Source organism: Phoca vitulina, unplaced genomic scaffold (assembly GCF_004348235.1).
Source record: "Phoca vitulina isolate PV1807 unplaced genomic scaffold, GSC_HSeal_1.0 scaffold140, whole genome shotgun sequence".
Classification (NCBI taxonomy): Eukaryota; Metazoa; Chordata; class Mammalia; order Carnivora; family Phocidae; genus Phoca; species Phoca vitulina.
The window spans coordinates 102,377-173,963 of NW_022589843.1; the positions used below are offsets into that span (position 1 = coordinate 102,377).

Genomic DNA, 71,587 nt, shown 5'->3' on the forward strand with positions numbered 1-71,587 from the left:
GCCATTAAAATATAGCCTGAGACCTTCCTGGCCTCAAGGTGTGATCACAAACTCAGAGGTAGCCTCTGGAGTGTGATGCATTCCCCTTTCCCATGTGGGGGATTTTCCTCCAGCAGGAAGTGTTCCAATTTCCTGGAGAAGTCATAATGGCTGGATATGATGTGGTAGAGAAATAGGCAGCCCAGGGCTCCTGGGCTGGCGGAGATGGCTGGGATCTCAGGGCAGACAAGGAAAGAAAACATAAATATAGACACCAGCTTTTTCCAAATGATGGATTTTGGTCAAATGTAATTATTTCCTTAAAGCTGCATTTATAGAGGGTGTGTCTCCTGCCCCTTGCCTTCTTCCCCCATCTTATATCCTCACCCCATCACACTGAATTGGGAGTGTAAGATGGGGGTTGTCCCATGAGGTGCTGGGGAAGGTTTATCCCTGTCCTGTGGAGGAGGGGTGGGAGGGCTGAGCCACGTGGCTTCCCACAGAGGGGTCCTGAGGGTTAGGAGCTCTATGCTGTAACCAGAGCAACTAAATAACAAGAGTTACTGGCCATTCAAGAGGGGCTGGGTTTGTAATTTGGGGATGCAAGACTAAAAGACTATGCCCTTAAAAGTAAGGTGTGTTGTTAATAACCCGTGCTTCTACTCAAAAAACAATGACCGCGGTCATTTCTATATAATTCTCTTTGTAAGTGAATCAGACCTTCTTCTGATGATTTGTAACCCATCCTCACCTCAGCCAGACACTGGCTTGACCATGAAAAGCCCCTCAGATGGGCAATGTGTGAACAGGGTAGGTGAACCGCATTTCAAGAAAACCCTGATACCATCTTGTGAACTTAACCATTTAATAAGAGAATGCTTATGAATACTACCAAAGAAAATACATTGGTTTAAAATATGATTTGAATGTTGAAAAAGATCAGTTTTCATCTTATGACATTTTCCAGAAATATTTCTATTTTGTAAAGGAAGGCATGTTGGCATTTCCAGTGACTTTAGTTTCCTAACACCAAGTCTGGAGAGTATCTGCTCGTGACTCAAGAACAAATCTCAGAATATTAACGTTTTCCTGCCTCTTCTCCAGGGAAGCCCTCCATCTATTACTTACTCAAAGTAATTACTTGATGGTCATGCTGATTTCGTCAGTTTATGGGAGAGAGAGAGAAGAATCAACACTTCTGATGTGGGAGAACTGTAGAGTCTCTCCCTGTCATGAACCTAGGAAGTCAAGGCTGAGAGCAGGGATGTGCTCACTCAAGATGGCAGGAGCTCACTAGAGGCAGGGCTGGGGCAGAACCATCCCATCACCTTCCAGGTTGATGCATGTTCCGTGGTACTGTGCATGGCTCCATGACATGCCTGAGTTGGAGGCCCATGCTACCAATCTCTGTCTCCTTCTTGATGAGTTCTTTTTAGGGATGTGACTTATTTTGCAGAGGAGGGCAAATCACCTCAAAGGGAGCTCTTCCGGAGTGAGCTATGGGTATGAAGTCTAAACTAACTGTATCTTTGATAAGTGTTGTACATCTTAGAAATGAGAGGTCCCTAAATGGTGACTACACACGTATGTCCTTATGTGGGGGAATAACTAGGGTGTAGGCTTGCTTAAGGGGAAAATCACAGAACAGACAGAAAGGGAGGTTGCATGGTCTTCAGCCTGGAGACCTGGACAACCTGCTGAAGGCTGAATGTACAGTGACATGTTTTGGAAAAGGCAGTCTAGGAGACATCATAGGCCTGGTACTTTGTTATGGTTGATGCTCTTCTGTTTTTCTCCTGGGATAAGTAGTAGATGCGGTTGGCCTCTGGGTAGGTGACTTTGCTGAGCGGAAGCTTATAGATGGCAGGGTTGTTGGTCGTTAGGAGCAGGAAGGTGAGCGCCGAGAGGCAGAAGGGCCAGGTGCATGGTGGCAGTCCAAACTGAGCAAGGGGCAGGGGTGAGACACAAGAGAAGCCTTGGTTATATCACATGCTTGTGTTTGTTTCATCAGCCTTTACCAACCCTATACAGCCCCGGGTAGAGGACAGGATGCTTCATGGGCAATGATAGGAATAATACTTAATTCTTGGCCAATGTAATCCTGTCAGTGCTCTCTGCCTGCATTGTAACAGGTGGACACACATTCTTCATAATGCAGCCATTGAAACCCTATTACAATATGGCTTTATGTAGAAATCCTGTTTTGTCTTAGGCTGTCTGGCCAGGCTATACCTCCAACTCTAGGACCTATGACCATTGTCTGCCTTCTCCCATAGCCCCTGTTGAAGGAGCAGATTTGGCAGCCATTTTTTAGTTCACGATATTTCTCTGGTCACAGCCGATTGGACCAGAGCAAGGCGCTTGACTCAAATGCAACTTCCACAGGCAGATGGCCTGGGAATTGGATCCCTCTTTTGAGAATTTGAACTAAGAGAGACTGAGCTCTTGGTCTGAAAGGACTGGAGAGCCAACCAGTGCTGGGTGGCCACTGGGGGACTGTGTGCACTGCAGAGAGACACAGGGAGATAGAACAGACATTTGGAGAGGGGCAGAGACATGCTGTCCTAGTCCCAGGGCCTGGAAGTGGAGGGCAGCTACTTCTCTTCTTAAGGGCTCTCCCATTCCCAGCTGCCCTTCTCATGGTGTTGACCTATTTTTTATTCCTTAAGATGCCCTGAGCCTTTTTGATATGCCTCCCCACTCTTACTTGAGACCACTTGAGTGGAGAGCTTGCTGACAAGGAGCCTTCAGACTCAACTATGAGGCAGACCAAATCATGTCCTCCTCACCTCCAACCTCATTTCATTATAAGCAGTAAAGACCTCAGGTAATACCATGTGCCCGTAATGTGTGTGTTCAAAGATGGTGCTGCTGGATGGGACTTGGGGAAGAACAATGGCAGCCAGACCGTGGCCATAAGATACTCAAGCATAATGAATTCCACCCAATGAGTCTCCCCAAAGCCCTGCTCACACTACACAGTGTGTTTTGGGAAGCACCCCCTGGAGTCCCACAGTGGGAAAGGACGTAGGTCTAGAGTCCCACGGGCCCAGATCCACATCTCAGCTCCAACCACCTTGCTAAAGGCATTTCAATCGTCTGAGACCTATTTCCTCAGGAGTTAAGTAGGGATAACAGTGTTTACTCAGAGAGTTGGGGCCTCGTGCGTACTAAGGACCCCATAAATAGCCCTCAGCACGTGGTCATGACCGTGGAGTAGAGGGTGGCACTGTGGAAGACACAGGCCGTGATATGCATGCCGGTGAGAAAGCAGAGGAACGCAGCTCCTAAGTGCTCTCGTCTGTGGAGGGCTTGAAGGGGCTCATAAATGTCACTCGACATTTTTATATCCTGTGCCTCAAGGATATTAGAAATTCCTTCAGAGTGAGTAAATAGCCTGCACTTTTTCATATCCTTGAGAGTGATCAGCAGTGTCTTAAACATCATAGGCACACAGAAAATAACCTTGATTTAGGAAAGAAAAAAAAGCCTAAATTGAGTGGTATAACCTCTAACTTCTCTGTACACAGAAGAAAGGGTCAATCATCCTGTAAGTGCCTGGGATCCTGTTTGGCATCTCTTCTAGTCCTTGCCCAAGGAAAGCATGTGACACCCAGTCACTGCCTGGACAGTCAGCTGTAAGGGTACACGCAGGATGTGAAAGCCCGGAGCACAAGGAGCCACAGAGCCCATACTCCGTGCTCTTGCTACCCGTCCGTGTTTCTGATGGCTGACGCTTCAGCCCCAGCTCTTATGCCCCCCCATGGTGGCGGCTTGCTCCCCTAGAGTTTCAGTCATTTAGCATTTCTTGAGCACCTGTTATGTGCTGGGTACTGCAATAGGAACTAGAGATAAAGATTAGAATACGACCGGGCCCCGGTTCTGAAGGAGCACACGGGCTGACGGTGTTCGAGGAAGAATGTGTACGAGGCTCGTCACTACCGTACTCCAAGTGTTGCAGCAGAGGAACGTACACAGTTCGCTGGGGTCCAGGGGGAGATTAGTCCACTGGGGGACATAGGATGATATCAGGGAAGGCCAATTCTCTTGCCTAGAAAATTCTTTCCTAAGCTAAGTTCAACCTGCCCAATTTCACTAAGGGTGAAGAAGGGATTTAGGCAGGTGTGGGTAGAATGCCCACCTTCGTCCCCATTTTCAGGACCACTGGGACTTTTCCTGGATGCTTTTATAAAATGTGCCCTTGAAACCTTATCCAAAAGGGGGAGGCATTGACTGTGGGCTGAGCCCCTAGCCCTCTGTGCTGGGCCATGGGCCCTAACCCTCTGCTGGGGCTGGCCACGCGGCTCCTCCTGACTCCGACACCTCCTCCCACCAGCGCTCAGACAAAGACGGGGTTCTTGGATGGCTGCATGTGCTCATAGCCACCAGTTCAGCCTTCTCTCAGGTATGGCTGCAGCTTGGTTCCCTGTCTTCCCCGAAGGCTTCCCTCACGACCCCTCAGCACGGAGTTGCCAAGGGATGAACAAAGATGTACACCGGCCCATAAGCTAGTTGGGCAGTTGCTCTCTACACACACACACATTAAATAATAAAGATTTAAAACGGGATCTAGAGGATGAGGTGACAGAATTCAATTTACAAGATAATGCTTGTCAAATTGTCCTTCTATAAGAAGCTCCATGGGCCCAAGGCTAATGGGATCTGATTGGGCCAACAGTTGACACTGAAACTTTTGAGACCCAGCTCCTTCTGTCTGGCAGGTGCCAAGGCGGGCAGTGTGATGTGAGACGAGAGGGAAGAATTGGGGAAGGGTTCCCGGGGGAGAGGTTCCCACTGGCTTCGGGGAGCGGAAGGAACAGCAGGAAGGGAGTTGTGGCACGTTCTTAGACTCACCACGGAGAGCACGTTAGCCAGGGCGGCGCCCAGGTAGGCCGCAAACAGGGCTGCAAAGAGAACCAAGACACAGTCCAGTGACTACCGGTGCCTCAAGCTCAGCCTGCACGTTATCCCCCGAGACATTTAGGCCACAAATGCTATCTGGCCAATGAAATAAAACTTGAGTTATGTTTCTATTACTTGACAGCTTTGAAATGTGTTAAATTCCAGGCAAATGCCAGCACCCCTAAGGCGGAAGATGAACTTTGTTAAAAAGGGCCAGAATGGAGCCGTTATGGTTCTCTTGGGTCCCACCACCTTGCATTCTAGCAAAGGAACACTTAGCAGCATAAACCATACATGAAAATTTTACTACATGGCCAAGGCCAAGTGGATCCCAGGACTCCCTGCTGGAATATTTCATCCCAAGTTATTAACAGAATATGGGTTTCCAGTGAGGAGCAGCAACCTGTAAGCTTGAGGAAGACCACATAGGCCCACTGCCTCGTCTTCCAGGCTCTGCCCGCAGAGGGACGGCCAGGCTGGGCCACTGGGAAGAGCCAAGTGCCAGTAAGAGGTGAGGAGGCTCTGGGAAAATGAGCCAGTGGAATCGGGCTTTGCTTTTGAATCCTGTTTCTCAACTGAAAGCATCCTAATTGTCCCTAGGATATTAACAACAGCAAATCTTTATTAGAGAGTCACTGAGTACCCACACCCTTCAGCATTTCTACAACGTAAGCATTATTTGAAGGTCCTATGATTAGTGTTTGGGTGCTTAAGGTTAATTGCTGTAACTGATGTAAATCACCCAATTCTCTATATAAAGATTAATATGTGGAAGAGTTGCTCTGTCGGTTAGCTTCAATCACCAGCCAGGAGAGTGGCAATCACAGAGACAGCCCAGGAGCAACAACCAAACAACCACCAGCTCAAAATTCTGTCTTCATGTGGCTGAGCGCTTTGTGTTCCATGAAAATAATTTTTACTGCGTGAATCATTAAGCAACCATTCAAAAACAGTTTTAGATAAAAAGCCTTTTATGAAGCAAACAATCCTCCCATTTATCTGTGGAGGATCCACAGGGCTTTCAGTGCGGTTTTCCCTACAGGGACAGGCAAGGGGGCGTGCAAGGGGCAAAGGGACGTGGTGGCGGTCCTTACCGCAGGCGACGGCCAGGACATGCGTCTGCCAGGTCAGGACGTAGAACATGCCCCCTATGGCGATGCAGGCCAGCGTGCTGTTGAAGCCGCCCAGGCCGAAGTAGATGGAGTCCAAGGGCGTCGCGATGGTGAGGGCTACGAGAGAAGACAGGCAGCGGTGTTGAGTTTGGCGGGGGCGGTCTCGTGGGGCTCTCCTGCTGGCCCCCAAAACCACCATAGTGCTCAAAGCTCAGACCAGCCATTCTCTTAGGCATTTATAAAAAAGAACTTCTGATCTTATTCAGTGAAAAAAATAACTAAAGGGAAGAAATGGCCATAGAGCCACATGAGTGCTAGTGGTGTAGCTGTTATGGTAGAAGAGAGCTTTTGGAGTGAGGACTCTGCGGCCTTTTGAAGCAGTCCAGAGAACTTCCCTCCCCTGCCAAGAAAGAGGACTTCTCCTTCTTCATTGATATCTTAATGTTCTCTACTGGAGTATCATCTCTTGAGATAAGACGTAAAACACAAACATGCCTGTAATTAACCTCTCTCAGACTTTAAATTTATACTAAGGTGTAAACGGCTAACACCACAGCCTTTCTGGAGGGCAGCTTTTGCTCACAGAAGCAGGAGGGCACTCGCACCCGAAGTGGGGAAACGGGGTGTAATGGAAGGAGCGAAAGTTGGCGGGCATCAGCAGGGGTCGGGGGGCCACGGGTATTGAAGACACGTGTCACCATTTTCTTTGGAGCTGACTCCAGACACTAACATCCTTATGGCCCATTAGTAAGGGAGAAGTGATGAGACTAACCTGCTAACATCCCCACAGTGGAGCCGATCGCAGCGTGCAAGCAGATGAGAGGGGACGAGATGAACAGAGCTACGAGGAAAATGCCTCCGGTCCAGGGGTTGTTGCAGCCGTAGACCTGGCCGATTCCTACAGGGATGGCTCTCAGAAGCTGTGGGGGCAGAGGATCACGGGCGGTTACAGAGGGAGACCGGAGACAACTGGAACCTCGGCTGGAAAAGATTTGTGCCAAAGCCTCTACCCTAACATCCTGCAGCAGGTTTCCAAGATATTTGTATCCAAATAGATGAACTCTGAAAGGAACACAAGCTTTTCTGTTTTAATCTTGAGTTCTTAGAACAATAGTTTAAGATGTTAAGTTTCCTTTATTTAGAAACATGAGTGTAAGGCACTGAATCCCCACTGAAGAGAAACTAGAAACTTAAAATGAGGAGATGTCTGATCAAGGTTGGGGTTTAAAAACTCTCTTGTAATGTTTTTTAAAAAAACCCTAAAATTATGACTAGAAGCCTGAATATGCTATGAAAAAATGGTCTTTTGTGTTTCCAAGAATAAAGTGTCTGGGCTGTGGTCATGTTAGTCTGGTCTGGGTGAGCAGCTGGACTCACAGGAGAGTCTCCGGGGAGGTAGTATGGTCTCTGCTCTTTTGGTTGATAAGCCAATGAAATGGTGACCGACAGATGAGCGCCCAGCTTGCGTCAGGCCTCCACGTAGCTCAGGGAAGCGGGGCCTGTCTGCCAATGTGAGGGGCTTGAGGAGGCAGGATCCACTGCCTGTGGGCGCTTGCACACGTGCTCTGGAGTTCAAGAAAAGCATCCTGGGCATGCAGCCTTCCCCAGCGACTGGGGTTGGGTCCCATGGTTTGGAAGGTTGGCCAAAGGCCCTTGAGTTAGGAAAGTGCATAAGGGAGTGGCCATGCAGGGTACACTGGGGTTCGTCTCACCCCTTGGGCAGTGAGCTGAGAAGAAGCAGAGTCCTGGGCCAGGGTATCTATAGATTACAAGGAAGCAGCTCTTCTCTCAGCCCGTTGCCTTCCGAGAAGACTCTGCCCCTGGAGGTATGCGGAGACAGGAAGACATTGCAGGAGCCCGTGGGGTGGCTTAGTGGGCTAACCCTCCAGACTCAATCTCCTGTGACCCCAGGAACAGGGAACAGGGTGGGGGCTCTGGCATTACCATGTGGGTGCGGGTGCGGGCGGGAGAGCTCCATACTGAGGCAGCGGTGCTGGGCAGTGTAGTCCCAGCTGGTGACACCATCTAGGGGGCCCTCCGGGGACCAGAGGGCAGAGGAACCCATGGGGCTTCAACACTGTTGGGAGTTTTAGACCCTCCTTCTGACATTTACTTGTTTCCCCAACACTCAACGCTCTCATGAGTGGTCAAAAAGACAAAACATATTAGTCATTATCATAATCCATTTAATTGGCTAGAGTTACTTCTTAAAAGGCAACCACCAAAAACTGAATTTTTCTTTTCTGGAACTTTGGGGTTCTAAAATATTTGTACGGGATTCCCTAATTGTTTTTCATTTCTACAAAATTCCTAGGTATCTTTTCCAATGAAAATGTGGCATGGAGAATGCATAATATCTTCAACTTGCCCTTTCTAACACCATCTCCCCATAGCCAGCCGGTTAGAGCAACTGTGCCTTCAAAACTGATTGGTGGGGTACATACCATGAAAGGGAAGCCTAAGGAGTAAGTTACCAACCTCTTCTCACATCTGGTTCACAAAGGTCCTCACACACACACACACACACACACACACACAAGGATGAGGCCAACACGAATATTTCTCTTCCTAAATAATGTATTATTATTATTATTATTTCTCATCCTAAATAATGTTTCTTAGTGCAAATGCAGGGCCTTTCTACCATGCTGCCGTATTCTATGAAATGCTACAGGAAATGAGTCATTGTTATTTCTGAAAGTTCTTTCAACAAGCCCAAGTGGTTTCGTGGTTAGATGATGACTCATCAATAGCAAAGTTCCAGAGCGAGCCCCAGACCATGGAGGGTAGTCTAGTGTAATGGAAAGCAGGAGAACCTCAGCTAAAACGTGTCTTATTAATTATCTTGGCAGACTTCCAGAGGCCAGCGTTATATACAAAATACTTGCAAAAAAATGTTAAAAGCTCTAATATCTAGACTTTCTTAATGGAGGAACACCTGTGCTTTATGGTGTGACCATGCCTCAGAGAGCGAATGCAATCCATTCTGGAGGTTGCAACAGAGACTTCGTTAGCCCACAGGTGGTCTTGTAATGTGTATGTCTTTAGTGATTCAGTGAGACTGATGGAAGAAAATATACAGTGTAAGCTGGAGGAAAATTGGAGAAAAGCATCAAAAAGATTTTTTTCCAAAAGGAAAAAGGAAAGAACCCAGGTGTAGCAGTAGGAGGTCGGAGTGCTAATCTCGACTCCGCTCTTCACTGATTAGGTGTGTGACCTCAGGCCTCAGTTTCTTCCTCTGTGCTAGGACAGCGTGGGACCAAAAATGGTCCTGTTAGCTCTTACGGAGAGGAAGGAAAAGGATGGTGGCTAAAGAGAGACTGCATGCCAAGTGCCTCACATTGTGCGGTTGTTAATAGGCATTACCCATGGAGGCTGCAGTAAATGCCACATTAACATGGCGTTTGGACAGACGCTGCCCTTCTGCCTTCCCAGACACTTACCAAGGGCACTTGGACCTCTGACCAGGTGATGTTGGGTGTGGAGGACGCAGGCTGCAGCAGCGTCGTGGGGAAGAAGAGGTTGTAGTGGCCGGTGGCCGCCAGGTAGAGGGTCACGGCTATGTTGAAGGGCAGCGTGAAGACCGGGAGGTCCCACTTGCTGAAGATGGTCCCCAGGGCACTGGAGAGGATGGGGCTGTGGCAGAAGCACAGGGGACTGTTCAAGAAGTTCAGGCCCTGATACTAGGCTGAACAGGAGCACTTTCCCAAGGAAAAGCAGCCTGCTGGGTATGTTCTCTGAGCCTGACTGGCCCCTGAGCACATCTTCCCATGGCCTCCTCCCTGGGCCTGGTGCGGTGATAGGGTAGACGCCCAAGCTCAGCTTTAGAAAGAGAGCTTTCTGGGGGAAGACCTAAGGCAAAGAGTCATAGAAGCTCCTTGAAAAGTCATGCAGCTCCATGCTCAGGCATGAGGAGAGTGGGGGAGTGACAGGAGCAGAATTGTAGTCCTTCCTTCCTTCCACAAATGTTTGTTGAGCAGCTGAGAGCACCAAGCCTCCTGCCCAGAATGCCCCATGGCTGATTTCTGGAGGGGAAGGGGAGCTGAGCCCTGACCCTCTAAGGGCTCTGCTCAGTGGCTGGTCCTTCAGCCTGCACTAGGAGGTTGTTCCAGGCTTGTCAGGGGTCCCGAGGATGGGGGAAAGCTGGGTGGGGGGCAGCAGGAGGATGAGAAGGTTTCTAGAAATGGATAGGATGCTGTGGTATGGCTCTTCAGCTATATATGGGCCTCAGTTCCTTTCTCTGTGCTCTGGCTGAGTAGGACCAGAAACCCTTTTAGATCTTACAAAAAGAAGAGTGGAGGCTGGTAGGTACTGAGATATTGTCCACAGATAACCTAGCATGGTTCTGTCACCGTATGACACTAATAATTATTTCCAGTGGATGCTTCTGATGTGCGAAGTCCATGCCCCCTTAAAGTTGAGTTTAGACAGACAGGGAGCTGGGGTGGAAAGGCTGGCAGCCCTTGACTGCACCCGCAGCCTCAGGAGAAAACTTACCACGACATGGACATCATGATGACGGGGAGCAGAAGCCACCAGTAATAGTTGCCTTTGTCTGAGAACACGGCCATCAGCAGCCCCACCAGCACCCCGTTGTAGCCGTGGAGTCCTGCCGCGATGGCCGACCTGGAGGGATGGAGGAGGGCTGGGGTAGCAGGGGCCCCCCAGGGCCTCGGGAGGGGCACTACCTTCTTGACTTCCCTTCTGACCCAGATTTTTCTCAGCTGGGGCCCGACTGCACACACCTTCCAGCAGATGGCCCCACTGGGAATGGGAAGGGAAGACATCAGCCCTTCGCGTTCCCCTGGGCGATGTGGAGCTGTTACCAAATAATGAAGGAGTGGCTGTTGTTAGTTATTAGTGTCCTTAGTCTGAACAGTGTCTGAGCTTGGAGGCCAGCAGCAAGGCGATGGGAAGGTGGCATAGGGTCCCTGCAGGAAGCGACCTCTGGCTTCATGCTTGGGCCCTGGGTCTCCTGGAATTTACCTGTCCTGGCTCAGGATGAGGGCTGTCAAAGTGGACACAACAGTGCCCAAGCAGCCCGAGATGGCCCACCAGGGGTTCTGGACGAAGAGGCCAAGCACAATGAGGATGCCGCTGAGGGGGTTGTTCACAAACATCACCTGCGACGTGCCCCGCAAGACCCAGTCGAGGAACTGGAACACTGGGGATTTGTCTGAAATGGAACCAGGGCAGGGAGTCAATGTTCAGGTGTGCCGGTCCTGCGTGGGACTCAGGTGGGTGGGTGGAAGGTGCGGGAAGCTCTGTGTCCAAAGTGGGTTCGCAGGGCCCTACCGTCACCTGCCACAGAGGGGGATAAACCAGGAACCCAAGAGGGCATTTGACGGTCCAGAAAACTCTTCAGACCCATCGCCAGCTGGTTGTGGTCTTTACATTGTTTTTCAAGCAGTGGGGATGAGGTACCCTGAGCTATCTGTCCCCCTGTGAGAGCGGCATGAATTTTCAAGAAGACACATCCAAAGAGAAAATTCTCTTGCTGCACTGAGGGTGTCAAAGCCACGGCCTGGGCTCTGGGAGGACTGCGAGAGAGAACTTACTGGACTAGGAGACATAGTTCTCCCAACAGTCATCCATAGGACAGGCTTTTTTTTTTTTTGGAATGGTGACTCTAGAATCCCAGGCCTAAATGCCCGATGGGACATGTGTGAGAGCACGGCTGCTCGGTTTGGAAATGAGGGCTCGCACACTGACACAGATCGTATTCACCTCCCAAGAGTCTGCATGTCTGCCGTCACAACAAAACTCCTATTCCTTCTGAGCGACCATAGAAACGGTACTCAGTCTAATCTACCAAGAACTGCGGCACATGGTGCCTGCTGGGGACGCTTGGAAGTGACACTCTAGGGGCAGGGTCAAGGGCTTCGCTCGCAGGACCTTTACCTTTAAGCCCCTCGCCGCACTCCTTCATCTCCCCTGTGATGTAACTGAGGGCTCTGCTGACCCTCTTCCCGTGGGCAGTCAGGTGACTCTGAATCCAGGAAGCCATGGAAGTGTTCGCTTCCGCTTTTATCTCAGCGCTGTCCTCCATGGTGTCCAGATCCTGTCCAGGGGCAAGACAAGGAGGTCCCACACCCTGCGCTTCCCACGCTGAGAAGCCACATTTGTGCTAGTTCGGGGACCAAGTTAACGTTTTTATTTGGTATTTAGAAATACCTTTTGTCTTGTCTGACGTGTTACCTCGTTGACTATGGGCAACAACCTTGCAGTACAAGACACCGTATTTATCCTCATCCTGGGGATGAGGGCTCCAGCATGGATGGGGCATTCTCACTGGCAAAGGTCAAGGTCAAACAGTAGAATTGATATTTAACCACAGATCTTTAGACTCTTTATTTCAACCATGACTACCTCTATACCGCACTCTTTCCAGAAGAAATTATTCCCCACCCCCAGCATGTCTCGTCTTTAAAATTTAACTGTCCATAAAATTAAACACGTAAATATTCTGTGTTTGAAAATTGGCACCAGCTTGTTTCCTAAATGCTTGAATGCCAGATTTAGAGGAAGACAGATAATAACTAATTCAAATAAAAGGAATATGAAATTTTACAAAGTAGACTATGAAAAATAGGCATTTTTATCCCAGGTAATTATGTTTCTGGATATATGAATTCAAGCAAAGTTTGCCTATATCAGAGGGCGTCTTTTCTGGACGTCCGCTCCCTAATCTGCTGCAGGCTCTGTGGCTCAGGACACTGCCTGATTCGGGCCACTTCTGACTCACCAGCAGCTCAACCGCAGGCTTCCGGTACTGATAGGGAGAAGGGTCTTTGGTTTGTCTCTCCTGGTGGTCGCCTTTTCCAAACACTGGAGTTGAAGGAGAGCACATCATCAATTAGGACAGCTCTACCCAGGCACGTTAGCAGCAAATTTCTTGCAGTTGAGTTGATATATTCAATATTTCCTATTCCACTTGAGGAAGCCCAGAACTGCAATGTCTTGCAGCTGGAAGGCACCTTTTAATTTTTATTGGTCAAGAACCCATTTGGACTCTCACTTTGGGTAAAAAATGTACATCCACATGTAAACAGGACATTTTACAGGAATTTAGGGAGTTCAGAGACTCGACTGACCTTTAGTGAAGAGCCTCTGATTTAGCTCAATCCCTGTATTTTTTAGATGAAGAAATAGTGCCTTGGCCGTGATCCCCAAATCTAGGGTTCTTTCTCTGCACAAACTTGTAAGTGTACAAGAAAGGAAAACTTGGACGTTATTTCTCCTAAAGTATTAAGCTGCCTGAGCCATGTAAGGTCTGGGTTTGAATTTGACTGTGACTTCAACTGGATGACTGCAGGCTGTTCTGGTCTCTTGTTTTGGACATATATCTGGGAATTTCAGGTATTTTAGCTGCAACTGCTGGGTGGATTAAGACGAGTGATGTCCACGTCATTCCTTGAAACAGATTTTGGCATGATCTTGTAATTCTAGAAAACTCTTGTAACGTTGCTGTAAACATATTTTTCTTATTACCAGATCATTTATTTTTAAAGATGACCAATTTTAGTAGGGTTTTATGCATCCTAAAAGAACTTTGGAAGTTCCGGTCTTGGTACTTTGGTTCCCTCTCGTGGTCAAGTTTGAGGATGGCAGGCTGGGCTCTGAACACCGGGTATTTGCAGACTGAATTGGCTCTTCCCACGGCATTCATGAGCTTGCAGGGTACTTAAGATGCATCAGTGGCAACAACGGCGCATGAATGGCACAAAAACGTCCATTTTTGAAGGGACGGGGCTGCAAATACCAGTATGGTTGGGAAGTTACACTATGCAGGAAAAATTAATTTTGGAAGATTTGAAAGAAAGAGTAGGAGCAAAGATTCCTCTAGATGTTGAGGCCAGTGTGCGTGGCGTCCTGATGGAGCCGTTTCCTGTGCGTGAAGCTGCCCCGGGTCTGCTGTTGAGCAGTTCCACTGATCCATGTCCCAGGCTCCTTTGCACTCCCTGAAAGGGCCTCCCTACCCCCAGCCCCCAACCCCTGGGACGAAGGACGTTTGGAAGGGGATTGTTAACCTTTTGAGGAAAGCCACACTTTCTTCTTGCCATGCTGGTGGCCTCTGTCAAATACAAACCCCTGGGCCAGATGTCTCAACGCCCTTTCCACCTCCACCTCCACTGTGTTTTCCCACAGCCCCCAGGCCCGTTTCTTTGGGTCGGCCACTTTTGGTGAGAAACGATGAAGCTTAGATGAACTGGAGCAAGAATGTCACGAACACATCTTCTGGGAAGCATGTGATGTTGTAAAAAGGACACTAACCAGTCCTCCCCCTGCCCCTTGTCCCTTGCCAGCTGTGTGACTCGGTTCCCCTCCCTGGGACTTGAGGGGCAGAATTAGATTACCCCTCTGCCCTGGCTCTTCACGTGGCTACTTTTGCATCTGATTGGGGAGGAAGGAGGACTCCTCTTGCGTCCCTCCCCGTGCCCCTGGCTCCTCCCTGGCTTCCCCACCTGCTCATTTTTGGCTGCCCCTCTTGGCCTGTGGGAGTCCCCTCCCTTCCATGGTTCTCCCGCTCTTTCCTTGGCCTTGACATCTTGACCACCACTGTAGGCGAGAACTTTCACCTCTCGACTTGTAAATGGACCGGTGGTTTGTGGCCTGGCAAAAATTAGAATCTCATGGGGAGCTTTGGAAGATCCTTATGCCCACCCAGGCTTCTCCCCAGATGAATTAGATTAGTGTCTCCAGGGATGGGATGCAGGTGATTCCAATATGCAGTCAAATTGGAGACCTCCTGAGTCGGCTGCCTGACCCAGCTCCAGCATCCCCCCACCCGCACCCCCCGGAGGGTCCAGACAACGGGGCCATGGCTGTGGTCAGAGGTTGGGTGTGATAAAAATGAGCCTGGCCCGCGTGGCTCTCCCTACTGCCCTATGAAGTAGGTTCTGCCACTGTCCCCATTCTAGAGATGAGTCAATTGAGGTCCCGAGAGTGAAGGGGAGCAGCACCCACCTTTGCTCCTCCTCCGAATGGATGACCACTCGATGTGGAACACGCTCCTGGGCTTGGGGGGCACGGCCTCCGAGCCCTCATCGGCCTTGGGGCTTGCTGTGGCTGGCTGCTCCCTACTGCCACCTAGGCCGGGGACAAAGCAAGACAGGTTAGTGTCCGCCCAGGTCTGCACCCGGTGAGAGCCAAGCGGGGGGGGGGGGGGGGTAATGTCACGCGCAGAAGCTGGAAAGGCAGGAACAGTGGCTCTGAAGCTGCAGGTAGGAATCACATCTGTGTCGCTGTCGAGCCTCCAGCTTCTCCATTCCCCCCGTTAAAACGCGCGCTTCCTTTCCCTGCAGAAACCGTGTCATAGACACGTAAACATGTCAAGAGACAGATGAGCCAGTCTGCCCTATTTCTCTAGTGGGGAACTACTCAAAGACCTGGAGGAGCCCCCTGATCCCGTGCTTCAGAGACACCTGGAACATCAGCCTGCCCTCGGACACCTTGGCAGACAGGTTTTGTGCGGGGGAACGAGGACTGAGGGGGTAGCATGCATCGTCCGACACAGCGGGGCATTCTGCCGGAACGCCAATCCCAAGTGCTCATCTGCCAGGCTGGAAGGGCACCGCTGCTGGCCCGCTGCTTCTCGTTTCTCACATGCCGAGCGTCAGCTACCCCAGCCACCCCCCGCCGGGCACAGCAATATTCTGACCTTAGCCTCCTAGACTGAGAATTGCACGAAATTACAAGATCACAGTCTACCTCCTGTGTCCCGAAAAATCAACTGAGTCATACAGCTCATGAATCATGGCACAGCCCGGAGTTGCTCCCAGGTCTCCTGACATCCAATCAGAGGCTCTGGAACTGGTGGCAGGAGGCCTGGCCCACCTTCCATGCCCTGGCCCTTCACTGTTAGCACCCCAGATTCTGCTACCTGCTCAGGGCCCAGGAAAGTGGGGGCTGGGCCCATATTACTGTATGTTCCTGGGGTTGATGTCCCAGCCACAAAAAGCAAAAGCAAAAAGTATCTTTCTTTCCCTTGAACGCTGTTTTTGGTCTTTCTTTGGGGAGGTGGCACCAAATAGGGTCTGACACGGGGTTGGTCCCGGCTCTCCTGTGGGTATGACTGAAGTGGGGGGCACTACCTGGAGGGCAGCGGCCCCACCCGACGTGCCGGCCAATGGCTGAGAAGGTAAAGTGGGAGCAGATGCCACGAAGAACTGGAGATAAGGCCACAAATTTCCTGAGGCGGTGAAAATACTTAAAAGCTAAGATGAGAGCCGTTTACCGCTACCTTTGGGACAGATGCTCAAGACTTTCCTAATGGATAAAGGCGATTTCAAGAATATCCTGAACACATCTTTCAAATGTTCTAGAAATAAATGTTCCATCGGTGTGGTGGGGAAACAAGAAAGCAGCAGTAACTCTGGCCAAGAACCAGAGTCATTCATCTCCACATGCTGTTTTCACTGACGCTTCCCCACTGCATGCATGGCTCTCAGAAATACACAGACGCCCGTCGGCAGCCCTTGTGAACTCCATCTATAGAACGATGGCAGTTATTTTGGAGGGACACCCTCCGTTTCTTCCTCATGTTGTTATGAAGATGAGACAATGCTTGCAAGAGGCTCGGGAAAATAATTTTGCAGCGCTCACATGTCAGATCCCTTTCCGGTGAGGCCACTGCCCTCGGGCGGCTGCAGGCAGGAGGGCAGGAGGACTCCCTGTCCCGGTGCACACCTGGCATTTTACACCAGCCCGCACTGACTCTTACCTTGCCAAGTGTCAATTATGTGTTCTTGTCTGTCACCTCCACAGGATGGTGAAGCCCTCGGCAGCCCGGGTTACACCCGATTACCTTGGTTTCCCCAGCACCCGGCATAAGCCCGGTATTCTGTAGGCACTTGGAAGTATTTGCTGAATAAATTAATGAGGGATAATTATACTACACATTTTAGTTTCTGAATGCTATAAGGAACAATCATTGGCTATTGCAGGATTTGAGCTATTTTTAAGAATAATACATCTCATTGTCATTGTTAAATATTTGATAAATACTGAAATAAAGGTGAGAGCCTTTCATTGGTTGACCAAGGTAATGGCTGAGTCGAGTAGGGTTTTGCAGCTTACAGGATAAGAGCTGATTATTTTCAGTGGCACTTGGATAAAAGAAAGGAAGTTTACAGATGGTCATACAATGCTTGACCATCTGTGACCAACCAACCAGAAACCCAGGAATCCCGCGAGGGTGGCTGGGAGAACTCAGGTAAGGAGACAGGAGAACAGACCACTGAAGACAGAGATCATGCTCCATGGGCTATGGGAAACTATATATTACATAGTCCATTCTGGGGGGCCACAAATCCCTAAGCGCTTCAGAGGTGGGGCTGGGTGTTCTACAGCCCAAGAATAATTTTGTTCATAATAACTTACTTTTTGGGGTTCTTTCAACTTTTCTCCCCCTAACATCATGGCACACATGGAAAATAGTGTGTGGCATGGTGCAGTGAACAGATAATGCTGTTTATGGCCAGAGGGCCTGCCCCCATGGACTTGGGGCCCACCAGGCCCACCTGGGTCCTTAGAGGGCCAGTGGGGGCTCTGTGGGCCCAGCGTGGCATGAGCTGTGGCCCACGATCGGAAAGCTCAGTCCTTGATAGCCCATGGGTAAACCTTAGTGGCTCAGTAACTCCTTGGCCTGCCCACCTGGTGAAGGAGTCATGGCTCTCCTTCCCTGAAGAGCCTTATTAAGTGTCCCAATGCATGTGGCTTCCCACTGCCATTTCAGGGGTATGGCCCTTGCCCTCGAGGACTGCCACCATCCTGTGTTTTTATAGGCAGGGGTCCAGCAGCCCCTTCCTCCCGTTGACTCACAGAAAGAAAGCACAATTATGAGGCATGGTATCTGTTCAGAAACGCGGCTCCTGGAGGGTAGTGCCCCATAGTACTTCTGCCTTTACTGACGTTGAATGTCCAGAAAACATCAGCCATTCAAATACCAGGGTTAAAAGAGATTTTGTAGAGGACCCGACCTGTCAAATACAATTTTGAAACCTAGTGCATTTTCTTTGAGAGGAACTAAACAAACCCGAACCATGTATGACATCGTTCAGAAGAGGAAAACTGATCTAGTCCATCTTACTGAAAATCAATCTTTATTTGGACAGGCCCATGCCTAAATTCTTTCTATAAGTTTTCTTCCTCAGATTTTGAACAGATGTTACTGTCTCTTGCAGGTGGATCGATGCCATCCATACATTGCTTGCAATGTTCAACATATGGAGCATCTGGGACCCATCATTAAGACCCATTTGTCACCCCTCCCCAAAACAAGAGTTACCTCCCCCAAACCCCACTCCAAACCACCTGTGTATCATTACATCTGTGACACCCAATAAAAGGCCAAGGAAAGTTGTGGGCCATTGTACACCAGCTTCTTCTCTGGTAGCCATGTTTCCATATTCCTTTTCCTTACCTCCTCTTCCCCGCCCCCTTCCTCTCCATTATCTATGGCAAACATAGCTAATTAGTGATAGCACTCTCTCCCAGTAAGTTCCAAAACAGCCTCAGACTCCTTCTTAACACAATGCTCAGACAACCAATACTAATTAGAGTTGGCACTTGAAGGTAAACTTACTCCCCTCTCCCCCAGCCTTAAAGGAAGGTGTAGATACCGTACAAGCATCTATGTCTTGAGAGAAGGGGTGTGTCAAGGCCAGGGTGTTGCTACCCAGGAGATGCCTGGCCACAGGCCCTTTCAAGCCTCACAGGACAGCCTTCCCTCAGCAAATTCACCAAACCTCACATCCTTTGGTGCCAGTTTTGGAGGAGATCACATACCATACAAGGTTGTCCATTCTCTGATCAGATAACTTCAATATCCTGGAATATTCCAGAAACATCTACTCTCTGTAGCTACACAGAATATGTCTATAGTAATCTAAGATGGCTGTGTAAGAGAGGGGCACCAAAGAGATAGGTTGTTAAGCGGGGATGTTAAGAGGTTTGTAGATGCTGAGATGGTCTAGCTCTATTGGCACGTCTGAGGAAGGGGTACAGGACTTGAGCGGAAAGGCTAAGATGCCTGGACCAGGTACCTCCACCCTGGAAGCAGCAGGTAATGACTCCTAAGAAGAAAGTTTTCAAATTCAGTGCATTAGCCTCCCACAGTTCAACTCCATGTGGTGCTGCCCTGGGAACCATCCTATGTTAGAGTTGTGGGTCACAAAATTGTGGAAAGGATGACAAATAGTGTGAAGACTCACCCAGTGGGCAGCAAGTGCGGTAAGGAGATTTGAGGGCTGATGGATTAACTTGGTTCCATCACCAGGTGAGCAAGAAGAGCTCAGATCTGTGAGTTAGGACCCCTGGACTTGTGTCCAGGCTCTTTTATCACCTGGACAGGTCCTTGGAAAACCATGATTTCTTTATCTACAAGGTAAGGGCTTTGAAGCTTCCAGAATCTAAATTCTCTCTAGAGTTCTCTGTAATGTTCCCTGTTTTAGGACTAGCTTCCCCAGACACCATAGCTCAACAGATGAAAGGAACAGAAAAACATCAGCTTTTCTTTTTTTTCTCTTCCTTTGAAAAGTCAGATGGTCCTGTTGGCTGGGGGGGTTGGTCTATGGTTCAGTTCTCCCCCACAAGACCTCTTACCTGGGCTCTTTCTGGTTTCCTGCACAGGGCTGGAGGAATCTAGACCATCAGGATGTGCGAAGAAGTTTTTTTCCGATTGGGTGGCGTTTCTGGTCCTCAACTCCGGATGCTGGACTGATCCCTAAACCCAAAGCCCCTCACTTCCTGGAGCCCTCCTGCCCATCCTCTTGCTGACCCTCTGTAAGTTCACTTTGCATTCCCTGACCCTATGCCTGGCACACGTCTTCCAGTTGAGAAAGGGTATCATGGAAGAGGAGGGAGAGGAAAGACAAATGTTCTTTCTGCAGCTTACTCTCACTCTGGCCTTCCTGACAAAAGATTCTTTCTACATTCCCTGAGGAAGACTGGCTCTGGCTACCATGGTTCCCCCACCTGGTTTGATCAGGCAGGTTTCCTTTAAAGGGACAGAGCCAGAGATCGTGTAGTAGGAGCTTCCCTGTCCTCCCTCAGTTGCTCCTCTCATTAGAAATTTGCTCCAGTACTTGCCTTTAAAGCAATCATCTAAGTGTTGTCTCCTCAGGGGGCCAATTTGTCTTCCAATCTCAGTAAACTCCCTTAGTTCCCTGTACAGCCAGGGCACAGACTAGGGGACAATATTGCCATCTCGACAGAAGTTTCTGCACAGCCCAATACTAGATGCTATCTTTCTGGTTCTGTGGAAATCTTCAGACCTTTCCTCCTTCTGACTTATGCTGACAGGGGTCCTGAGGACTCACCACGGGACCCGCTCAGAGCAAGAAGGGCATGACCTAACCACTGCCTGCAGAAAGGACTTGAGGTCTATATATTAGGAAAGGTGACCCTCCCACATCCCGTGGGGCTGTGGGGTCTGGTGGGCTGGAGTTTGAGGAGGGGGGCCCAATCTAAACATGTTTTGTTTGGCTTTGTGGTATGATGGGTCAAGCATCACTCCCCCTCCCCCGCCCCCAGCCTGTCCCAGGTTTGTGTACCTTCCCCCCATAAACACACGAGTACACACACACACACACATATACACACTTATTGATGGGCTGTGAGGCAGCCTACCCAGGTTTAGAAACAAAACCCCACATTGAGGAAATTAGCTACACCTGAGTAGACAACCTCCCCACTGACGTCAAAGGCCCCCTTCCCACCATTCCAGGTGTTTCAGAACTGCCAAAGAGGGGACCTGATCACAGAGGTCCTTCTGAAAAAAGAAAGCAAACAGAGGGGGGAGGAGCTGGGGAGCCCCACATTCCAGGGACAGGTGTGGAGCTGACTAGAGATCAGTCCCCTGTACAGGGTCTTTACTTTGGTATTGCTAGTTCAGGGCCCATGGACGTCTGCCAACAACACTTTTCCTTGTTCCCCACCTGGCGGCTCTTGGCTCAGTTCTGCATGCCCTATCCCTTACCCTCTTGCTCTGGTCTTTCCTGAAGGTTCCTATACTTCTTGTGGTGTGCTCCCTTCAGCCCCCTAATCATCCATCTGCCCAAGAAGTGACAGGAAAAATGCCATCATTAACCAGCTTGAAAAGACTGGAAATAAGTCTCCCTGAGGAGCCATTCACAAGTTCATATGCAGCTCATGAGCCAAATTAGACGTGTAGAGTATCTGTGATACACACTAAGGGTGGGGCAATCAAGTGCTGTCCTGTAAGAAGATCAAGATGGAATCTTGTCCCAGACGATTCTTACTGAAGGCTGCAGTTCAGATACCAATGGCTCCCCAAAACATCTGTCTATGCCTACAGATTATTTCCTTGAAGGCTCAATCAGAATTCACTTCAGAACTAAGTTTTCTTCACAGTGCTCATGGCTCCCTTCAACTCCACATTTCCAATCTTGTAGAAGGAGGAGGGCTGCACTGACTGTGGGGGAGGTCAGATTTCTCCAGAATAGGCCGGAGTTCAGGTGGAATAAATGCATGCCGGGCTAGACGTTCTACAAAGAGCTACTTCCTTTACTTCATTCTGTTCCAGCAGCTTGTTCAGCTGTATGAGGGGGCTGGGGACTCCTAGTTATCAATTTACAGGGGGCAACAAACACTTTTCTAGCAATCCCTCATCTCCCTCCTTGGGGCCTTGCAATTCTAGTTTCACTAGGGACAGAAGTGTTCCCTATGGATTCTTCTATCTTCTCTGAATGGTAAGAGGTGTGAAAAGCCAGGCAAGTAAAAAAAAATCTCACATAAAAAGTGAATGCTTTTCAAGTTACCAAATGAGATTGTGGTTTTTTGAGTAGAACTCATACCCACACTGAAACTGCCAACTCCTAACTAGTTTAGATTACAGCTGTCCCCAGACCCTCACAACCTTTATGACCCAAGGAAACAAAGCTCAGATTCATATAAGAAGCACAAAGAAACTGGGGCACATGGGTTTGATGTGACCACAAATACAGGCCATGAAGATTTGAGTTTCCAAATGGGCAGATCTTGAAGACCAACCCAAAGAAGAACTCCCTGAGAGGGGAGAATGGTAGGAGAGAACAGTTCAAAGACAAGGCACAGTTGAATGATGTTGGCATCTCAGCTTGCATCCACACAAGCACGTTGAGTGTTTTGGTAAACTGTAGGAAAAGCTGTAAAGGCAACAGTGGTATGCTCTTGGTACATTTGATCTCCATGTTATTAACTTTTTGCCATTTCAGTGATGCCTCCTTCCCATTCCTCTGTAGAGATCCAGGGCCAGAGTACTGGAGAAACTAGTGTTGGAAGAGAGAGGCTACCTGGTCAGCTGGTCTACCCCCACCCAAAGCAAGCATTCCCAATAGGCCTCTAGCCCTTGTCCTTGCACTGCCAGAGCAGGGAACTCAGGGTCCCACAGGACTATTTCTCAACTTCCATTGTGAAAAACTGCTCTTCTCTACTGATTCAAAGTCTGCCTGCTTATCAATCCCACTGTTATCCTTGTTCTATCCTCTGAAGTAATGCTGAGTAAGTTGACTTTTTCCACATGCATTACTCCACACTGCAGACAGCCATGACCCTAGCCATTTCTTTTCTTCTCCAAGCCAAATATAACAGTGTCATCATCATTCCTGATGAAACAAGGGGGCTTCAGACCTCATTCATCCAGCTTGGCCTCACCTAGTATGTCCTCCATTGCCAAAGACTCTTTCAAAGTATGCTACCCATTTTTTTCTTTGTTTCTTTTCCATCTAACCTATTCTCAGAAATGACTCCTGCAACCTAAGATGCAAATGATTGATCATGCTTACCATGTTATCTTTCTAGGACTGTTTACATTTTAACAGGTTCAAAGCTTGAACTGAAGGGATGGCTGGGAATGTTTGGGCATCAGGTAATGGCAAGATAGAGGACAAGAGATGAGGCACAGAAATCTTCCTGGGACCCTTAACATCATGCTTGATACTTTTCCTGTACAGAAGACCAATCCAACCAGATAATTCACTCAAAATAATGAAACTGATACTGTGAACTTACATGGCTCAGGCAATCTGTGGTGTTACCCTCATCTTCACCTCAGGTGAGACTACTCACCTGGCCAGGCAAATTCCCATAAAATGAATTCCTTGAAGTCAGGAACTTGGCTGATTCTTTCCTGGTCAAGTAGGGTCCTGAGTAACATATTAACAGTTCTTCATACATGTCTTCTAGATGAATGAGTGAATGAGGTCAGACAATAAGGCAAAATTTCTAGGGGCTTGGCTAATGGAAGTTGGCAAGTGGCCTTGGGTACAACAAAAGAATAATATAAACATACATGGAGATTCAAGGTTCAAAATCCCTAAGATTTTCTGAAATGAAACACAGATTTTTGAACTAAAAATTCAACTATCTCTTGAATTGAAGGAAAGAAAGGTTACTGTTGGGATCTGAATTGGTGGCCTGGAAGATCAAAATGGAAGAAGTATCTCAAAGCAAAGCAAAAATACAAATGGTAAAAATTATGAAGGAAGCAAGCAACTTAGAGCAGAGCTCGAGGAGACTGAACACATGGATAATAGCCATTCCAGAGATAGAAGAAGGAAAAGATGGAGAAAGAGCAATAATCAGACAAATGTTAGAAGAAAAGCTGCTGAGCTGAAGAAAGACTTGAGTTTGCAGATTGAAAGGCAGGACTGATGAGACAAGACACACATTTAGGCTTGACTTAATAAAATTCCTGAAATCTACTGATAAGAAGAAAATCTTACGATGTTTTAGAAAGAAAGAACAGGTTATTTACAAAGGAAAACGAATGACATTGACATCAGATTTTTTGTTTGTAACACCTGGAAGCCAGAAAATGGAAGGACAATGGCTACAGACAGTTGAGGGAAGGGCTGTGGTCCAGGAACCCCCAGCCAAAATGCCATTCACTTGCAAGGGAAAGAAACTTTGTGGACATGCAGAGTCAGAGAACATGTCACCCATATTCTCTCATATAGTATTGAACAAAACACTCAATACTCAAACAAGAATTCTAAACAAGTAATACATGAATCGTAACAAAGATCATGAAACAAAAGAAGGTGAAGAATAAAGGGAACAGTGATAAAAGGTAACATGTCCGCTCTACACAGTGAACGCCAAATGAACAATGATAGAATTACTGGGAATGTGGGGCATAGGGGCCGAGTAAGGATTTTTGCAAAAATGCGAGGCAAGGGAAAAAAAAAAATTATAAATGATCTCAGCAAGATCCAGGGATGGTTGATACTGGAGAAATAAAAGTGTTGTAAAAGTAAAAGTGGGGGCTCCGGGGAGGAGAATAGTGAAAGTGGTATATAAGGGCTTTAGTTCCTCAGAGTGGGGAAGGAGCATCAGAGAAATGGGAACTCTTGCCAGGGTAAACTATTTGACATCTTGTTTTTATATAATAGAGACATATACTTTTGATCATGAGTGTTGGGAAAGAAGCAGAACAACTAGTGAAACGGAAAAGAATAGTAGACTTTCCAAATAAACAAAGGGAAGAAAGAAAAAGTAACATGATCATACTTGCAAAATGAGGAAAGTAAAAAGCAAAAGCAGTAATAACCAATAAATAGTAAAAAGTAAAGTAAGGTGGAAGAAGTAAAACAAGCATATTGATGGTTACACTAAACAGGAAGAGGTTATATTACCTACTAAATTACAGAAACACGAAGATTAGGTTAAATATAAAACATTGCTAAATGCTATTCTTAAGAAACACGGTTAAAAGAAAATGATAAAGGTTGAAGCAAAGGGATAAGAAAACACTAGGAAGAAAGTAGGTATGGCAACATTAAGACCAGATAAGTTGGAATGAGTTTAAAAGCATGAACAAGGATAAAATAGGTAGTATGTAATAGTAAAAGAACATTTATGAAAAATCAATGACAGTCATTGTCAATAGGCACCAAACAATGTAGCTGCTACATATATGAGACAAATGTTACAGAAATGCAAAGAGAGTTTCATGAAACTATACATTTATTGTTGACTTTTTTTTTGGTAAGCTCCATGCTGGGCTCAGTGTGGCGCTTGAACTCATGACCCTGAGATCAAGACCTGAGCTGAGATCAAGAGACACTTAACCAACTGAGTCACCCAGGTGCCCCATAGTTGAATTTTAATAAGCCCTTTTCAGAATTAAGATCCCATAGACAAAAAATAAATAAGCACATAGAAGAACTGAATGATGCAATTAATAAACCAATTTAATATGTATTTCCTTCAAATCAAAAATTTGCATTTGCATTTCCAAAATCAACTAAGTACTGGGCTACAAAGAAGAATTCATATAATTTTAAAATAGTTTCACAGGCCATCTTCTCTGCTCATAATAAAACTAGATATAGAAAGTTAAAAAAATATAAGAAGTCCCAAGTGCTAGAAATTAAGAAATCATTCTTAAATAATTTTTGGATCAAAGAGAAATCAAAACTAAAATTACAAACTATCTAAAACTGATCAAAGCAGAATACTTTATTCCCAAACCTATGGTACACAGCTATAGCTACACTCAGAGGAAAATTAATAGCCTTAAAATGCCTTTGTTGTTAAAGGAGAAAGATCTAAAATGAAGAAACTTTACATCAATTTTAAAACATTAGGAAAAAGGAACATTTAAATTTGAGAAAACATGAAAAAAACTAGAAAAAGAAATCAATAAAATAGAAAACACACCAAAACTGTAGGTAGGGCAAATAAATCTCAAATTGCTTCTTTGAGAAAGCCAATAAAATGGATGAACCCATCACAAACTTGATCAAGGAAAAGAGAGCAAAAGTCCATAAGATTGGGAAGAGAAAGGAGACGTAGCCATAGAAAGAAGAGAGATTGAAATTATTGTATGAGAACATTATGAGTAACAGTAGGGCAACAATGTTTTAAATCTAAAGAAAATGGATTATTCCCTAGCAAACAAACTCTGAAGTTTGACCAAGAAGAAGTAGAAAACTTGACTATGTCAGTTATCATAGAAGACATTGACAGATGAGTTGAGATTGATGATTTAAAAATACGGCAGGACAACATCACTTCATGGCTGACAGCAGAATTCGTCCATGGGGGAGAGCAGATGGAAATGTGGGGGGAGATGATGAGGTCAGAGGGAGGAGATGAGAAGATCTAGGGAGGGGACAGTGGAGAGAGGGAGAGGATGGTGTGATAGGGACAATTTCAGACAGCACCTCCTCTACCACCCCCTGCTGCCAGCATATTCCTACTCTTTTTAATGACTATGTTCAGCCATATTTATGTTCAACTACCATTTGTACATCCAAGAGCTGCTACCCGGAATCTGGGGGTGATCACAGCAAAACAGCCGGGATGTGGACCCAAAAGCTCTTCTCCCTTCTTTCTTGGCGGCTCACTCCTCTGCAGTCTCATGTTGGTGGTGTCTCTGTGGTTAAGTTTCCTGCCCCTACTCATCCATCCTACTCATCAGTGGGATGGGAAAGTGCTGGTGAAGGCAGGACAGGGTCACTCCAGGGAGCTCTCTAAACCTCCTACCACTATTTTGTCTACTTCAGAGGACATCTGGGCTTCTGTCCATGGCCCACGGGCAGGGTGACCTGCACGGGGCTGACTTTTCTTAGAGGGGTGGGGATTTTCATTTCTGCCCCACCCTTGTCCATGCCCACAAGAGAGATGTGGCATCTGCCTGCCAGACTGGCTTAATAAGATTTGTTCTGCTCCAGAAGGAGCTTGTTTGACCACATTTGGGAAATACCATCGATTTTCTGCCTCTTAGCCCCAAAAGATGTTTTTTAACAACATTTCATCACTCCTGGACATATCTTGGCAAACGAATTCAGTGATTAACAATACTTCATCCAGGCAATTCTTTCTTGTTTCAAATTAGTAGATGTTTTCCTATTTCTACATAAATATCTGGCCATCTTGATCATAATGTATTATAGAATTTCTAAGGCCCTGTGGTTTTTCCAGACTTGCTGGACATGCTTTTTCCTCTTTCTGAATCACTTAGCTTTTATCCATTTTTCCTCCTATGAATTTGGCAGCTGGCAATGCAGTTAACATTTAATTTCTACAGGGGTGGAAGTGGGAACTTGGGAGAAAAAAAGCAACCCAGACACCTGTGACCAAAGTGGGACCTTGTTAATGACAGAGACGTGGGTTGGGAAAGGAAGGGAGAAGAGAGAATCTTGTCCAAGTGAACTGGAAGGATTTTTTATAGCCAAATAATTTTCCTGTCCTGGAAATCCAATATAAAAGCATGGTTAAAACCCAGCTCCCCGGCGCCTGGGTGGCTCAGTCAGTTAAACGTCTGCCTTCAGCTCATGTCACGATCCCAGGGTCCTGGGGAGCCTGCTTCTCCCCCACCCCACCCCCACTCATGCTCTCTCTCTCTCTCTCTCTCAAATAAATAAATAAAATCTTAAAAAACAAAACAAAAACAACAAAAACCCCAGTTCCTATCAGATCCAGTTCTTGGGGTGGAGAGTCTCACAGGCTTAAAGGAAAGGAAAGTAGATTTCTGGGCACAGTTTGTCCATAGTGAATGAATGGGGAATCTGGTTCTGTTATCCCTTGTTAGAATAGTTGGGGGGGCCTCCCCTCCCTTTTGGGTAATTGAGCCCTGTCTGGAAGCCTGGCAGGGAACTGACACCCCCATCCTCCGCAGACCGCCTGACCTTCACACTCCCTTCCACGCCTGCGATTCTAGGAGCCTCCGGGCTCTTCCCACTGGCAACGCCCGCACTAAAGGTCAGTTTTTCCTTACTCTTACGGTGGTGTGCCTGCTGGCAGAGGTGGAAGCAGAGCGAGGGGACAGAGGAGGGGTGGTTCCCAGACCTTGCTGGGGAAGGAGGGCCTGGATGAAAGTGGCAGCCTCTGGTGCACTGGGTCAAGGAGACTCAGAGCGGATCTTCCTGATTCCGGTCATGCTAATCTCACTTTCCTATAATCTTCTACTATCACCCAGCAGAGAAATGGCTATGGGGGTGTCTGTGGCGAAGAACTTGGCGGCGTCCTTTGGGCCTGCCCTCTGCCCACCAGCTCCGAACTGTCACTATGGCAAGCATCCGTCTCAGGCACTGGCAGACCTGGGTTGAATCTAGTTTCCTCGCTTGATGAAATCGTGGAACACAACCACGCTCAGGCATGTCTATGTTGTCTAAGGCTGTTTCATGCTACAATGACACAGATGAGTCTTTGCTAAAGACTCCAGGTCTCCAGAACCAAAGGTCTCCAGAACCAAAAACATTTACTGTTTGACCCTTTCCAGAAAAAGTTTGCTGAGCCCTGATATACATATAAATGGAGACTGAATGTAAGTTAATGACTGTAATCGGGAAGTCAAATTATGAACTTCATGGATAATTGTTTGTCCTTCTACTCAGGCTAACCATTTAAGTATCACAGACCTCATAAAGCTTCTAACACCCACAGGCAAATAGGAGAATGAGATAAGTTTCTTATCTTTTTTTTTTAATAATTAAAGTCATATATGGGATTCTAATTTTTATGAATTGCTTCCTGCTATGAGATAGCATCTTGCCCTTACTCTGACCACTGAATGTTCGAGACTTCCTATTTAGACACTCCCAGTGCTCTAATTGTCCCTGCTTTGACTTTAAAACTCTATCAATGTGAAATCCCTCCCTTTTATGTAATGCTGGGTGTGCTCATCAGCCACTAACTCAATGCACCTTCAACTCTTTGCGTGTATCCTCTGAATTTCCACCCACTCCGAGTCTGCCTGGGAACCACTCAGCAAGTTCAATTTTACAGCATCTATTATTCAGCTAAACATGCCATGAAGACCATCTTGTAATCATCTTCCTAAAAGACTAAAGAGAAATGTTTTTGTTTTAAGACAATGACATTGAAAGCACATGTCTTACTTCTAACTCTGCAAGCTCATACCAACTTCCTCTAAAGTCATATATGGATAGTTATGGCTATTTGGGCAGAGAGAGAAATGAGCACAGGGAAAGGGAGGTACAGGTGTGTTTGGTTCTAACAGGAGAGGCACAGAAGGGGAGTGCTGCAGCCGATTGACCCAGAGCTGAGACCACAGGGAGCAGACACCAGGTCCAGGCAAAGAGCATTTCTGCCTAGGAGTTGGCTAGTCACCGCTGGGGGACTTCTCTTCTTCACTGCTCTTCACTTTCAGGTAGTAGATGCGGTTGGCCTCTGGGTAGGTGACTTTGCTGAGTGGGAGCTTATAGATGGCAGGGTTGTTGGTTGTCAGGAGCAGGAAGATGAGGGTGGAGAGGCAGAAGGCCCAGGTGCCTGGTGGCACACCAACCTGGAAGAAGAAACACTGGGGTCTGAAAATGGTCCTAGGCTGCAGGGACCCTGGGGGAGAAGGATGTGGTAGGAGTTGAGGATGGGGATCCTTCTTCCCTAGTGATGACATTGGATTTTGGGTTCATAACATCAGAGGAGTTGGTCGAGGAATTTGAGATGTTGGTACTTTTGGATACAATCCGAATCTTTTAATGATGGAGCTGAAAATCAGCCTAGGGATGATTTCCCACATCCGGCCACACACCAATACCTCCATCTGTCCATCTAGGTTCTCCACTGCTGGTTGTATTTCCCTTTTGCGCACACACAGAGCCACCCCCAACATACCTCAGAGGCACATGCATGCAATTGCCAGTCCTTCTCTGGACAAACCCTGGATAAACGTTGACAAAGACGTTGTGTGGGTACTAGCTATCATAATGCACTCAGGATTCTTCCACAAACTGCAAATGTCCTAAAGCCCTGGCTGGGGGAGGGGCACGTTCAGGAGAATCCAAACTTACCACCGACATTATGTTGGAGAGGGCCGCTCCCATGTATGCACAGAACAGGGCTGTGGAAAAACAAGGCCCATGGAGTCAGCTTCCCAGGGTCTGCCCCCACCTTCCCCAAGGGCAGGGGGCCCATCCTGTCTCCAGCAGCCTCAGTGTCTGCAGCAGACCCTGACATCTGGCATATTTGCTTGACATTATTATGGTAGTTATCTTTGCCGGTAGGTGTGGCCAGTCTCCCACCAGACTATGGGTTCCCAGGGCAGAGATGAAAGCCTTCTATCCCTTCCCCACTTCCATGGGGAGTCCCCACTTGCATGCATAGAGTCAGGGGTCAGTAAGCATCTTTTGCTTGTCATACTGACCTTGGGGATGGTCTGGCACAGGCTGGGTCACTGGATTATTATCTGTCCAGGGGTTGAGGGGTCAGATTATATGAGCCCCCAGCAAGTCCCCTCCCGTCCAAGATTCTGAGCAGCTATGATAGACCTTGTTGGACCTGCACCAAGTCTCACAAGGGCTGGACCTTATTGGTCCATGAGCTTGTCTTTAGGAGCCAGGCATCTGAGTTCACCCTAGGACGTGGCCCTCAGGATAGGGTAGCTCATCAACACCCCTGTGCCTCTGGACAGGCTCCTTCTGCCCCTTCACTTTTGCTCTTTCTGTTCCTCTGTCCAGAACACTTTCTCTGTGCCCCCTGCCCCCCACCCAATTCCCATCCTGGCAATGTTGAGATAAACCCCATCCTCCTCCTGAAGCCTTCCCAGATGGTTCTAGCCACAAGAATCTGCCACTTCTCTGAAGGCCAAATGCAGTTACAGTCTTAGCCTCAAAATATCTGGCACTTTTGACTTGACAAATATTTATCGAGCCTACTGTCTCCCTGCTGGCTGCTGAGGGGACTATAAGGGACACGGAAGACATTTACAGTCGCCACACATGAGTGGGGAAAAAAACAAAAGTTCTCCTGGATGGTATTCTGCCCTTTACTTGTCTTTAGTTTTGCTTGTTAAGGTCCTGCTGTTTCCAGAGAATATAAGCAACTTCAGGGCAGGAAGACTGGTGGAAAGATGGGGCTGGGGTTTGAATCTTGCTTCTGCCCTTAATAGCTGCATTTGACGCCAAGTTCGTGAACCCTTCTGGGCTTCTTTCCCTCTCCCATAAAATGGGCCGACAATCTATGCCTGGACTGAGCTCCCATGTGGTGCTGGGGGCAGCCGTAATAAGGCCTGCAGCCCATTTCCCTCGGGACAGCACGCTGTTTACTCCATGGGAATCAAGCTCCCATGGTCCGATTTTCTGAGACCTCAGTGCTCCCAAGTACATCATCTCCCTGGGTCTTTCCAACAATCTTTTCAGACATCACAGCCTTAACAATTGTGTGATTACTTCTCTTCCACTAGATGTGGCTTCATGAGGATGTGGTCCCCATTGCATCTTCCGTGTCTAGCCTAGGGCCTGGCACTGAGTGGTGCTCTGTAATGGGTTGTGGGATGAAAAGTTATTACACCTGGACACTGCCACTAGCACGTGAGGAAATGCATGTGTGATCTCCTTGTAAACTTCCAACACTGTTGTAATAGCAGTAAGCGTGGTTGCGACTCCATTTGCCAGAAGAGGAACCTCAAGTCTCCCGGTGTTGGGACCCAAGCCACAGGTCCTTCTATCACTGTTGTGAGTTCTGACTAGTGGGCCCCATGAGTTTCACATAACCAAGCAGGGAGGGAAGGAAGAGCAGAGTGACATGGCTTTCCCCAAATACCTACCACAGACAAGGGCCAGCAGGTGGGTCTGCCAGGTGAGGGCGTAGAACATGCCCCCGATGGCGACACAGGAGAGGACACAGTTGTAGCTCCAGAGGCCCAAGTAGATCCTCCCAAAGGGCGTGGCCACCGTCAGGGCTGTGGGACGAGGTGTGTTGTTTCTGGCCAGTCCCGGGTTCCAGCACAAAGGCCACCCCGTGGCTGGTGCCAGGTCTCAGGGTGGCCTCAATCCTGGCATCCCCCCACCACCCTCCTCCCTCCTCCCATGAAAGGAGCTTCTACAAATGGCATCTGGTCTTCGGGAACCAGCAACAAGAAGAGAGCAGTGATTTCCAAACTGTGTTTTGGAGATTTCACACAGAGGTATGACTACTTCCAAGGTGAAGGGAGGTCAAGGTGTTGGGATTCTAGGCCTTCCCCACTCCTTTGGCCACAGCAACTGCATTTTTAGTAAGAAAGTTTTCAACTGAGAAAGGTCTGCTTCAAACGGATGAGGAAAAGTATGTATGTACACATATAGGAACACGGAGATAGAGAAATAATACAGTGAAACGGTAGGATGCGAACAACAGGTGAATCAGGTAAAGAATGTATGGAGTGCTTTGTGTACCGTTTTTATTTTTGTAATTTTTTGGTAAGTTCAAAGTTATTTTCAAAGAATTTTTTTAAGTTCTGTTTCCAAGATGTTTCTGACAAATATTGGAATGAGTCGACAGGATCTTAGTCCCATATGTCCAACTCCAATTTCTGGCTCTGCTGTCCACATATCCATATATACGTGCATGTACATACATACACATACATGTAGAAATATTAAATCACATTTGTCAAATAGCAACACAAATTTTGAGAAATTTTTTTCTTTTAGTTTCCTTGACATTTCGAAGTGCTGGGTCATTTATACCTCTTGGTGTGCTACTGCTCTCCTCCTCCCTGAGTTCCCCTCCCCTCCTCCCAGCCCTCAGCTCCCAGGGGCTCAGTTAGCAGGCTGATCAGGTCTTCAGTCCCTTGCGTCTCCCCACATATCCTGCTGAGGCAGTGTGCTCCCTTTGGAGACTCAAGAAAGGGAAAAATACATCCCTACTCCTGACAGTGTTAAAAAACGCTGGTGAAGATCATAGATCTAGAACATTTGCCACGTGCAGGGGTGAAATGACCTCAGGAAGATTATGCCCAAGCCCTCCTTGCAGAGATGGGACCGTGTCCTACCCGCCAGCATCCCCACGATGGAGCCAATGGCGGCATGCAGGCAGACGAGTGGCGAGGAGATGAACAGAGCCACCAGGAAGATGCCGCCTGTCCAGGGATTGTCGCAGCCATACACCTGGCCGACCCCGACGGGGATGGCTTGTAGCAGCTGCAAAGTCAACAGAATCCGGGTCACTGGAGTGTGGGCACATAACACAAAGACCAGGCCTTACGGTCGGGACTGAGCCATTCCTGGTGGGGGTAATGGGCTGGAACAGGGTGGGGTGGGAGGACGGTGGTACCCTCCAGTGTGTAAGAGACCTTGGGAGGAAGGACGCCAGCTGGAACAAATCGCTCTTCACTCCACCACCTAGCAGGCATCTGGTATCCCTCATGCAGAGCCGGGCAGAGCCCCCCAACACAGGTGCTTCTGAGGGACACATGGCTTCTGCTCTGAGAGGAGAAACTCTGAGGGGACCAGAGGGCACCCCCTCTCTAGACTGCCATTGGAGGTTTCGGGGCACTAAGGTATTTCCACTAGACCTTCCGAAATCCTACAACTATTCCAGGAATACTGGAAATATTTTAGGCCATTCTGACGATTGACTTAATCTAAGGTCACCCAACTTATTGGTGGCCAAGGCCAGGCTAAAGCCTCTGAACTTGACCCCTAGTCTACAGGTGGTTGCTGTAGATTCAGAGCTACCTAGGGTGTTGTGGGGCTCTGGGAAGGAGGTGGGACTTGCCCTGCTCGAGGAGCCTTTAGCATTGCAGAAGGGTAATGTGCACAACTTGGAAAACAGAACAAAGCCAACATCCCTGAGCTTAAGAGTCATTTGGTGGTGTTGTAATTGGAGATGGTTAGTTTGGCAGCCAGATGGCCTTTTTCTGCCCACGCTGAACCATCCCCATCTGACAGAGGAGGGGAAGAAGGAAAGGAGGGAGATTGGCAGGCTAGGGAGAGCACTGGCCTGGGAGCTGAGGGCTCCAGCCTTCAGAGGTCTCTGCGTGAGCTCATGGCTTGATGACGAGTATGTCACTTCTTCACTCTGGGCTCTGGTGTCCACCTCTGTAACAGGAGGAGCCTGCCTTATCAGATAATCTTTCAGCTTTAAAATTCTGCGGTCTTCACTCCATTACTAGGTGATGTGACCTCTTTGAGGACCAGGCTCCTTTATGGCTGGGTACATACTAGGTGCTTCATATATATGTATTGATTCGCTCAGCGGTTTCCAAACTTGGCTGTAATTGGAATCACCTGGAGATCTTTAAAAAAAAATTGATGCCTGGCTCCTCCCCAACATCATGATTTAACCAGTATGGGCCTGACCAGGGCCTCAGGAGATTATAATGTGCAACCGAGTTTGGGGACCACTGGGTTAGTTACACATGACCTACTGTAGTTGTTGGGAGTTCACTGCACGTCTCCCTTTGGGTGAATTTTTGGACATTTTAACAAACTGATTTAATTCTGGAGTCAGTCTGATTTCTTTAGAGAATAGTGTTTTGAGCTTTTAAGCTTTACCCATCCTTGTCTCTAGATGGGTGGCCTTTCAATCACCAAGACCCATTGGGCCAGAGCCTATAGCCCTGTGCCAGGAATGACATGGTGGGGTGCATCTTATTTAAAGGAACCCCGAGAAAGCTTTGTGCCAGTTCAGGGAACTCAGCTTCTGTTCGGGGAATGGGTTAGAAGTCTACTCAGTAAATATTCTATGACTTCCCGAAGTCTGAGGAATGCAGGCTGCTGAGGGGGTTCCAACTTCCCCCTTCCCCTCTAGGAACACAAGTTTGAAGCGCAAGCAGTCAAGAATGAGAGGAATGAGGGACAAGTAGCCTCGGAATGGAGCCTGGGTTCAGAAAGCTGCTTTCTCTGCTGGGATCCATATTTTAGCTTGGTGAACTGTGGCCCGGGGCTGCCTCCCTCCCCTCCACCTGCTTTCCAACACTCTGGGGTGAAGGTGTGAAGGGCAGTCAGGTGTGCATGGAAATTTACTGAGAACCGGCCTCCTTCCTACTCCCACCTCGGGACTATTCTCCAGTAACGACGACAGTCCTGATGGACAAAAAGGAAGTCACTCCCAACATTATTTTAAAGAGAAGGAGGGAAGGGGTGTTGGGATGTGGATGGTGTGGAAGAGAAGGAGCCGGGGCTCACAGTAGCGGTGTGATGGGGAGCTCGGACGGTGAGCTTGGGCTCATGTGGATTTGCGTCCTGCCACTTTCTGCTTATGGTGAAGACGAACAAGAGGCAGCTCTTGCCTGTGGCTGTCTCCCCTCAGCACTCCCCTCGGTGCCGGACGGCAGAGCCTCACAGTGTGGGGTGGGTGAGGGGGTTCCGGGGGCCCTTCCTTCTGGCAGCCCCACAGGCCCCAGTGGCTGGCACTTGGACCCCGCCGCACGGGCAGGGCTCCGGGGGCAGCAGGTCTGTGCCCCAGGGCAATGTGCCTTACTGCCGAGGAGGCTCCCTGACGATCCTATCAGAGGTAGGGTTTTGCCCCTGCTCCCACCCCTGCTGTTTTCCACTGGAGAGGGTGAGCTTTCCCTTCAAGGCAGGGCTCTGTCTTTTCCATTCTCTCCGATTTCCACCCTAACCCTGACTCCTCGTACTCCTGCCCCGGGCCCAGACAAGACTTTACAAAGATAAAACCTTTACAAAGGGTCCGCGTGGTTGGCAGCAGCGTCTGCGCTAGGGGCTCGGGAGCCTTTCCTTTTCCGAGAGGCTTCGGGGTCGGAGGGTGGCCGGCCCTGGAGGAGCCGCGCGGCCCACCCTGCCCTGGAGCCGTGGTCCTGGAGCTGAGCCCCCCGCAGCAGGGCTCGGCCGCGTGGTGAGGGCTCAGAAATCAGATTGTCTAAACAGTATTGAGGACATGGGTTATGTTTGCAAGCATTCAAAAGACGATCATGGAAACAATATTCTGAATTATTCCAAAAAGCCGAGGTAGAAGCAATGGGTGAAAGATGGAGGGGGATGGATTTCTGAGGAAGGTAAAGAACACTCCAGCACTCAGTAAAGGTACCCAGTGGGGGGCACACTGCACTGAGAAGCAGAGGGTTTCACCTCACTGTGGTTGTTCCGGCCGAGGGTGCCTGTCCTGCCTGGGACGAAGTGGGAGGCGGCTCAGAGTCTGGGCTCTGCAGCAGGCGTTTCATGCTCAGGCACTAGCTGCAGTTTGACCTTGGGCAGCTAACCCGCTCTGTGCCTCAGTTTTCTCATCTGGGAGTGGGGATGATGACAGTACTTACAGTATTGGGCTATTATGAGGGTTGATTAAATGAGCTCCCAAGTCCAGGGCTTGGAACAGTGTCTGGTACGTAATAAGCTTGCCCTATGAGGGGCTCTTAGCTTTCTCTATTGTTCATTAACAAGGCCAAATGTTACAATTCTGTATATTTAATCTTATGTTAGATTTTTATTATATCTCTTCATCCCCAGTGTCTAGACGTCAGTAGAATAAATGAATATGTACATTTATGATAGTTGGATGTAAAACAGAGTTTCTCAACTTCAGTATTATTGGCATTTGGGGCTGCATAATTCTTCGTTATGGGGAGGGCTGTCCTGTGCATAAGAGGATGTCATGCGGCATCCCTGGCTTCTACCTGCTCAATACCAGTAGCACCCCTCCCCCCCAGTTTAGACAATTTAAAAAGTATCTGCGGATATTTGCCCTGCTCAGGAGGACAAAATCACCCCTGCTTGAGAGCCACTGAGATGGAAAGTATATGCAAATTCATCCCCATCTTCTACTGCTAATATCTTTAAAATCCTAACTTTAAACATTCACTTTAGTGTCTTGCCCCTCCCCCCAGCCGTCCATCTTACTTAGTATTTCTCCCCGAACCCCACGGCTGTGTAGCAGCAACTTGGCACTCGTCTGTGCGCTTGTTTACTGTCTGTTTCCCTGGGTTGGGGGAGTGTACCCTGCAAAACGGCAGAGAGGTTGTTGTCCTCTTACTCCCCGTGTATTCCTCGTGTCTGATAAAGTGCCCAGCATGTATCAGGTCTTCAATAAGGGTTCGGTGAAAGAGCATACGAGCTGGCAGCATCCCTTCCCTGTCCTATCCTCACCCATGGCCATCATCTGGTGGAGCTGCGTCTGGAGAAGCAGAGAGCCTGGGTAATCCACAGGCTGGTTATGGAGAAGGTGTGTGACAGAAGCAGGGGTCCCAACTCCTCTGCCGCTGGGGAACTTACCAAGGACATCTCCATCTCTGTCCAGGTGATGTTGGGCACCGAAGACATGGGCTCCACCAGTGTCGTGGGGAAGAAGAGGTTGTAGTGGCCGGTGGCTGCCAGGTACAGGGTCATGGCCATGTTGAAGGGCAGCGTGAAGACCGGGAGGTCCCACCTGCTGAAGATGGAATTCAAGGCACTGGAAAGAAGTGGGCTGAAGATGAGAGAGACAAAAGGTTAATCTGTGTGCATCCTTAGGTCTACACCGTCTCATCGGCTCTGGCCACAATGCCACCCACTGTCTCCTCTCCTTGGCACGGCCATTCCTGACTCCTTTGGGACTCTAGTGGTCTGATTTATCTGGGACTGGGAATAAAGTGTTCAATTTAAGGTGAATCTTTGAGAAACAGATTTTTAAAGTATTATAATTTGTTTGGAATAGAAACCTTTAGAAATTAAATATTTCCTTGTTTCTTAAACCAAGAAAACAAAACAAAACGTCATCCTTAGAAAATATCACGTATTGCCTTTGGATTATCGAGATGTACAACAGCTTCTATCCTGGGCTGTGATAACATTTTAGAAGTCTGGCCTTGTGGGAGGCAGCTGATGAGAAATGACGAGATGGGAAATACTTCATTTTCCCAACCATGAGCTCCACACACTCCAACGGCCCTGCTCCCACATCCTCTTCCTCTCTGCCTTTGGCACATGATGAAAGTGTCCCTCCTTCTTTATTGGGCCAATTCTTTCCCTTGTATTTCGGGATCCATTCTGTCTCCAAGACTTCACTCCTACAATTCTCTCCCCTCTCTCCTGCAGCTTCAGTCTCTCCTTTTTCTCTAGATCATTCTCATAAGTCTACAACATGCTTTAGTATCTTCTACCTGTAAACATTCTCCTCCTCTAACCCAATGTCCCCTCCAGCTAGTTTGCCCCATTTCTCCGCTCCCCTTCATAGCAATTACTCCTCAAAAGATTGCTATGCCTCATCTTTCTACCCCCTTTCTTTCCTGGACCCACTTCAGTCACGAGTGCATTCTCCCCATGCCACAGAAGTGGCTCTGGTCCAGTTCACCAATGACATCTATCCTGCCAAATCCACGGCCATTCCCTGCTCCCTTCATTTGACACCTGGACACTCCAACGGGATTGAAACACCTTCTGTCTGGGCTACCACGACACTGCCCTTTCTTAGCTTGCTTCCTGCTTCTCCAGCAGCTCCTCATGACCTCTTCTTTGTGGTTATTCCCCTCCTCTGCCAGTTATCCAAATATTGGAAGATCCTATGGCTCTGCCTTGGGTCTTCTCTTTCTTCATTTTTTTCTGGGTGATATCCTTTAGTCCCATGGATAAAATATCTTCTGTATGCTTCTGCCCTCCAATCTTGACCGTATCACAAAGTTCTGGATTTGTACATCTAGTTACCTCATCAACATCTCTCCTTGGAAGTCTACAGCCTAATATGTCCAACAGAACTCTTGATTTGTGCCCTGTCTCCCACCACCAACCTGTTTTCCTCTTAGTTTTGTCCATCAACCCAGGTGCTCAGCCAAACTGTAGGAGTATACTGAATCTTCTTTTCTTTCTTACCCCCCGTACTCCATAGCTTCCCAGCGAGTCTTGTTGCCTAAACCTTCCTTAAAATACACTCCAAGCCCAACCGTTTCTCACCACCTTCCTGTATATGACCCTTGTCCAGACCATTCTCATCTCTATGTGGGTTCCTGATGATGCTTTCAGCATCCACTCTTGCTCCAGTTAAAATCCATTCTCCACATGGCAAGAGTGATTTGTTTAAATTTAAACTATATCCTATCACATCTCTGCTTAAAACCCTTTAACTGCTTCCCATCACAGTTGTAATAAAAATCAAAAAGCTTACTGGATCCTCAAAGCGAACGGGGTCTAGCTCTCACTTCCTTCTGCCCACTCCTTCTTGGTTCACTGGGCATAACCGCCCGCCATGGTCTTGCTTCCTGAACACAGGCACTCCTCCATTTGGGGTTTGCACCAGATCTTCAGAGGGCAGCTGCCTTTTATCATTTAGGGGAAAGCACCCTCATTCCCTCTACATAGTGGCCTTCCCTGACCACTCATGTCTGGAATCACTCTCTGTCCCGCTCACCCCTGTTTTGCTTTCCTCACAGCACTAATCAAATCTTGACAAGATCTTTTTAATTAACTAGTTGGGGACATTGTTTCTATCTTTGTCAAGAAGAACATAGGCTCCAAGAGGATGGAGACCGTCTCTTGTTCACAAGTATCCCCAGGATCTAGAATAGTGCCCGCACATAGCAGGCACTCAGCAAATATTCGTTGGATAGATCTGGAAAATGGCACTACTGATACCTACCTTATGGGTTGGATTCTGGGTTCTACGTGAATAGATTAGTGAACACACTGGAATAGCAGCACAGAGTTGGGTGCTCCATGATTTTTTGTCTGTTAAAGTGGGGAGTGGGCACTGTAGACAAAGTGCCACCCAGTGCCGAATGGCTGCGGAGCTTGCTGAGGGGCTTCATCTGTGTTGTTATAAGCAAATGTGTGCAAATGAAGACGAGGTCTGCTACTCCTGACATGGGGACAGGCGGGGACATTGAGAAAACCCCACAGAAATGACTGCTATAGCTTTTTGTCCCAATGGTTTCAGAAAGACAGAAACCCTAAGAAGAAACATAAATTGCCCAGAATGCTTAATGTAGTAATTTATTTACAAGCACTACTAAAAAGTAATAAAACAGTACTTAAACTAAATTAAACTAACTGGTTTTAGTAACTCCAGACACCAAAGAAAGACATGTACTTCTTAGAGATGTTAAAAATTCGTCAGCCTCTCTTGGAGCTGCGGGGCACAGAATGGACAACGCGGATCACCTCAGGCTCCTGCCCTCAGGTGCTGGTGGCCTCGGGCACCACAGACCTGCCTCAGACGCAGATGAGCTAAGGCCTAGCATGAATATTTGTTTCCAAGACCCTTCCTCCTGACTTATTCCTTTGCAAAATGAGGTGATTGCACAGCAAGATCTTAACTTATGCTTCTTGTTCAAAGATTCTGTGCTTTCACTACAGATATCCTGCTCCAAGAGAGCTCTAATTCTGTCCCCAGTGAGTTTTTAGCTTTTCTGTCTATTCTCAGGCCACAGTTTAGATGATTCCCAGGGAGCCTGGAGACTCTGGGTTCATTATCAAAAACTTTGTAAAAGTGTGACCTGGGGCCAGTTACTTAACCTCTTCATGACTTGGTCTTCCCTTCTGTAAACTGGGGACAATAGTAACCCTACCTGGCTTTGCACTGTTCCTTGGCTTGTAGGATATCCGCAGTAAATGTTAGCTGTTATTATTAAAACTATCATTCAAGGAAGATTATTAGCACCATAAAAAACCTGTGCTCATTGCTGCTCTAAAGGGTCCTTGTTATTCCAAAATAAAAAAATGATCTGCTGTGTCGCAATCAGATTCACGGATCTTCACTGTGTCTTGTGGGACAAGCCAGCCTGATGATGAAGCACTGGGCTCCAGGGGGTCCATGTCCCTGTCCAGTGTAAGACGCAAGCACCCCGGGGTTCCGTGGGTCTGTGAGCAGAAGGAGTGAGGTGTCTCACCAGGTCATGGCTGTGAAGGTCACAGGAAACAGAAGCCACCAGTAATAGTCCCACTTCTCCGAGAACACGGCCATGAGCAGTCCCACCAGCATCCCGTTGTATCCATGGAGGCCGGAGGCGATGGCAGACCTGGGGGTGGGGGGAGAAGGGACAGCTACTTTGCATCTGAATTTGGTGGTGCTTGTAGGGCCCCCCTTGGTACTACCAGAAACAAATCAGCTTACTCCTGAATGTTGGGTAGTCACAGAGCTGCCAGCACCTTCCCAGATTACCACCCCTACCCAGCCCTGATTACCCTGCTGTTCTAGAATTAAGGCTTCTCACTGTCTCTGAGCTCTCCCCTCAGGTTCTCAGGGGTGGGTGTCTCTGACTGCTAAGTATAGTGGGAGATCTAACAGAAACCTGAGTATGACACTGGGGAAGGGGTGTGTGTGTGTGTGTAGGAGACAGGGAGGAGGGGAGGAAGGGAAAGAGGAGGAGAGAGTGCATTCTGACTGCATGGTGTGAAGCTGTAATTGTCACCTGTCTTCTCTCCGAGGACGACAGTGTGTCCCAGAGTGGACGAGCTGAGCCTGCTGGGGATGTGTATGTGCCTCTCCCCTCGGCAGGGCAGGGAGAGGCCCAGAGGTGGGGAGAATCCAAGCCCGAGTCTATCCTCTCTTCATTTCATCAGGGAAGTCTATGTGCACCTCAGCTTCTCTCCCGGATGCTAACAACACTGCCCTTGACCCTGGCCATAGCTCTGCTGGCTGGGGGGACGGGGAGCAGGGTAAGGGAGGGACTGGGCCAATCCCTGCAAGACCCCTGCCTGAGCTTGAGCTTTGTGTGCTGTGCTCTGTCCCTGTCCTTGACTGGAAGTTGCCCAGGGTTGCTCAGGCTGGAGCTCATCCGTCTGACATCAGTGTAACAACAGACAACGGCGTCCGTCTGGTGCACAGAGGGTTCCAGGCCTTGCCTAGCTGTCGAATGCCTGTGTGGGAATGCTAGAGCTCTTCACTGACTGACCGTTCGTGCCCAGCAGGGGCATCTAGAAGCACGAGTGCCCTGAGAGGGAGGCAGGGAGCTCTGGCTAGAGGAGGGCTCCTGCCTGGCAGAGGCCATGGCTTAGGTCCGGAAGGAGGGGAGCCTCAGCTCTGGAGGGGCCGGGAGAGCCGCTCAGCTAGTGCGGCAGGGGGTGGGGCAGCTGGAGGGCGGGAGGGGGAGTCTCTAGACGGTTGCCAACAAGAAAAGCTGAGCACATGGCCCTTGTGGGGGGACACTTGTATGGGACACGGGACAGTGGGTGGGCTGCTCCCGAGGCCATGAACATATGGGGCAGCTGGGGACAGGTCGGGGGGCTGGGAGGGAAGACCACTGGGGTTCACAATGTCCTCAGGACTAGGGTATCTATCTGAAAAGCAGAAACCCATGTTTGGGAAAATACTTAACTTTTAGGTGTGATTGCATTTTGTCTACACTTTCCCATTTCTGTTCAGTGTTAGAATTTAGGATTTTTTTGGTTTTAATACCAGTTGCTTCAGGCAAACTGGGCAAAGACGGCTGGCCCCTCGTGGGGGCCTGGCCAGTAGCCCCAGGGGCAGGGTGTAGGGGGAATAGTAGGAATCAAACAAGGGAGCCCAGGGGAGACAAGATTAGGGCCATATCTAAGGGCTGCCTCCATAGTTGCCCCTCCCTGGTGACGTCCCCTCCCAGGACACTTCTCTACCAAACCTTTGGTGGCTTTTGGGTTTAGTTGTCAAAATGAAACTCATTACCTTACGTCCCACTCTGACCATCAGAAATACAAAGGTAGGTTTAACCCTAATGCCAAAAAGGTCTTCATTAGGACCACGTTCCATTGGGACACTGCAGCATTAGAGTTGATGACCTGGAGTTCCTCTCTGTGAAGTACAGTCTCTGGGCTAGTGGGGGTAGGGTAGCAGGGATAAGGGGAGACACGGGGCTGATGGAGGAGGAGGTGGGGGGTAGGACTGGTGGACAGGAAGTAGGGGTGGTCAGGGGAATGGGGGTAGGGGAGTAGGGATGGTGGAGAGGGACGGTGGCGGTTATGATTAGAATATGGAGCATTCAAAATGACTTCCTGTCCTGAACATGCTTAGAACACTGCCAGGGAGAGAAGCCTCAGAAAGCAATTAGAGAACCATCCCATAGAGTTATTGGGGTATGTTCTGGGGTTGTCCAGTGAGAAAGGAGGGTTCGTTCAGAGAGCACTGAGGTAATCAGGGGTGGCTCCCTGTAGGAGGGGGATTTGAAAGGATAGTAGGATTAGATAGGCAGAAGCAAAAGTGCTTAACTGGGAATAGTGGGATACTGAGTGGGAATATGGTGCGGCCCATCAGAGAAGGCTTTGGAAGCCAAACTGGCATATACTTGTCTTAGTGAAGATGTTTGGGAGGATTAGGCAGGCGTGGTTGGTGTCTCCCCTGTAATACTGAGGTCCATGAAGCAGCTCTGTGAATGGCCTGGCAAGTTTACCAGTAGATTATGGTTGGGAAGAAAGTCGGAGAATCAGACTGTCAGCGCAGGAAGGGACTGGCTCCTCGAAGGTGAGCTAGTAAGTTGTAGCTCTCACAGACGAGGACAATGGGGCCAGGAGGGGAAGCACTGGCCCAAGGTCACATAGCTAAAGAGGCAGTGGGCTGGACAGAGTTCGGGTGAGTTTTACCAAACAGTGATGAAGCAGTGAGACCAGAGGTAATCCCGTCAGGGGCCCAATTCTAAGCCAGCTGGCCCCTGAGATGGTAAGGAGGAATAGGGAACCTACTGGTTGAAAGAGAGACACAAAATCCTGGCTGGAGCCTACTTTTTATGTCACACACAGACGTGCACCCCAAAGAATTCAGCTTCTCATTCATCCAATTTGGAATGGCCTCCTGGGGTCCCCCAGGGCCACCTGAGAGGTGCATGAATGGCTTCTCAGGGGAGACAAGTCGACTCACAAATTTGCCTTGGTGGCATCTGGAATGTCAGGTGCACCCGGAGGCAATGTGGTGTTGGTTACAACAGTCAACTCTGATTACTCCCCATCCTCTGGGTTCACCAGGGAGCCTCTGGCCTTGCTGTCTACGCAGTCTATGTGACAAGGAGAGCACTCACCTCAGCCTAGAAGATGTGGGCCATGTGTCACACCCCGAGCCCGGCCATCCACTCATTGTGGTACCTCCCTGTCTCCTTTCTCTTACTTGTGAAGTGTGGACCCTCTTACCTTCACTTTCTGCCTTGTGAAGTGGCCGTGAGAATCATGATAGTGCATGATAGTGCTTTTCAATCTTTTTGCAGTAACCCACGGTAAGGAGGGAATATACTTGGGAGCATGACCCGCTTCTCTCTCTCTGTCCCCCTGTGCATCTCCCCCACATATACAACACATCCCAACATTAATGAAACAAAAATTTCGCAAAATATTTACTACATATGAATGACTCTAATCTGTTTTATTCTATTATTTTAATTTTTAAAAATGCTGTTGACAATTAATTCATGATCCACAAATGGATGGGTGACCCCCAAATTGAAAAACACTAAAAATATGCACATTCCCAAACTTCTCTGATCATCAGAAGCACCCAGAAGGATCTTTTTAAAAAAAACACTCTCTCCCAGACCCATTGAATGGGACTATCTGAGGGAACAGAAGTGGTTGGGCTGAAGAAGACACATTTCTTAACAGTCAGCCCAGACGATTCTAGCCATCAGCAAAGTTTGGGAACACTGGGACAGCGTGGCGCAAAGTCTGAGGAAATGGTCCAGTTACATAAAATGCTACTTATTATTGTTCCTGGACTTTGTGGCCACCAGTGCGGGGGTGGGGGGGGTAATGCCTCCTGCCTCCACTCTGCCCTTCCTCTTCTCCCTCCCTTCTCTCTCCCAGGTCCCATGTTTCCAGCTCAAAGGCTGCCCTCTCTCATCCCCCCCAGCACTTAGAGATGTCTGTCTTTTCTTTTTCTTTTTTTTTTTTTTTTTAAGATTTTATTTATTTGACACAGAGGGAGACATACAGCAAGAGAGGGAACACAAGCACTGGGAGTGGGAGAGGGAGAAGCAGGCTTCCCACCGAGCAGGGAGCCCGATGTGGGGCTCGATCCCAGGACCCTGGGATCATGACCTGAGCCAAAGGCAGATGCTTAATGACTGAGCCACCCAGGCACCCCAGAGACGTCTGTCTTTTCTGAGCTCTCCAGTATATACTGTTTCTTATTATTCTGAGACATTTCTTGCCTCAAATAGACTGTAGGCTCCATGAGGGAAGAGCCACTTAAGTGTTCCTTTGCACCTGCCTCCCAGGGAGTGTTTCCAGAAGGATCTACAGTCAAAAGGAGCCTAGTGCTGTCACCTGCTGTGAGCACAGGAGTAGTTTAATTCTGTTTAATTCTATAGAGACCTCCAGTGACTGGTTCAAAGTCGATCTTCAGGAGACTTTGGGCTGGCCGGTAGGATAATGTTGGCTGATCAGTCTCGTAAACACTTCTCTACCTGTCCATCTCAAGACCCCACAACCAACCAGACAGGGACCTACCTGTCCTGGTTCAAGGCGAGGGCAGTTAAGGTTGAGACCACTGTCCCTAGACCCCCGGTAATCGTCCACCAGGGATTCTGGATCAGGAGTCCTATGAAGATGATGAGTCCGCTGACAGGGTTGTTGACAAACATCACCTGAGCAGCCCCCCTCAGAACCCAGTCCGAGAACTGGAAGGCCAGGGGCTTATCTGAAAGAGACAGAGCCGTGAGCAGGGGTCAGCTTGGGCCTCCCTGCTGGACCACTGGCTGGCGCGGCAACCAAGGCAAACAGGGATGCAGGGGCCAGGACATTTCCTCTCATTCAGCCTGGTACCCAGCCCAAGTCTCTGAGTGGCTAGGCAATCAGTCCACAGTGGGTGTTAGCTTTTGCCATACAGACTGAGGCACCATGCTGAGACCAATTTAACGCCGTTCCAGCCATCAGCTTGGTTGGCAAGGAAGCCTCGGGAGCATTCCAAGGGGAATTTATTGGTCCAAGGGAAGGGGTGAGGAGGGAAGGAAACTCTCTTTTTGTGTTGTGCCGTATGGCTCAGTTGAGAGCTGGTATCTGAGCAGTAAAGAAAGGAGTCTGGAGAAAAGGAGCTGAAAAAGAAATGGTTTCAGCTCAGCAGTGCAATCGTATTGAGTTAGGACCTGGGGGAAGCCAGGCCTAGAAGAGGGGACATATATTCTGCCTTGCTCTCTGGTTCGGTTTCTAGGACAGCCTCTACAGGTGTGGGTGAGGAGGATAGGGGTGTTTGTTGCAGTATTTAGTTGAGGGAAACTAGGAGAAGAAAGCCATTGAAAGGAGAGAAAGAATGTTGGAATATGGGGGAGGGGGATGTCAGTATTTTCTCGGCACATAGTAAATGGCTGTGGAACAAGGGAAGGAAAGATCACTGGGGAATGGCTTATATGTTGCTAAAGTGGTTGTCCTCTATTCCATGTAGGGGTGAAGAATTTGCAAAGAACTAAAATCAGTGAAGTGCATTTCATTCTGAACCCGTGGGAATCCCAAGTTAGTGGGGTACCTTAGACCCACCCACGGCCAACTCAGGGCGGGAGCACTCCACCTGGGGTTCCTCTCAATAGGTGAATGAGGGAGCAGCTTCCTCCACCCAGGCCAGAGGGGGCGCTGCTTCTTCCCTGGGCATTTGCTTACCTTTCAGCCAGCCCCTGCACTCCTTCATCTCCCCTGTGAGGTAGCCCACTGCTTGGAAGAAGCTGATGCCCCCCAAGCCTGCAGAGCCCCGATGGGCTGCCCCACTTTCTCTCCTTTTAGTCCTTTCGCTGGGTTTTTCCATTTTCACAATATGGCTGTCTTCATTGGATGAGCGGAGATCCTTTTAAGAGAAACCATGACAAACTATCATATAATACGTCTTTTTGAGAGCAGGGGCACTTGGGGATAGGGAAGCTTGTCAGCTGTTCTGATAAAGATAAACGATCATAAGACCCCTGTCCACTCTCTATTGCTGTCCAGGGTGCCACACGCAAGCCAGTCTTCCAGGACGACTACACATTCTTCACAGCAGGGTTTCATAAACTTTTGTGCTGTGGATCCCTTCTGTCAGTTTACAAGGCCATGGACTTCTTTCCAGAAGTGATGTTTGGAAGTGAATAAAATAAACAGGATTGCAAAGAAAACCAGTTATATTTAAAAATAAAAAAGTCTGTGATAGACATACAGGTGCGGCCAATCTAATACCTATTATAATTTCAAAGTAACAATGAGTGAGTATGTGGGGCCTCCTCACGCCAACTCAGGACAACTTTATAGGGCCACTTGAGATCCAGAGCTCACTATAGGGTCGCCTGGGGCCCTTACTGCCCAATTTCTCCTTCTGCCTAATCCTGCTGCATTTCCTCCTCTCCAAGTATTGACCCCAAAGGCACACCCCAGTAAACTTCTTACATGCAAATCTCCATCTCAAAGTCATCCTTCTAGGGGAACCCAGCCTGTGACAAGGGCAACAATCCTAGCACGGAGAGGGCTGTTGTTCATTACCTATGTTTATAATTCAAATAAGTGCTACAGTTCATTGGAAGCTAGTGAAATAAAGGTAAATTATTTTCCCCATCCAAGTTCATACCCCCTCAAGCCTATCCGTGGATCCCTTGGTCAGGACTGCTTGTTCTAAAACTACACTGTTCACTATCATAGCCAATAGGACACGTGGCTATTGAGCACTTAAAATGTGGTTAATTTGAATTGAGATAGGCTCCAAGTGGATTTTGAAGACTTAGTATGAGAAAAGAATGTGTAAAATATCTCAGTGATACTTTACACTGGTTAAATAATGAAATAACAATATTATATATATTCATATATATTAGGTTAAATAAAATACAGTATTAAAATTAATGTTACCTTCCTTTTACTGTTAAAAATATGGTTAATAGACATTTAAACATATATGTGTGGCTCACATTATATTTCTATTGTACACTGATGGTCTATAGATTTCTCTAACCTCCTCTGTACATCAAAACTTCAGTGTCTTGAGGATATCAGTGGAAGTGGTAGAGTAAGGACCTCCACAAGTTCTTTCATAAAGGCAATATACGTTCTTTTCTATTGCACATGGAACATTCTTAGTATAGACCATGTTAGGCCATAAGATAAGTAAAACATTTTTTTTTTTTTTGCCCTAAGTAAAACATTTTTACTGATAAAAAAGTATCAGTAAATTTAAAGGCATTAAAATCATACAAAGGATGTTCTTTCTCTCTCTTTTTTTAAGATTTCATTTATTTGAGAGAGAGTGAGAGAGCACAAGCAGGGGGACCAGCAGAGGAAGAGGGAGAAGCAGGTTGCCCGCTGAGCAGGGAGCCTGACTTGGTCTCCATCCCACAACCCTGGGATCATGACCTGAGCCGAAGGCAGATGCTTAAATGACTGAGCCACCCAGGCACCCCTGTTCTCTCTTTTTAAAAAGATTTTACTTTTAAGTAATCTCTACACCCAACGTGGGGCTTGAACCCACAATCCCAAGATCAAGAGTTGTACACTCTACCAACTGAGCCAGCCAGGTGCCCCCAAAGTATGTTCTCTGACCATGATGGTGTGAATTTAGAAATCAAAAGCAAAAGGAAATTTGGGAAATAATGTGGCAATTAAACAACAGGCTCCTAAATAATCAATGGATCAAAGAGGAAATCAGAAGAGAAATTAGAAAAATACTTTGAGATGAATGAAAATAAAACACAACTTATCAAAACTTATGGGATGCAGCTAAATCAGTGTTTGAGGGAAATTGTAGGTGTAAAGACCTATGTGAAAAAAAGAAATATCCTGTATCAACAACCTAACCTTTCACTTTAGGAAACTAGAAAAATAACAGTGAACTAAACACAAAGCAAGTAGAAGGAAGGAAATAATAAACACTATCATGAAAATAAATGAAATAGAGAAGAAAAAATATAGAAAATCCATGAAACTAAAAGATAGTTCTTTGCAAGGATCAAAACTGACTAACCTTTAGCTAGACTGACCAAGTTAAAAAGAGAAGATTGAAATTACCAGAATCAGAAATGAGAGAGGAGACATTACTACCAACCCTCAAGAAATAAAAAGGGTTATGAGGAAATGGATTCTAAAGAAATGGATAATTGTATGCTAATAAATCAGATAACCTAGATGAACTGAATACATTTTTAGATAGGCACAAGCTATCAAAATGACTCAAGAAGAAACAGAAAACCTGAACGAACTCATAACAAAGTAAATGATTAAATTAGTAGAACAAAAACAAAAACAACAAACAAAACACTTCCCACAAAGAAAAACCCAAGTTCAGGGGCGCCTGGATGGCTCAGTCGTTAAGCGTCTGCTTTTGGCTCAGGTCAAGATCCCAGGGTCCTGGGATTGAGCCCTGCATGGGCTCCCTGCTCTGCAGGGGGCCTGCTTCTCCTTCTCCCACTCTCCCTGCTTGTGTTCCCTCTCTCGCTGTGTCTCTCTCTGTCATATGAATAAAAAATAAAAAAATAAAATAAATCTTTATTAAAAAAAAAGAAAAACCCAAGTTCAGATGGCTTCACTTGTACATTCTGCCAAATACTTAAAGAATTAGTAACAGTATTTCTCAAAAACTAGAAAAGGCAACACTTCCTAGCACATTCTATGAGGCTAGTATTACCCTAACACCAAAGCCAGACAAAGACATCACAAGAAAGAAAATTACAGATCAATCTGCTTTGTAAATATAGATGCAAAAATCCTTGACAAAATACTACCAAGCCAGATTCAGTAACATATAAAAATAATTATGGCCAAGTGGGATTTATTCTCAGAATTCAAAACTGTTTCAACATATAAAAATCAATCAATAATTATTAACAGAGTGAAAGAAAAAACCCACATGATTATCTCAATAGACACAGAAAAACCACTTGAAAAATTCAACAACCTTTCCTGATAAAAACACTTAGCAAACTAGGAATAGAAAGGAAATTCCTCAACTTAATAAAGGGTATCTACTAAAAACCCACAGCTAATATTATATGTATTATATGTAAAGATGGGATGCTTTCCCTTTAAGATCAGGAATGAGACAAGGATGTTGGTTCTCTTGTCACTTCTATTCAACATTGTACTGCAAGTTCTAGCCAGAGCAATTAGGTAAGAAAAAAACAAACAAAAGGGACCCAGATTGGAAAGAAATAATTTAAACTATCTCCATTTGCAGATGGCACATTCTGTTATACGGAATCTTCTTAAAAAATCTATTTAAAAGATTCTAAAAAACTATTAAAGTTAATGGACAAGTTCAGCAAGTTTGCTGGATAGAAGATCAATATACAAAAATCAATTTTATTTTTATACATGGGCAATGAACAATCCAAAAATATAATGAAGAAAACAATTCTATGATAGCATGAAAAAAATAAAATATTTTGGAATAAATTTAACAAAAAAGACGTATACTAAACTAAAGGTTTTGTACAAGTTTTTTTATACTAAAAACTACAAAACATCAAAAGGAATTAAAGACTTAAATAAATGGAAATATATCCTATGTCCTTGGATTGGAAGACTTGTTAAAATGTCAATACTCCTCAAGTTGATCTATAGATTTAATACAATCCCTATCAAAATCCCAGTTGCTTTTTTTTTCCTGCAGAAATTGAAAGTCAGATCCTAAAATTAATACAGAAATTCAAGGGTCTCAGAATAGATAAAACAGTCTTGAAAAGGAAAAACAAAGTTGGGAGACTCATTCTTGATTTCAAAAACTTACTACAAAGCTACAGTCATCAAGATGGTGTGGTCCTGGCGTAAGGACAGACATACAAATCAGTTAGAGCTGAGAGCCCAGAGATAAACCCACGCACTATGGTCAAGGGATTTCTGATGGTGGTGTCAAAACAGTTCAATGGGGAATGAATAGCTTTTTCAATATGGTGCTGGGACAACTGGATGTCTACTTGTAAAAGACTGAAGTTAGACCCCTGCTTGACACCATATACAAAAGTTAACTCAAAATGGATGAAAGACTTACACGTGAGTGCTAAAATATAAAACTGTTAGATAAAAGGTAAGACTAAATCTTTGTGACCTTGGATAAGAAAATGGTTTCTTAGATATGACACTAAATGCGTAAGCAATAGAAGTCAATAACAGATAAATCAGACTTAGAATCACAAACTGTGCTTCTGAGGACACTATCAAGACTGTGAAAAGCTTACAGAGTGGGAGAAATTATTTGTGAATCATATAATTGGCAAGGGTCTAATATCCAGAATATAGAAACAACTGTTACAACTCCACAACAAAAAGACAAATAACCCAATTGAAAAAATGGGCAAAGGACTTCAAGAGACATTTTTCCAAAGAAGATACACAACTGGCCAGCAAGCACAGGCAAAGATGCTCAATGTCAATTTGACATTAGGGAAATACTAATCAAAATCATAGTGAGATGTCAGTTCACATCCACCCACGCTATTAATAAAAAGACAGTAACAAGTTTTGACAAGGAGGCGGAGGGGCACGACGTGTACATCGCTCGTGAGAACGCTCCGTGACGCGGCGACTTTGGAAAACAGTTCGGCAGTGCCTGAAAATGTTAAACACACAGCTACCACGTGACCCAGGAATTCCACTTCTGGATATATACCCAAGAAAAAGAAAAACATGTGTCTGTACAATACCTTCTACACAAATGCTCATAGTAGCATTTTTTGTAACAGGCAAAAAGTGGAAACACCCAAATGTCCATCAACTGATGAATGGGTAAATAAACTATGTATGGTATACTCATACCATGAAATGTTGTTTGGCCATAAAACGTAATGATGTACTGATTAATGCTACGACAAGGATGCACCTGAAAACATTATGCTAAATGACAGAAGCATTTCACGGAAGCCCATATATTAGATGATTCCATTGACATGAAATGTACAGAATAGGCAAATCCACAGGGACAGAAGGTAGACGGGCGGGTGACAGGGTGGGGGAGGGGGAATGTGGAGGGACTGCTAATGAGTATTTTGCGTTTCTTTTTGAGGTGATGAACATATTCTGGAATTCACTGGTGGTGATGTGGGCAAACTTTGTAATTATGCTAAAAACCAGTGAAATGTACATTTTAAAGGGGTGGATTTTATGGTCTATAAATTATATCTCATTAACAAAAAGCAGCTTTAGTGGTCCTGGGTCCCTCTCCACTGTATCAGTTCAGGGAGCGTTAAAAGCTAAACTTGGAACACAGCCCTTACTTTGGGAGACGACGATAAGGTAAGCCAAGGGAGCAGGTCTAAGGGGGAAGGATTCGGGGGACTGGCTGGAAGACTGGTGTGTGAGTGTGTGCATTCCCTACTTGTCTTTAAAATCGTGTTGCACACAGAACCACATTTTCCATCGTAGGCCAAATAGGACCGACCAGGGGTGTGACCCTGTGCTGACGGGAGGCAGAACGTCCCCGGGCAGTGGCCCCTTCAGGCCGCTCTGCAATGCGTGTCCTGGGAAGCTGGGAAAGCAGCGTCTTTCATCCCCCTTCCTCCCTCTACCTGGGAGACGTGCTGGGAGGGACACTCCTCACCTTCTCTTCAGGCATCTCCAGGAGGGGCAGGGCCAGGTGTGTATCCTGGGGGCTGGAGGGCCAGCTCGGGTTGGTAAACTCTGACTCATAGAGTTTGCATCTGCTGGAAAGAGGCTCGGCCAGGAGAGGGCTGCTGTGAGGGTCAGACATTTTCCTCAGGGGCCGCTCGCTCAGAGGTCCTGCGACTGGAGAGGAAAGGGGGACAATGGTGAGTCAGGATGGGGCCCGGAGGGATGTGGCTGAGGCTGGATGGAGGCCTCCAGAGGTACAGGACCATCTGCTGCTGCCAGGGAGGCCTGGGGCCATCCTCCACCTGTGCTGTCTTGCATTTCAAAATCCCCCCATTCTTCCGCGTCTGCTGTGAAGAGTTCCCTGACCACCCAGTTGGAATAGATGCCTCTTTTTTTCTTCTGGTCACGGAAATAGATTTTCTCTACCTTTTTTATTATCCATTGTGCTATCTTACTGTAGTCGTTGCAAATATACTTTCTCTTTGATAACCACACATAGGCCTGAGTCTTCTAACGGAGTGGGGATCTAAGAGAAACTCATTTTCTTACTTGCTCTGGAGCTTGTATTGATTATGGGCTACCTCCAGTCCTCCCCCTCTCTTCCCTCTGCCCTCAGTGCCCTTTCCAGCACTTTCCCCCTCTTCCTTCCCCAGGAACAGTACTGAAGAAGCAGCTCTGGTATAATCTACTAGAAGCTGTGCGTGCCAGGCTGGAGGTCCCTCCGTGTGGGGCTCCCTTTCCCTTCACTACCCGGACTGGGGTTATGCCATGACTAGCTTGTGGAGCAACCTCTGGCCGCGGTCCTCAGTTTCCTGGTTCACTATGGCTGCCGCCTGGGAGAGCCTCCTTCTTCCTATTCGGCCACCGTAGCCGTTCTCTTTTTCAGCCTCCTCCGGCTCAGGGATGTCTTCATTTACTTTACCGTTTCTTTGACAGGCGGTTTGGACCTGCATGGTCCCCTCTCAGTATGACCTGGAGTTTTCCCTATTGTTCCACGCGGCCTCCCCGAGTTGCAAGACAGCATATCTTAGGACGGTGTTTGCAGATCCTTAGCATGGGTGCTAGCCCTCCTCACACTTACCTCTGCAGACACTGCTAAGGGACTGCAGGTTCTCTTCCAAAGCGGAGGAAGTCCCCTTCCTGTGCTTGCATTAGTGCCCCTTCCCAGGGCTATTTCCTACTCCCGTGACAGGAATTCCTGTTCTTCACCGTTGCTTCCAGACCCCTGCTCACCTTGCTGGTGCAGAAAGCCCTCTTCTTTGAGAAGTATACTATTCTCTCACTGCTCACTGCTGTGTTACCGACTTCCTGGTCGTTCACTCGTTCAGTGAAGACTTTAGGCGCTCCTATGAGTCCTCTTCATCTCCACTCCAATAATTTTCAGCAACTTCAATGGTCTGGACATTGACACTGACCTCACTGATGTTAACTCATCACTTCATTCTCTGACTTCACAGACCCTTGTCTTCCTCACTTGCAGGGACCTTCTCCACCTCTTCTTTTCAGCCTCTGATTCCCATGGTCACCACATGGACTTGATACCACACAAACTATGAAGTCTCAAAGGTCTGGTTCTCTCCTCTGGATTTCCAGCTCGCCTGCTCAAGTGCGCCCACCGGCCCAGTGCTTTCACTTGCAGGAGACCTCCAGTCCCTCAGCTCCACCCACTCCGTATCCTCCCTTGCCTCCTCAACCAACTCAGACTTCACAGCCCATCATTTCACTTCTCTCAACACCCTTGCTCTGCTCTCCCCGCTCCCTCTCTTACGCCTGTGTGGTGAAATCCTGGCCGGGCTAAACCCAACCCTCCGTCTCGTCCAGGCTTTCATCAAGCAACTGAACAGTGTGTGAGAAAAACTGCCTAAATGGGTAGGCTGCCATCACGTTAGGTTTATGCTTGCCATCCTCTTGGGTGGACTCTTGGCACTTCCCTTTCTGTCTTTGGCCAGCCCAGACTGGTTTCTGCTGCAGCTGCCCTTGCTGTAAGACCTCCATGTTGGTGAATCCAAAACATGGTTTGGTCTTCATCTCATTAGACTGCTCAGGGCATCCACACAGCTGACCATCCCTCCTTGACACACTTTCCTCTTTTTGGCATTTACATCGATCCTCTCTCTAGCTGTTCCTTCACACTGTCCTTGGCTGGCTCCTCCTGGAAATATGAGCATTCTGTTGAGCTCTGTTCTGGACCATTTTCTCTTCACTGATACTCCTACCCAGCTGACATCAGCTCTCACCATGGCTTTATCCTCCATCTGTATACCTATGACTCCCAAATCGAATATTTCCAACCCAGTTTTGAGCACTGTATTCACAGATTTAATTGTCTACTTTACACTTGCATGTGGATGTTCCAGAAATAGCATACAGTTAATGCACGGAAACAGCTCCTAATGTTTCCTTCTCAGATCCTGTCCTCCCTGAAAAGTGCCTGTCCCAGGACAAGTCTTCTCTCCATTCCAAGCTACTCCTTATAATACCTCTTCCTCCCTCCCCCAATCCAGTGATTCTACCTCTAAAATACACCTGGATGCTCACTGTCCCCATTTGGCTGCCATCACATCCTACCTCTGCTCCAATAACTCCCAATTGGACACCCCACTTCTCAGATTTCTCCTCCACGCCATACTCCCCAGGGTCATCAGTGTTGTCCTATCATTACTCCATGCCACTCATGTCTGTTCCTGCTTCAGTCCTTTCAATGGCTGCCGATGGAAAAATAGGTCTTAAGCATACACATAAGGCTCTGCACCACCATGTTCCTGTTATGCGTTAGCCCATCCTGGGTTTCTCCTGTGCCTCGTCTCTGAGTTCCACACTTGCCTCCTTTCAGTGCCTAGGTGCTGAGCACTTTCTACTTCAGGGTCTCTGCAAATGCTGGTCCTTCTGCCAGAAGGACTCTCCCTTGCTCTTCACCTGGGACCGCCTTCCCTCAGGCATGGTCTCCATTACCACTCGTTAGAGACGTCTGCCTGGATCGGCTCCTGACCACGTTCTCCTCGCATACTCTCAAGGCACCCAGTATCTTTCCTTACAGCCTTTTTTGCACCATGCAATGATTGATTTATTTGTATAGGGTCAATCTCCCCACCAGAATGTAAGATGCATGAGGATAGTAACCTTCTCGGTTCGGTTTACTACTTTATCCTTAGCTCTTAGCACAGGGTCTGGCACATAGCAGATGTTCAATAAATAAGTAGTTAAGCAAGGGAAGGGAGGAAGGGAGGAAGGAAGAAGAGAAGGCTACAGGTAATTGCTAGAGTGGGAAAACCTCCTTGCAGAACTTTATGAATCACTGTGGGTTTCATGAGTCTTGAATGGTTTAAGAAGGGCATGGGGCCACCCACCAGTCCTGCATTTTTGAGGCGGAACTGCTGTGTCCAACACCTGTCCTCATCCCAAGGAGTTGCTCATTTAAACCATAGCTGATTTTTAGTGTGAATTTGCAAACATCATTCAGATCCAACTCCTCTTTCTCACTGCCGTTGCTGGAAGAGGGACTTCTCCTCTCTTTTGACCCCACAGGTGGGAGTTTCAGACTGCCCTGGAGGGGGCATGCCAGAAAGGTTTAGGAGAAGGAAAACTAGCAAGCCTGAGAACCAATGCGCTCTCTCCCTCTGGTGGCCAAGAGGTGATACAGCATCCTGGTCTCCTGTTTCCAGATTCCAAGCCATCCTGATGAAAGGTGAGGGGAAATCAGGTATCTAGACACATGATCTGCGTGACACCATACATCTGGATGAACAGGAATGTTCTGGAAAGACCTTGTGTTAAATTCAGTGGCTGTGAATTTCCTTTAAAAGTCCAGTTGAAAAGTAAATTTTCCCCCCAAATGTATTTCTTTAAATCTAAGATGTTATCATCTGTAAGATGATCATTGTTTGGTGTACATGAAGAAGAAAATGCTGCCAATCAAAATGGTAAGATGCAGATTGACTTGAGAAATGTTAAAATATGAGAACAATGTATATAATATAGTCAAGGAAATATTTTTTAGTGATGGGGCTCAAGTATACAGGAGTTGGAAATGGGTATATTCAGGATTATTTTCTAGACATGAGACTTCACACATACATTTTTTTTTTTTTAAGCAAAAAGAGTTTATACACGATGAGTCCTTTAAGAACAGAGGTTTTATCTTGCTGATTTCTGTATTTGCGTTGCCCAGCAGAGAACCTGACACATCATAAGCCCTCAATATGTGTTTAATAATTATGGAAAGAATGAATGATTGTACAAGAGACATACTCTCCAGAGACATCGCCAAAAAGACACTTTCATCTCTACCTCTGAGTCTCTCTTGTATGCAGACAACATTTTACAATTACAGACGGGAGAAATTAATGCCCAGGAAAGCAAAACAAGAATTATTTCTCACATGGGTTTAACTCTCGGCACTTTCCAAAGCAAGCTTGTCGCCTTGCAATGGCAACGGGAAGCAGAGACCCAGGGAAAGCAGTTACTTGCTGCAAAGTCAAGATTAGACCTGGCTCCCCACCCTTCTGTTCCACCAACTGCCTTGTAGGGCACGGCTGGGGGCTGCAGGGGAGGGGTGGCTGCCCTGGAGCCTGGGTTCCGGCCCTCAGCCCAGTTCTATTTCATAAGCACACATAGCCTCGGCAGGAACAACGTGATTGCCTCTCCTCTGGGGAACACAGCGTTCCTTTGCCATGGGAATGTTTATCCTGTTTGACTGGGGGAATTTTGGCTTTGGGGTAGGACTGAGACGTGCAGCAGGAACGGCCTTGTAGAGAGAAGGTCGCTGTGTCTGGAAAGAGCACAGGCTGCGGAAGCTGAGATGCCCAGCTTCCCTCTCTCTCTGCAGCCAGGGGCTCCGTGGGCCTCTGTGTCTCCCTCTTCAAAGGGCAAAGGGGGACTCTTGGGGCAGTGAAATTGCTGACTTGGTTCTTGGCACGTAGTGGGTGCTCCGTGATTTCTAGTTGCCTTTCTTCTTGTGCTCCCACACTGAAGGAAAGATGGCTAGAGCAGCCAGATGAAGTACAAGCTGGCTGTCCTGAAACAGAACGCCTTTCAGAAGTTTCCATAAGGCGTTGGCCACTTGTTAAAACTGGACGGCAAAATCCTTGCCTGAGCCACGTCCCGTCTGAAGGCGGCAGGCCTCAGAGCCCATTCCCAGCTCAGAGCTGAGCCAGTGCATTAAACCAGCTTCCAAGAACACATAATTATCTGCTTGGCTGCCCACACCTCCTCTTCTCCCTCAGAAATCTGGATGGAAAGGGCTGTTGGATCAGCCTCATCTCCCTCCAAAAAGCCAGGTCTTGCATGTTCCAACAAGGGGGTCCCCAGACACGAAGTCCTCCGTCTCTCTGTTGAGTACCTACTGTGTGCCCTTGGACTCCCCCTGCACAGCACACTCACGTTCAGGCTTGGGCGTTGGAGGGCAGGAGAGGGGGAGCGAATGGACTTTCAGGACAGAGGGAAGGCCATGGCAGAGGGGATGCGGGGCCAGCTCCCAGGAGTGAAGAGACTGGGGCCCAGGCTTTCACGTCGGGACTTGGCTGAGCAAGCCAGAGGGAGGAGAACACTCTAGGCCAAGGAGATGCCTAAGAAAATACATACGTGGTTTGTGCCGGGAAACCCCGGTTGTAGAACCTGCTGGAACATGGGGAAGGGTGTCAGCAGGCAATAAAATGATGAAGGTAGGGGGTGAGACGCCAGACTGGGAAGGTTCTCAGTCCCTATATTTGGACCCCAATTCTTCTTCCAACATTTAGAAACCATGGCTCTGACTCTATTGTACTAACTTTGAAATGCTTGTCCTGGTTCTTTTCTCTGAAAGACTACCTGTCCCTGGTAGCAAAGCCAAAGCATGCCCATGCTCAATGGGGAGGGGCTGTGTCCTCTCTAGCACATTCCTGGTGTCAAGGGAGAGCAGAGACTTGTGACTAGAGGGGTTTCTTGAGTTGGTGTGAATTAATGCAGAGTCAAGGCCCCCCACCCCCGACCCCCGGCGGCCTACTGGGGGTAAGTATGCCAGTGAACGTGTCATCCAGGGCTGAATCTAGAATGGGCTCATTTATGTCATCATCTGTCCAGCTGAGTTACGGAGGTCACAGCAGCTCTACAGAAGAAAATGTGATTAGCAGGTTTTCCAAAACATTTGCTGAATTAATTGTGCTCAAGATTTTGCAATTGATACAATTATGGAAACCGTTTCCATATATTTCTACAACTTCAGGACCAAAAAGGATATTCTCCGCCTCTTTCAAACAATGAAGGACTCCACTTTTTAGTGCTTCTGACAGTTGGCTGGTGTCCCACGATCCCATGAGGTAGGCTGCTGTCATTGTGAATGTCTCTGTGTACTAGAAACCCTTCGATCTGTGGAGCTGACATCAGTGCCTGGGAGTTTTACCCAGTGCTGGTTCTAATTCCGTCCATCCTATCTGCACAGCATGCTGTACTCCCTTTCCTACATGAGAGCGCTTCCGAGAGTGACCCTAATCTTCCTTTCTCTGGGGCAGAACTCTTGGTTTTCCTTCAATTTGGCTCACCCACCAAGGCCCCCAGACTCTGCCATCTTGCTAGTGGATCTCAGCGACAGCAGGATCAGGGGCAGAGACATGACTCCGAAAGGACCTTGCTGAGTCAGGCTGGGTCCCTGGGCCAGGGCTCTGCTGATCCCTGAGCCGAGTGGACAGCTGCTGAAAGGGAGAAATCAGCTGCTCGGGGCCAAGTAGATGCTGGAATGGGGGCAGAACAGATCCAAGGATTGTAGCTCAGGGAGGCCAGGGAGGGGATGAAGCCAGGAGGGCCCTGGTCCCTCAACAGATAGGCCAGGGAACAAGGGAAGGGACCAGTTGGCAGCTAGGCTAAGGTGAGAGGTGCCTTTCTCGGAGCTGGATCGCGTAAGAGGTTGGCCAAGAGCTGCTTCTTGTTAGGGGGCTCAGAGTTTTTCTTGGCAGTTCCAGCCCAGGGAGTCTGATGTGGGCTGAGAGGAGCCTGACTCATTGGGGCCAGAGGTCAGGTTGGGCGGGAGGGGATCGGGAGGCAGCACGGTCTCAGCCGGGCCATCTGCAGACTGTCAGGGTGAGAGATGGCGGGTGGTCAGCGCCTCGGGGCCTCTATCTCTCTGGTTCTCCCGCAGGACCAGGGCTGGTGCCTGTAGCTGGGGACCTAATCAAGGCCTGGAATGGCGTGCGGGGAGGACACTGGACCTGCTTGGATCTCCTCCTTTGATCTTGGCTATCCTTGGGTTTGGAAGGACATTCTGAGGGGGTCACCATACCCTTCTCGGCTGACATTCTTTAAGTGGGATGACCCTTCCCCATGCTGTAGTGGTCCTGCCTCTCCACATCCCCAAAGCAGCAATCACGGAGCAGTCAAATTTCACGTCAAGGGCCTCTTCTGCGTGAATCTATTTTCTCCCTCTGGGCCAGGTCCTCTCCTGTCCAGGTCAGCTCCTAGCTGGTCTCCCTCACTTCAGCAACCCAGCTCCTCTCCACCTTGTCACGGGTGATGGATGAATTACCTTAAAACGTGACTTGGTCATGCTACTGCTCAGAAAGCTTCTGAGATGCTGCATGTCTGAGTGGCTTGCTACCGGAACTGGGTGCTTACTGCTTTTATGTTTTTGTTTTTGTTTATTTTTTTAAATTTTATTTTTAAGAATTAATTAATTAATTAATTTGAGAGAGAGAGAGAGAGAGAGCGTGCATGTGTGAGGGTTGGGGGAGGAGCAGAAGGGGAGGGGCAGAGGGAGAGGAAAAGAGAATCTCAAGCAGACTCCCAGCTGAGTGGAGAAGGATGCGGGGCTCAAGCTCACGACCCTGAGATCATGGCAGAACCAAAACCAAGAGTCAGATGCTTAACCGACTGAGCCACCCAACAAAAACATACGGGTGTCTGGGTGGCTCAGTCGGTTAAGCATCTGCCTTCGGCTCAGGTCATGATCTTGGGGTCCTGGGATTGAGCCCCGCATCGGGCTCCCTGCTCAGTGGGAGTCTGCTTCTCCCTCTCCTTCTGCTCCTCCACCTGCTTGTTCTCTCTCTCTAATAAACAAATAAAATCTTAAAAAAATAAAACAAAAAATTTCTAGGAAGACATTTTGACTCTGTAGGTGGCTGCTTCGGGCACGTCCCCGGAGCACCTGAGGGCGGCGGGTCCGGTCTCGGCACAGGCTGGGGCTACTTGGGGGAAAGGGGAAGCGGCACTGAAGGCAGCTGTGTTCTCGCTCTCCCACGGCTCTGCCTTGGGGTGACGGGGCTCCACCTGGGCTGGAACCACTCTCCAGCTTCTCTGTCACACGTGCCCCTGCTCTCAGCAGGAGCTCTCCTCTGGGCCTGGAGCTGCCTCAGGCTCCGTGTGTTTCCACGTGTGTTGTTCTCCATTACGACCTGACCCTGCCCACGCGCCCCAGCCCTGTCATTGCTGGGGCGCCTTCCTGACGCCAGGGCACCCTGGCCTCTCCTGTGGCCCAGGCGGTGCTTAGGGTCTGCTTCCCAGTGCAGTTGCCAGGCACACACACACACACACACACACACTCCACAAACGCATGCTCGTACTCACACACATGCATGTATATGCACACACACACACACACGTGCACACACACACTCCACAAACGCATGCTCGTACTCACACACATGTATGTATGTGCACACACACTCCACAAATGCATGCTCGTACTCACACACATGTATGTATATGCACACACACATACACACGTGCACACACACACATTCCACAAACACATGCTCGTACTCACACACATGTATGTATATGCACACACACTCCACAAATGCATACTCGTACTCATACACAGGCATGTATATGCACACACACCACAAACACATGCTCATACTCACACATATGCATGTACAAGCACACACTCATACACATGTGCGCACACACTACACAAACTCATGCATGCTCATACACACATACACACACTCATGTATGTGCATGCATGTATACTCATACACATGAACACATACACATGGCACAAATTCATGTTCATACACACATGCACACACAGTCATGTATGTGCACACACACACTCATACACATGCATACACACACACTACACAAACTCTGACTCATATTCACACACATGCACACATACTCATGTATGCGCACGCATGCACACACTCATACACATGCACACACACTACTCAAACTCATGCTCGTACTCACATGCACACACATGCACACACTCCTACACACACACACACACACACACACACACACACACACACTATGAACTCTGAGGATTCTGCACTGCTCTAACTCTTCGCGCACACAGCTCTTCCGGACTTGACCTCTCCAAGGACTTAGTCTGGCATGTCCTTTAGTGTTCCCTACCTTACAAAGTACTCTCAGGTCAAGATCTGCATTTGTTTCCCCAAACGATCCATGATGGGGAGAGAGGCAGGGGGTGCGATTCTCATTTCATAGGCCCAGAGAAGTGAGGGCACCTCCCCACCCCCAGTGACACGGGGAGTTGACACAGTGGCTGGGACTGACCCTGCCTCCTAAAGCTCAGGCCTGGGCTCTGTCCACAACTGCATCACTGACTCCCTTGCTGCGGCCATGTCCGCCCCGAGGACGTCTCTCTCCTCTCATGCAGAGCCCCGGGGGCCAGCAGGTTCTCATTCTCCCTGGGGCCTGGCTTTACGTCATTGAGGTTTCTGGTGTTTGGCTTTAATGTGGACAGACACATGCCTCCTTTCAGGAACTGAACGGTGGTGTAAAGCTGGGACTTCATGCTGTAACCTGGGGCAGTATGCAGCCCCAGTCTTCCACTTGGCAAGGACACAGCTCTTCTGGACTTGACCTCTCCAAGGACTTAGTCTGGCATGTCCTTTAGGCCCTAGAGCTACACCCTTTCTTTTCAACAAAACCCTGACCATGTTTTCCCTGCACAGATGTTTATTTTCTGGAACTGACACCGATCAGAGCGGGGAAGCAGAGCTGTCCCTGGGAGGGTGCGGAAATTGGGACAGATCCCATCAGGCGCTGTGCCCGGAGCCTCTAATTCAGGTACAGCTCAGAGTCAGGTGACCTCGAAGGCCTTCCAGAGACAGAGTGGAGGCGTTCTGAAGGGGCTGAGGGGTGGTGTTGGGTGCAGGTAAAGGGGCAGTTAACGGGATGGTGCTGAATCTCAGGTCCTAAGCACTAGACTAAGGGGCCCCAGGGCTGGGTTCTCCTGGTGCAGATCCTGGGGCCCTGCCCTCCATCCCTTTGGACGGCACTTCTCAGCACGCTGTAATGTGCTTGGGAGCCATTCGAGGCATGGCTGCCCCCAGTCACCTCCAGTCTTCAAAACTGGCCTCATTTTCTGCACGTGATGAACCGGAGCCCCTGTTGCAATCTGGTTTGGTGGGAAAACAGTTGGGCAAGTAGGGGGCAATGTTGTTTTCAGAGTGCCTCCCCCTTCCCCTTCGGCCAGCTGTGAGCCCTCCATCCTTTTAAACCGCAGGGGCAGAGGTTCTCATCCCGGACAGCACACAGCTGTCCTTCGCCAGGGCTCCTCCTTCATAGAGTGTGACTTACGTGGTCTGGGGTGCGGCCTGGGCCCTGGGAGCCTGAGGGTCTCTCTAGGTGATGCTGATGTGCAGCCCGCACTGAGAGGCACTGACCTGGACCTTTGGGGATCTGTCTTTGCGGCACACATTTTACTGCCTTGCTACTCAAGGTACGTGTGGGCTGAGGATCAGCTGCCTTTCTAAATGCGGGCTCTGGGCCTGGGAACAATCTCCATTAGTTTTAGAACTTCGGCTGAAGTGTCCAAGCATTCAGTAAACAAGTGAAACCAGATTAGATTTAGCAACAGCAAAACCAAAATGAAACCAAAGCTAGATTTATGACTTTAATTAAATATCGTTTACATTCTCTATCTCCAGATGAAAGGAGGTGGCGAATGCCCCAGTCCTCTCCAGCATGTGTCTCGGCCTGTCGAAGCTAAATCCCTGCTTCCCACACAACCTGAGCAGGGTCCTAGCCACGGCATGCCCCCGAGGAAGCTGGCTTGTAAGGGGTGCACAATTTCAGAAATAAAAACGGGGCACCTATGGAAGTGGAAGCTCATCCCATTATTGAAAATACCTAAATCAAAAGCTCACCTTTGCCTTATAAGCTCCTACAAGACAATAAAGAGGAGACATAGATGGGTCGTGGCTGTGAATGGCCCCCAAAGAAGACAGAGCCTGGGCCCATGCTGGGGCAAGTCAAGGTTAGGGGGCTTTAGTTACGACATGTCACGCAGCCTCGCTGTGAACTCCAGTGGGGGTGCTGGGGTGGGGGAAGGGGGCTGCAGGAAGGAAGAGCACTAGTAAGAACATCAGTAATCACACAGTAAGTTTGTGCCACATCAAAGAAGACTGAATAGAGAAAGTGCTGCTTGGACTGGAAGGGGATATTTTGTGGAGGTAGTGAGAAAGGAACACAGCTGGGGTTGGCAGAAAGGAACAAGGGAATTTACAGGTAGACAAGGAGGGACGTGGCGGAGGAGGGGGGAGAATAAGGAGGAAGGGGGAGAGGAGAGAAGAGGAAAAGCAGAGTCACAGCACAGGGGGAGGGTTAAGTGCTGGCTGGAGAGGTGCTGAGAAGGGTTGGAGTTGGAGGGGAGATGGGGCTGGGAAGACAGATGGGTGCTCTGGAGCCATTTGTCCCTGCTCTGAAGGGGCCACAGCCTTCAAGCTGCCAGACTCTCTAGCGAGGCTTCTCCCTCCTCCTCCCTTCTTGCATGAATCCTGTGAAGGATGGAGCAACACTCTTTCCGGAGAAGAGGAGGCGAGGTGATCTGTCACACTGCCCTGTGCGTGGCTCCTGGCACATCATCTGGGCTTAGAGATAGCCAGCCCCTGGGACAGCTACTTAAGAAGGAGAACCAGAGGGAGGCTGGCGGGGAAACGGGGACTTAATTCCAGCTTCATCCCACCCTTTCTCCTCTTTCATGCCTAACCAGATTTACCAAATGAGCTTTCCTCAGAACCCTGAAGAAGCCACTTGGGGTTACACCAGTTGAGTGTTAAAGAATGTATGCATTTTGCAAGTGGCCGAAGACATTTGCCAAGATGCTTGTCCTCTGACCCCCTGCGGCTTGGCTGAGGTAATGGGAGAGATACGTTGGCTATATTTAAGCAGCCAAGACTCTGTAGAGATGGAATTTGTCTGGACATCACTGGAAAAGAAGTGGCGTTTGTTGTGAAATCTCTGAAGATGTGTTTTCTCGAGAGCATCTGAAAGGAGGGTGAGTGTTGATGAGCAAACCCCACTGGGATGGTCACAGTGAGTGGAACCAGAAGAGCATGGCCTCGGGAGTCCATCCAAATTCTAGCCCTGCCACCTACCATGGCGCCACGGGATGCACAGATTCCTTCTCATCTGGGAGGCAGGATGGTGGTTACTACCCGGAGAGGGCTGAGCAGCCCACCACCCCGCGTGCCATAGATGTCAACAAATGTCACTTTCTGCCTACGTCCTCCCAGGTTTTCTGGGGCTGTTCATAAGCTTGAAAGCCTCCAACTACCAGGAATTTAATGAGAGAGAATTTGCTGATGTAAATACTTAGAAATGTTAATCTTCCTAAAACACTAATTTCTCCAGAGCAGGTCCTCTATCAGATATTGCTCATTCAGTCAAATGTGTTTGTTGAGTACCTACTATATGGGCCAGTCAGTAGTGATTCAACAGTGAGCAAGCAAAAACTCTTCTTGTCCTCACGGAAACCAGAAGGCACACTGTGAGTGTCCAGGGATGGGACTGCCCTGGTTCCCACTGCGGGGGTGGGTAGGAAATGAAGGTGGAAATGAGGGGAGCATCTTTTGGTTGTCTCAGTGACTGAGGGGTACCACCACTATTTATTGAGTGAAGGCCAGGGAGGCTAAATATGTTGCAATATGCAAGACAAGCCTATATGACAAGGGAATGTCCCCCACAAGATTCTCAGTGGGGAAACCTGGTAGGCCAAGGATGAAAGAAGTCATGAAAACCAAAAACTTGCCTGTTGGTAGAAAGATTTTTAATATCACCATTTTCCTAAGATCAATTTTTAAGAGATCTTTGAATTGAATGTGAAGGAGTCTTGTGTCCTGTTTCTTTCTGTTTTTTTTTTTCAGTGTTTATAGACACATCTCTTTTCCTCTCGGGCCCGTCCTTCCACATGATTGTATTGCCTTTTTGGTGATGCTCCTAATTCCTTCATGCCCAGGCCTGATAAAACTGTGAACTAAGAAGTAGGATTCAACCAGAACTCCCCGACTCGCAGTGCTTTGCCTTTAGAAGGGGTCCAGTTCTGGGTAGGGGTGCAGATGGGGATCACAGATCAGGGTGAAGACAAATGGCTCATCAAGAGGCAGGTAAAGTACACCTCTCAAAACCAATGACCCATCTATAACATTTTCAAGGGCTTCTGAGGTGCTAAGGCACAAACATTTTGGGGGATATGCCTTAAAATGAGATGACAATATCACCTGCCCAATAATCATATTCTTTTTATTTTAAGCCCTCATTGCCATGTTTATAAAATCATATATGATTGCCATGAAAATTTCAACTACTGAGGAGCATAGGAGGAATACAGAGGCTTACTGGCATTTCCCAAATGCGGAAATGGCCATCATAAACATTTGGGAGCTGTCCTCCCAGACTCCTCTCTGCTCATATACCCAAGCAGCAAGAGAAACAGACAGACAAAATTCTTTTCTAGACATAGGATTATGCCTTATGAGCTATTTGTTTTTGCTTTTGAGCTATTTTTAATGGAAAGTATCGTATTTAATTTTGTGTGACTTAAATAAAAGAAAAATGAATTAAAGTGAAACCAGAAAAGTGCTAAACTTCAGATAAATGTTTATTCATCACAGGAAATATTTTTAGTTTTTATAACCTTTTAAGGCTAAGAAAACAGAAAAACCATTAAAAAAATTAAGAACTTAGTATCTTTCAAAGAAACCCCCAGGTTTCATATTTAGGTAGTACTGAATGCCTCTTACTAGAAAAATAAGAAAATTGGTTTTCTATGCTTTTATCAATTTTTACTAATTTTATTACTATTATTATTTTTGCTTTGTCAAGGTTTATACCATTTTATTCTATTCTTTAATTATAATTTATAGTTGTCATACACTTCTATCCCTATCTATTGAAGAAAGAATATATATATACATATTCATTCTTATGTAGAGTATACATCTATATGTATATATAGGTATATATATATTTTATGTAGAGTATACATATATATGTATATATACATTTATATATATTTTATGTGTATATATTTATATGTATTTTTATTCCTCTACATAAAAAAGGAATTCAGTGATTATCACTAATTCTTTTATTATAGTTCATATGTTCCCAAGTTCTTATTGTGGGTGACATTTTATCACACACACATAATACATGATTCGTATACATCTATATTCACAAGAAAGCCTCCTAGGTGCTTTACCTCTTGAGCTGCTCCATTTTGGGGAATGCCTATATGTTGCTTAAAGGACAAATTTATTCATTCTTCACATATTTCCTGAGTGACGAATAAGTGCACTCCAGAGCTAAAATCGTACAAAGATTAAAGTATCTCTAAGGACATCTCACAAGGTTGCACTGAGACAGTCAAAGTCCTTTCCAAATCACAGTGACAGTACCCGGAAGAGCTCATCTACAGGGTGAGGCCATTAGGAGGTGTGGCAGCCTGCTGCTGCCAGAGTGGCCCTTGGTGGCCCTTGCCTCCCAGTGCTCACAGAGCTGACCTGTGTAACAGGCCAGACATTATGTAGAAATGAGGCTCTGTGGCTTCCGAGGCCAGGTTATAAAAGCCATGGCCCTTCGGCCTGGCGCTCCGGGGTCACTGGCTCTGGGCGCGTGGCTGCCATGTCATGATGGCACTGCAGCAGCCTTAGGAGCTCCTTGTGGAGAGGAACTGAGAGCTCCTGGCAACAAGCAGCATGAACTTGCTAGCTGCACGGGACAGTCATCTTGAGAGCAGATCCTCCCGCTCCAGGAAAGCCCTCAGACTACAGCAGCCCTGCCTGTCACCTTGACAGCCATCTCATGAGAGACCCTCAGCCAGAACCACCCAGCTATGCTGCTCCCAGATTCCTGGCCAAAGACATTTTTGCTGTTTTAAGTTGCTAAATTTTGGGCAATTTGTTACACATCGGTAGATAACTAATACACTAGCCATTAATACCTCTTCAGGGAGCTAATTAGCCAGTCTCTTAGCTTGAGCCCCAAAAGACATATTTTTTATGGAGGAAAAAGTTCTTGGGGAGAAGGAAGGAAATCGACACTTACTGAACACGTACTATGTGGTAGGTATTGTTCCTGTGTTATCCTACCTAATCCCCATAGCAACCAAGTAGAAAAGTGTAGAGGGCATCTGCTTACCCGCTTGGAGCTACCCTGCTGCCAAAACAAGATGATAGTTCAGATAAGAAAGATCGGTTGGCCTCACACTTTTGCAGGAAATCGGGTTCCTATTGGCCGAGCCTCATGGGGCAGAAATGTCTCTTGGGAAGAAAAACCAGCTGGGGGTCAGCTGTGAAACACAATCACCCACCAATTGAGGAACGTATATACCTCGCCCGATGGCTCACTCTGTGGGGATACGCCTGAGAAGTACCAACTAGCATTATCTTCAAGGAGGTTTAATGCAGAGACAACATTTAAAAAGGCGGGAACAGAATCAGAAAGCAAAGTAAGAAAGTACTGAAACTGTGAGTTTGACCATTTGATTATTTGGTTGTCCTTAGCAAGGACCTCTCATCTGCAAGTCTTGTAGCCTTAAAGGATGTGAAAGACATGACCCCTGTCCTCCAGGAGCTGAGGGGTGGTTAGACACGTAAAAATACCATAAGATGTATTATTTGGGAGGTCCCATGCTGGAACCCCTAGTGTGGCTTGCTCAGTCTTCCTAGGGCACCCTACTATATACAAGAGTCTAGAAAGTTAAAAATCAAATTTCTCAGCTTCCCTTGCAGCTAAAGTTCTGGAATAAAATCAGGCGTTGTCAAGTAGAGGCATGTAGGCAAAGTCTAGAAGGTAGAAGTGAAGCAGAAGTCTTGATCTTTTAGCTGTTTTTTTGTGGAAGCAAGGTCATGGACAGATGATGTTTTTTGCCACTCAATGCTCAGCTACCAGCTTTGTGGGGTTTGAGGGGCGGGAGCTATAGTGACCACATGATTCTGGCTTTCTGATTCCTGGAATATCATGGTGGGTTCTTTTTTTTTTTTTTTTTTTAAAGCTTTTATTTATTTATTTGACAGAGAGAGACATAGCGGGAGAGGGAACACAAGCAGGGGGAGTGGGAGAGGGAGAAGCAGACTCTCCGCTGAGCAGAGAGCCCGATGCGGGGCTCGATCCCAGGACCCTGGGATCATGACCTGAGCCGAAGGCAGACACTTAACGACTGAGCCACCAGGTGCCCCTTGTGGTGGGTTCTTGAACTCAGTAGTTTCAGAGGTGGCCTCTGAGGTAGTAGCTCCTATGGTATGTCAGTTTTGTAGGGTTCCAGGAGTCATTTCTGGCCCAACCTAGAAAGCTCACTCCTATAACTCTGCCCCAAATTTCGTGAGCCCCTAGATTCCTGTATTAAATCCCTTTCTGCTTAAAATAGCTGTAGTGGCTTCTGTTTTCTGTACTGAACCCTGAACAAGAGGTGCCATAAGGAAGGAGATTGGGGCAGGGGACAGGAGGGCAGGAGTAATTAGGAAGGAATTTTTGGAGGAGCTAATGTTTTAGCTTAAAGGAAGAAGGATTTTAAACAGTCTAGAAGAAGAGACAAGGGCTCCTGAGTGAGAATGATTATGAGTCTGTTTCTCTTTCCCCCAAGTTGGTACCTCCCTATCTCCTTCCACCCTTCAGCAGGATGGGCTATGGGTTTTGTTAAGGCCTGGCCTGGAGTGAATAGTCACTTGAGTTTCTATTTGTCGTCATGGAAAGTGTGTGATTTCAGTATGGGATTCAATACCCAGAACACAGATTCTCATGGAGCCCCCTCATGGATCCCGCAAAGACAAATACATCTGGAGAAGGCAGTGCTTTTCCTCTCTGGTTGCCTTCCTTCATCACCCTGCTGGAAACTGCACGCTGCTGTCTGGGCTTAGCTCCTGATCACCTATCTCCCTGGGGGAGGATAAAACCGAGGGACCAGGTGTTCTCTGACACGGCAAATCAGAAGAAAAATCACTGTATCGGGAGTGAGGGGACCTGGGGTCTAAATTTAGCTCTGCTGCCTACCAGCTGTTTAACCTTGGGCAAGTTTAATGAATAACCAAATCTTTACTATCTTGTGAATCTGCCCACTTTTTTCCATTTTAGAGGCTGCAGCCTTAATTCAGACCATTATCCTTTCTCCCGTTATAACTCCTGTGTATCACTCCTGTGTATGCTCTGCAATCCATTCTTCTTAGCGCATTCAGAATAATCTTGCAAGGGAATGCAACTCAGGTCATAGCATCCCTTCTTCAAAAGACTCTTTAATGCTTCCCAGTGCCCCCAGGATGCCCAAACTGCTGGGCAGGACATCAAGTCTGACTTGGTCTCAGTGGGCCTCTCCACCTTCCTCTCCAGAAGAGGCTGTATTTTAAGGTGAACTAGAACCCGTGGTTCCCAAAGTGGGATATTCATCCTGAGGGATATGTCAGACACTCAGTCCACTGGGGTGTGGATAGAAAATATTAGAACTTCTATGGATATTTTTATCTAAAAATTGAGATACACTTAAAGTGTCCTGGTTCAGATGCTTTTTCAAGTTGTCACATGTCATGTATGGACCTTGCGTACCTTGGGTGAAGGTCAGTGTGGCAAGGTCAGGACGTTGGTGGCTGTCTGTGTAGCCTCAGGAGTCAAACTTCCTGGATAAGTGCTTTTTATTGGTTATTAGCATTATTATTATCATTCTGGAATAGAGTGGATTCCCATGGTACAAAAAGATTTACACAAAACGGACACTTGGATTAACAAGATCCTTACAAAGAAACTTTAGAATATAAAGAAAGATTGACTAAAAAAGCCCAAATAAGTCGGAGGAGAGTGCCGGGGCTATTGCTTCCTCAGTTGTGCTTATTTTCTGGTTATTCCAGCTACATTAGAAAGTAAAGACAATGACAACCTAATTAGCCATGACAAGAACTAGGCCCCTGAAATGTCAAAATCATGAAGTCTACTTTAAAAAGGATTTACATTTACTGTCATTAAAGATGACCCTCTCCTAACCGTGTATTGTGCCTTGACACATTGGCTGATGTAAGTACATAAATATAATTCGTAATTAAACAAATGTACTGGGGGGTGCCTGCTCAAAAATATTTTTCTAGTAGAATTGCACAATAAAGAAATTTGCAGACCACTAAGCTAAGCATGGATTTGGGTCTAGATGGTGCAAGGACTTGCTCTAGATCCAATAAATGTCCTCTGGCCTAATGCAAGAATGTGAACTTCCTGGTTATTGATGCTTTTAATGCATTTATAAAACAGGGTTGTTACTGTGCCATATATTTTCAGTGGGTTTTAAAGGAGGAGACTTTAAAATTTGGGAGTATTTTATCTGCAAAATCATTTGATCTAATATTATCTGATATTTACCGAGAATAAAAAAAGGTCAATATTGGGTACCATACAGAATTTTGTCACTCATAGGATGGGTTATGGCAACCTGCACCGTCCTGATGGTGAATTGCCTCCTGACATTAGGACCAACTGGATCACACACCAGTTCCATCATTAGAAGCCAGCGAGCAATGCCCTTTTTGCTCCAGTCATTCCTGAAGTAATTTGTTTACCCCAGCCATCAGAACACAGTCGATAAACTGCAGGGACTGACAAAGTGGCACTGTACGTGCAACATGGAAAATTGGAAAAGTGAATTGTAGGTGGTGAGTGACTAACAATAATCAGCTTATTCCTGCTGCAGAAATGTCTATGACCGGGAAAAAATCTGACCAGTGAAAAATTTGAATCGGACAAAAGTGGGCCACTTAATTCTGCATGAATACACTTGAGAGTGAATGTGTTCTGATTCTTTAAGCAAGATGGCTCTTCACAATACTTGGCTTTGTTAAAACCATGTCTGCTGACACTTGGGACTCTCTCCAGTTACCTGGCATCTGAAATTATACCATTAGTGATTCACTACTTTGAACTAAACACAGACCTCTTCAGGTATCCTTTTTTGAAGAACAAGCACCCTTGGAAAGATTTAGCACAGTGAGTCAAAGATCCCTTCGTGTGACTTGATCTATTAAATGGTCGCCCGTGCAGGGAGAGCTCTGGAACAGTATCAAGGCTCCAGGCATCCTGGGGAGGGGGTAAGAGGTGGTGGGAGCTGGGAAAGGGTGAGGTGAGGCTTGAGAGAAGGGTAAAGGTAGAGAAGGAGGGTGCCAAAGGCCAGGTTGAATGGTTTCAGTTTAAACAAAGAAATAGATTTTAACTCTTTAGTTCAGGTCTAACATAGACCTTGTCAAACACTGAATTTATCATAACCTCTGGACTTGGGAAGGCATCATATCTTTCAGAATTAATTCAGGATAATATAACACTCAAGGGAACCTCAAATAAATACAATCAACTTTCGGTTTTCAGCGAACC

At 47.5% G+C, this 71,587-nt stretch overlaps 1 protein-coding gene across 1 annotated transcript; it reads right to left on the minus strand.

Annotated features, from left to right (window-relative positions):
- Nucleotides 1-1,718: 1,718 nt before the first annotated feature.
- LOC116628877 (urea transporter 2) lies at nt 1,719-52,187 on the minus strand. The gene is made up of 19 exons (XM_032399213.1): nt 52,020-52,187; nt 46,136-46,316; nt 44,993-45,182; nt 40,477-40,605; nt 36,893-37,085; nt 32,716-32,863; nt 31,510-31,644; nt 29,756-29,805; nt 29,076-29,250; nt 14,961-15,083; nt 12,739-12,821; nt 11,895-12,054; nt 10,980-11,169; nt 10,491-10,619; nt 9,437-9,629; nt 6,766-6,913; nt 5,976-6,110; nt 4,834-4,883; nt 1,719-1,919 (listed from the first exon to the last, which is right to left on the minus strand). The coding sequence occupies exons 1-19, from the start codon at nt 52,167-52,169 to the stop codon at nt 1,719-1,721; spliced, it is 2,763 nt and encodes a 920-aa protein (XP_032255104.1). The 5' UTR covers nt 52,170-52,187.
- Between the last annotated feature and the right edge of the window lie 19,400 nt (nt 52,188-71,587).

What these genes read in the sequence shown, in the direction of transcription:
- LOC116628877 (XM_032399213.1), bottom strand. Translation starts at nt 52,169, where the DNA reads ATGTCTGACCCTCACAGCAGCCCTCTCCTGGCCGAGCCTCTTTCCAGC. An exon ending in ACCTTCACAGCCATGACCTG is followed by an intron (nt 37,086 to 40,476) that starts GTGAGACACCTC and finishes TCTCATCTTCAG; the next exon opens with CCCACTTCTTTCCAGTGCCT. An exon ending in CAGAGGTCCAAGTGCCCTTG is followed by an intron (nt 6,914 to 9,436) that starts GTAAGTGTCTGG and finishes CTGCCCCCACAG; the next exon opens with CTTCTGAGAGCCATCCCTGT.